At 38.5% G+C, this 72,089-nt stretch overlaps 3 protein-coding genes across 3 annotated transcripts; 2 read left to right on the top strand and 1 right to left on the bottom strand.

Annotated features, from left to right (window-relative positions):
• The first annotated feature begins 29,163 nt into the window (after nucleotides 1–29,163).
• Nucleotides 29,164–37,665, top strand: LOC121295456 (ectonucleotide pyrophosphatase/phosphodiesterase family member 7-like). The gene is made up of 7 exons (XM_041220092.1): nucleotides 29,164–29,731; nucleotides 29,956–30,101; nucleotides 30,567–31,196; nucleotides 32,422–32,653; nucleotides 34,364–34,490; nucleotides 37,322–37,399; nucleotides 37,533–37,665. Exons 1-7 carry the CDS (start codon nucleotides 29,485–29,487, stop codon nucleotides 37,663–37,665), a joined length of 1,593 nt encoding a protein of 530 aa, XP_041076026.1. The 5' UTR covers nucleotides 29,164–29,484.
• A 7,081-nt stretch (nucleotides 37,666–44,746) lies between these two features.
• Nucleotides 44,747–51,108, top strand: LOC121295609 (chromobox protein homolog 2-like). The gene is made up of 5 exons (XM_041220477.1): nucleotides 44,747–45,336; nucleotides 45,436–45,479; nucleotides 46,993–47,058; nucleotides 48,054–48,123; nucleotides 48,228–51,108. Exons 1-5 carry the CDS (start codon nucleotides 45,283–45,285, stop codon nucleotides 49,710–49,712), a joined length of 1,719 nt encoding a protein of 572 aa, XP_041076411.1. The 5' UTR covers nucleotides 44,747–45,282; the 3' UTR covers nucleotides 49,713–51,108.
• A 5,736-nt stretch (nucleotides 51,109–56,844) lies between these two features.
• Nucleotides 56,845–58,741, bottom strand: LOC121295244 (chromobox protein homolog 8-like). Its single transcript, XM_041219680.1, has 5 exons — nucleotides 58,539–58,741; nucleotides 58,377–58,420; nucleotides 58,217–58,282; nucleotides 58,027–58,093; nucleotides 56,845–57,750 (listed from the first exon to the last, which is right to left on the bottom strand). Exons 1-5 carry the CDS (start codon nucleotides 58,605–58,607, stop codon nucleotides 56,887–56,889), a joined length of 1,110 nt encoding a protein of 369 aa, XP_041075614.1. The 5' UTR covers nucleotides 58,608–58,741; the 3' UTR covers nucleotides 56,845–56,886.
• Between the last annotated feature and the right edge of the window lie 13,348 nt (nucleotides 58,742–72,089).

Here is a 72,089-nt window from a genome sequence, read left to right as displayed (position 1 = left end):
TGTTGATGCTTGCTTGGAATTTCACAGTGAGTGTCACATTGGCTCTGGAACTCCCTTAGGGAGGCAAAATCATCAGAGACTGAGTCACCTCACCATGGTACAGCTGAACCCACTGGCCAGGCACCCATGAGATACCTGTTGAACTAGTCTTTGTCCTGCAGGGGGCGGTAGCTCATCAACAGTTCCTTGAAGTAAAGAGTCAACTGGCTTAGTTGTGGGATCGGAGGGCACCCACTGACCTTCAGTTCTCCTGGGCAGTGGTATGGATTGCTATGATGAGGGAACATAATTTAGCATACTAAATGTATAGCTTTAGCACATACCACAAACCACGTGCTTTTCCCTTCAGAGAAAAACCTGGATAGTTCTGATGCTGCCTGGTGACATTGAAGTGAAGGTCAGATGTGGGTTCCTGACCCTCTTCAGCGTCACCTCCTATAAGCAAGCAATGCTCCAGGCATTGACAGCTATACCTGGAAATCCCTTGGAGATAGCATGTATACACAAATCATGTAAACCGCAGCTCACAAGAGGAGCCTCTCACAGTCCACCAGGACCGTGGAAATAGCATCACTTATCGATCTGTGTGAGCTTCAATTTGTTAGCAACTGAATGGAATGGGAGGGGGTTAAAGGGCAATATTGTTGTTAATGTTTTTGGAGGTTGGTTGTGCATGTTTGGAAGTCATTAGGACACTGTGTAGAACTGAATGTTAAAAGGATTTGCCCAGTCATTTAACTGTGTTTTAAAAGCCATTTCCCAACATTTTGTGTTCTGAAAGATTTACTCTTTTCCACTTAGACTGCAAAGAGCAGTCCTGCTTTATGGAATTATTTGTTACAAAACATTTCTTAAAGTTCCACATGAATATACAGTCAAACCTTTATTTAGTGACCACCTGGTCTAAGCGACCACTTCAAAATCCTCCCAATGATATTTGTGCTTTTATTTAACTGTATTAAGTGACCACCTGTCTAACGTGACCAGCGACCACAATTCTCTTACCCAGCAACTGACTCAAACCTGTATTAAGAACCCTTACACAGGGCTATTCTTCTAAGAAAAATATGGTTTTAAATGGTACGTCCTAAATTCAAAGGAATACGGTAACCATTTCAGTGGTCTTTTATCTGTAATCAATAAAACAACAGCACTGTCTTGTAAAGGAAAAGAGAAAACGTTATTAAACTTGTAAGGACAGTAAGTGCAGGAAAAACTGCTGAAATATTCGGCACAAGAAACACGCAGATACAGCATTTTTGAAACAGAAAGAACTAGGGCTTGAAGTTTTAGGTTTTTATTTTTGTTCACGTGACCATGTTTTTAGCCGATTCAATATCATAATTAAACTGTTAATTACTAAACAAAGTCGCTTCTTTTTACCTTGATGTCCTGATTGACTTGCTGATTCTATTTCACCTTCTTCATTCTTCGAACACAAGAGCAAGCAATGACATTAATCACTTCCCCCAGATGCTACTATAACTTGCATTTCGTTCTCGCACTTGCCTGGGAACTAGGTAGCTTCCAATGTGTCCGTTTTGTGTTGTTCTTTCCCGCTAATTTAACAGAATGTTCACATAATTACAATGTAATGGCTTAAGCCTTAAAAGCAAACCGTTAAAAGGAAAATAAACACCAAAAAATTCAAGCCATACTCATAAGAGTATGAAAACAATGTGCTCGGTAATCGAGAAAGATCTTCTGCTTATGCTGGCGTTAATTTCAGGATGCAATGAATCAACACATACTGAAAGGCAGACAGAGGCATTGAAATTTGCAAAGGATTTAAAACATTCTGCGTGACCTGAGACAGGCAAGCATTCATTACTTTCACAAAATAATTTGTTTTGTAAATGCATTATCTAAATGAATGTTCTTAAATTGCATACTTCCTTTTGTTCATATTACATTTGCTGGCTTTTACAGTGTATGTAAGAAAAACATAATTACAGGAAAGCATGTCAGAGACAAACAGAAAATTCTTAAGTTATGGGCCCTCTTAAGAGACCACTTGTGTTAAGAGGCCACTATTAGACTGTCCCTTGAGTGGTCTCTTAATACAGGTTTGACTGTATATGGTCACAGTGGAGTTGGAATTAATTTAACTGCTTTGCGATAGAAGTCTTATTTCCATCCTTGCACATCCAATAAATTACACACAATACTTTATGTGTTGGTAAATATACCAGAAATAAGAAACAGCGAAAAATACAGCTCAGGGGCTGCTGAAACAGTGTCCTAAAGCAAACAAGATCTTTAGACCACAACATCAATACAGAGAAGATAATATAAACACAAATTCTTGGCTTTGGGACATACATTTTAACTGTTATCCACACAACTCAGTACTGCATTTTTCAGTAAGGCTATCTGTAATAGATTAAACATGAACCTTTTGTGTAAACAGACATTTATCGTTTACACAGTGCTCAAGATAAGCTGCATAATGGCTGTTTTACGCATTAAAACAATAAGAATTCCGCATGACAATTAAATGCAATGCCTAATGAATACGCATAGCAATTTTGCTGTACAGTCTGAGTTTGCATGTTATCAAGCTTCTTGTACTTCGTTGGTTCCCAGCGTCTCAGTGGTCAATTGAGAATATACTGCATGCGTTGGGTGGAGAATGGATCGTAGCTAATTGGAACAGCTAATTGTAGCCTGCCTGGGAATTGCCAGAAACAAGTGACCAACAAATCTGGGTTTTCAATAAAAAAAAATTAAACATACGGTTGAATCCACTCACTTCAAGGTAATGTTGCATTTTACTCACCCAAAATACATTTTACTTACATAGTTGAAGAATAAATTATTCAATGGCCCAAACCTTTATCTGGAGCACAGACTGTACACATTTTTAATGAAGCAGCTATTATTTAGTATTTTGGGTAGACATGAAGAACAAATGTCCTACTCTTTATTTGAGGAACAGGCAATTGTCTATTGAGGGATACAAAGATTGGTAAAACGAACGGCCCAGCCCCAGTCACTCTGTACTTATGATCATGTCTGCATCTGTCAGGCAGTCCTTTTCAGAGTGAAACACAAGTAGAGACTGGAGGGCACAATTCAATTAAGACAGTAAACTCTCATTCTCTGTTAATTCTTCCTAGGGTTCAGAGATAATTATGAGTTTAGCGGTGTGAGGAGAAGCTTCAAAAAGAATGGCATGGCACGATCGATTTCTGTTTTTACAGAGTTAATTTAATATGGGCTATTTAAACTGGCAGGGCAGAGAGAAATTAGATTTGATTTGCTCTTTATAGATTTTTGCAATCCGAAAGCTGCAAAGTGCAGAGGGGTGCGCTTTACAAGCCCTCACACCATTTAAAATAACTAGGCACGTAGAAGGCTAATCGCTGTAAATGGCTTTCCATTGATTATTATTTCAAATTTTCAAACATCATGTTGTTTTCACCCCCAGCAAAAAAAAAAAAAAAAGGTTTTAACATGTTACTAAATGATTATTATTGTTTCTGAACAAAAATGTCTAATGCTGTTCTACTTCAAAAGCTCTAAGAAAAATTTTAAAAAAATCTGCACATTAAAATGCAAAGATTTATAGAGGCTTTACTTTATTAGTGATGTGGTTTACCTTTTGGTCTACTGTGCTCCAAGACAATGACAACACATTTAATTGAAAATCAAAACAAATAGCTACGTTCTTTCCAGATGAGGCCAACCTTAGGGAAATTAACTAAGGGAGCTACTTGGTAGCAGAAAATATCACTACAAAGTAGACTGAAATCTCAGATAGTTTGTGTCCAATGGATTTTATCAGATGTAAATGACACTCCAATAAAGATAGCTTTATTGTTTACTATTTTTATTTAACTATATTTTCTCTATAGAATATCATCTAGGGATACAAGATGATATCCACTTCAGTGGAAATCAAGGTTAGAGTGGCGAGTTATTCTCATTTAAACATAATATACAGTTCATAATAATAACTAAACACAGTATGACTGCTGTTAGTGTGATGTAATTTCCATCTCATACAAACTAAGAAAAAAATGCATGGAATAATATTAGTTATTTAATGTTTCAGAAAGTAAAAAGCGTAAGCATTCAACCGAACCGGAAAGAATGTCTGAAAGATATAAGGTCAATAACATTTATAGCCACAACACCACAAGAGAGTTCAGTCACAGAAAAGCCTTCTTAGGCGATGGAGGTTTGTGCATTTGCCACAGAGTTTGGCCGCTTATATGCCAGCAAGATTCAGGATAAACAAAGTAGTTTAAGATGGGAGATAAAGACATACAGTACATCAGCCCACCTTAATCTAACGTCTTAACAATTTGGCCTCATTTAGCTTAATAAACAATGTGCCTTTCATTTTAACTGATGATGTGCTAGAAAATGATCCAGCTACCAACATTGCTCATTCCTCTTTTTGCATTCTTGGCAAACTCCAGCCACAGAAAACACAATGGGCTAGCACTGATGCAGGCAGCAGTTTTATATTATTTATTGCAATGCCAGGTTATTATATCTTAGGGCAATACTAATGGGATTTTGTGACTGGTTTTGATGAATGAAAGGTATCTGGGAGGTTAGTTCTGGGAGTGAGTTCTCATTATTTCTCCCTAATTATCAGCATGCAAGCGGAATTTCGCAGTGTGGCCAGGCACAACACATCCTTACACTTGTGTGTCCTAGAGTTTAAAAAACAAAAAGGTGATAAAATTCATTTTTTAGGAAGGAAAAGGAAGACTGGTATAATTAAGAGAGGTTTATTTGTGAACCACTGGTCTTGGGTCCTATTCCAGCAACTCTTTGAACCACAGTCACACGGACTGAATTATGTTTTGTTAAGAGAACTTGGGGGGGAAAAAACAGATAGAAAATCAATGTTACACATCAGTCATACAATAGCAGCATTGCCTGGCCACTTTATAAGGACCTTACTAGGACCTGAATTGAGAGCCAGTGATTGTGGTGGCCATGGAAGATGTCCGAAGATTTTCCTCAAACTAAGTGTGTTCAATTCTGACAAGGTGGATAGGTACAACATTATCTTGAGTTAACATCACCATCAAGATCAGCACTGTTGTGTGGACTTGATCTGCAATGATGCTTTAGTAAGCTAGTAGGAGAGCATGCCGCATACCAGGGTAGACAGGTCCTAATAAAGTGAACAGGCAGAGCACTGTGTGTATGTTGGAGGAGCATTCCCCTCACATGCTGGTAATTATGCTCCATGTTAATGCTGATCTGCTTTACATTTAGACCGTTTTTTTCTTCTTCTAAAAGGAATATAAAATTATTAAATGCTGCAGTGTCTCCCAGTGATTGTGTTCAATTTTAAACTAAGTTTACCACAATCTTCTGTGCACTCAGAAAGCACACCGTGTTGATGGCCCAGTTTGCTACACTCCCTAAAAAAAAACAGCTTTTACTTCTACAGTTGACCAATTAACCTTGACAGTCCATTGTTTTTACTCAAGAGGGCACAACGCCAGGCATGCCACTCTGACTCAAATCAGCAAGCTGCTACATCTGTGAGCAGCTCTCTCCTCCATGTTGGGTCTTATATATTAAAGTCTTAACACATGCTGCGCCATCCAGTGACTTTATCAGTCCCTTTGGGGGACACTCCAGCACACAAAGTATTTAAAATGCTTGTGAACCAGTTTGGAGGACCAAGAGGCTCTAAAATGTTGTAGTTAACCCAAGGAAATATTTTAGAAATAAAACACAGGGACCAAATGATATATAAATTGGATGTTTAAAACAAGAGATGAACAAAACCACCTTTAGCAAAAACATGGAACCACTGCTTCTGCAGAGGGTAAGAGGTTTTGAGGCTTTAGCTATCACTCAAAAGTCAAACAATACTAAGCCTTTAAACAGAATCTGCAGACTGATTCATGCTTTGTGTGGCAATCGCACACCATGCCAGCAAGCTCTAAAGGTCACTTAAAGGAACTGGTTAAACAATGCGTAGAAAGGAAGCACAGTTGTGTGTTGTATCTCAATGGAAGTGCAAGGCACTAATGCAGACAGTCACAGTTTCCTAATTTGAGGAATGAGGATCTGTGCACACAGGCTGATTGATTGACAAGTGTGATGGTCAACAGGAAGGAGACACAGCTAATCAAATACAGATGGAGAAACAAGAACAGAACAAGGCTTGATATGGAAAGTAATGCAGGTAGAGCAGCAGCTGGACACTGGAGTTGCTGTAGCACTGGGCTTTACCTGTGGGCTTTACCTGATTCATATAACTATGATATATATATATATATATATATATATATATATATATATATATATATATATATATATATATATATATATATGTGTGTGTGTGTGTGTGTGTGTGTGTGTGTGTGTGTGTGTGTGTGTGTGTCATGGTTATATGAATTAAAATAATAAATACATCCAGCCAAAAAGGAACTTGCAATGGTCTCAGTTTAGTTATTTGATTTATATTTAAACAAATTCACAAATCATTGGGGAGTTGAAATTCTTTCACAAATCAGATAACTGTGAAAAAAAAAAAATTGACTCTTATTATAATGATTTAGACCTGATAAAGGTTGCGTGAATATAATATGTAATAAACTACTATTACAGAAACTTAACCCCGCTTAACAGTTAAAAATTCAATTTTTCACACGTTTATTCAAACAAATCTGGACGCAAAATAGAGAAAGCTCCAACTCCAAATCACCTCCCCTATGGAGAGACACTTGTTACTATACATGTAAAAAAAATCACTAAACGCCAAAGAACCTGAATATACTGGTCCACCTCTGGTAATAAAATGTCAAAAAGTGAATAACCTCCGCCTGTGTTGTACAGTGTGCTTCCAATGTTATATAACCTTGCGTGTTTTTAACAGTATTTTGAACCCCCAAGACAACCATTCGAACGTGAGTTTCGAACACAAACAACACGAATGGGAAACACATATTTGGAAAAATATCTCCCCATGATTTTCTTATTTAAATCTCTGACATTATTTAACATATATTCGTACAAACATACTGCTTACCTCAGCGGGCCAAAAATACAGGTGGTGTATTATTTTACTGTAAATAAGTTTTGTTTCGATTTTAACCTCGTTGGCCATTTCCAAGATTGTGTGCACTGTGAGTCAATACCGTGCAAATCCAAAGCTGCTCCCCTACGTCGTTAATTACAGTTGCCTGTTCTACCACTTTGTAAAGCAATAGTTTCATTTTGCCGAGTATTTTAAGTATTCCGTGTTTGCTTTTAGCATTAAGCATGTAATGTGGCAGGCTGTTACTTCTAAACATAAACTTGTCTATTATTATTATTATTATTATTATTATTATTATTATTATTATTATTATTATTATTATTATTATTATTATTATTATTATAAGATAACCACTGCTGATACATGATTTCTATGTGATTGGGGTTTAAGTGTAAGCGATAAGTAAATACATCTTAGTCTAATATATGATGGTAAGATTATCTATGTACTGTACGCAATCATGAACTCGCAATAACTTTATTCAATTAGACATTCATAAAAAATGCATTTTTTTTTTTTTTTTTTATCAGTCGGCTTTTATTTTGTATTTCCTACGCAACAACTGTGGACTGTGTTGTTAGGTCGGCAAGCTCACAGAGATTGGAGAAGAGGCATTCAGCCAGGCAGCGGAAGGTCCCCAGCATGAAGTTACCGTCCTCTCGATGGATTTGTCTCCACTGCAGTCCGTGCTGGAAGACGACACTCCTGAGAATTCGCTGATGCAGAGCACATTATGGAATGAGTCTGTGCTTCATGATCCCTTGGAGACAGAGTGCTCTCGGAGAAAACTGCGGAAACAAAAGCTTTCTAATATTGTACTTCGAAGGTGACAAATTAGCTGTGCCTGTTCAGGTGTAATGTATTGATATAATAATTGTGTCGATAGTTAACCATTATATGCGTATGTTATAGAAAATGGCCTTCCCTATTTTATTCCATACTATGCCATGTTTATATTAGTTTACTGTTTCTTCTGGCTGGAATGATTATCTGTATCTATTTATTTATTTAGTATTTACTTAGTTAAAGTAACATTTGCTACTACAGTACTACATGCTGTTTCAGACTGCACCCTATGTAACAGTAAATAAAAGTGACTTGAAGGATGTATGGGTTGTTATGAATGTGGTATATCACAAATCAATTTCAAGTTGATTGATGTCTAAAAAATTAATGTCTAAAAAAAACAGGAGTCTGGGTGGATGCAAAAAAAAAAAAAAAAGTAAGTTTTTAAGTGCCAGCACAGTACCAAGCTTACTACCCAAGGAGCAAGTCATATTGTATGACTTCCAGTGTGGCTTTTAGCTTACCCCATTTATAGCTGAGCACATACAGCAATCCTTTAGTTGGAGCTAAAAGTCATGAGTATGAAGGTGTTAAGAAGTTGAGCTGTTCCAAATAGAGACCTGGATAAAATCATCAGAATTAATGCAGATTTTCAGCAAAGTCTGTGCTCCGCAATGTCTTCACCTTTGGGTCTGTTCCTTATGAAACATCAGTAATTTGTAGTCTTGTCACCCGCAAACCCTTAGCGCCTACCATTACTTCTCTGTCAAAGTCTGTCAGGCCTGCTGTCGTGTCCATCATGACTGACACTGACTTGCAACGGGGAGATGAAGCTTTTTATATTACAGAATTCATATAAAAAAATGCATAATTATAACACTGAAATGGCAGCCCATTTACACAAACGTGTGTGCTACATACCAACATGTATAGAGTACTATAAACAACCTTTAACAGTGGTTCTTTGAAAGACCCACAAATAAATGACTACTCACATTATCGCCATCTACTGGAATACACCTGCAACACAGTAGTATATTTCAAAAGATTTGTCATGCAACTCCCGGTTCAATGAACGACACCTGAGAAAACCAATTCTCTTTATAGCAGGGGTTCCCAAACTCGTTTTACCTGAGGCCCAACTACTCAGCTGCATCAGACATCGTGTCCCACTATTAGCACTTATGAGCACTTGTCTTGCCTTATATATATATATATATATATATATATATATATATATATATATATATATATATATATATATATATACATACATATACACACACACACACACACACACACACACACACACACACACACACACACACACACACACACACACACATAGAATGTTGTTGCTCTGGACTGCAGTCCACAGTTTCAGGACCCCTGCTTTATAGAACTTGTGTTTTTTGTTTTTTTTGTTTGGTTTTTTTTAGCACCTCAAAGACTGTAAGTTACCAAGTACAATAATTACACAATGAATACAGTGTAATGGTCAGATAATTACACAATTGTTTACAAATAAACACTCAGTAATTACTATATAATACAGTATGTACCGCCCAACTGAGAGTGAATATCATTCTGTTAGTTTTAATGGCATGTTTTCTTAAAACTCAGTTGTGCTTTTCAGCAAATCCCAGAGCTTTAAATTGCCATGCTGAACATATCTCAGAAGTGGGTCCTTAATTTGTACAGATGTCAATGAAATGTCGCATGGCAGTACAGTGTATGTGCATATGTATGTGTGGGTGTATGTATTTGTTAAGATGGGATTTTTCTTCTTTTCATGGCAGAGTGGAGATCTTTGCAGATTTCCGTGGACCCTTCTGACAACTAGCCATCCACTGAGAGCTGCATTGATTAATAGTACCTTTCAATTCTTAGTTCATGTCACAACTTTTTTTTTTTTTTTTCCTGGTACTGGTTAGAGGAGAGAAGTCAAAATGACAGGAGTTTGCAGATTGAATAGTGATGGTCTGTCTTGTCCTGTCACCGTCACCGTCACAAACACACACGTTCAACTGAGAACTTGAGACCTTACACTTCTGCTATTCTTATCGCTGTGAGATTACTTCATGTTATTAGAACAAACATCTCTATCATTGCATGTAAGTCTCTTCAGTGTATCTTTGACTGGTAATTATAATGGAGTTGGTATTTGAGGTGTGCAGCTGATAAGATCGATTAAATAAACCCTGCAGTGTATTTTTTTTTCCTATTACTGTGTAATTAATGACAGTGTTTAAACACATTTTACAGTTGCAGCCTTTTCTGGTTGCTATATTTCTTTTGCACTCTGTTCTTGGGCAAAGCACTTCAAATCAACGCAGTTTTATACAGTAAAATATGTCAATTAAATGCAGACAAAGAGAAAAAAAAAAAGTACCACAGCAACACGCACCTTCATCAACACCGACATTAACCTCTCTAACACCTGCAATTCCCCTTCTTATACACCTGTGGCTGGAGCCTCATTACCCATTAATCATTTCATTATGGACCCAGACACATTCCCGGATGTTTTATCCACACACACATACACCTTATAACGGCAGGGCTTCCGAATTAAGATCCACCTGTTTTGATGGATTGAATAGATCCCTCAGATTTTTCTATATGGATGCTTGGATCTACAGTATGAAAGCCTCTGTTATAACTTTGGAACGGCTTGTTGGCTTGATCAGATCATTTGTATACGCCTTCATAACACGATGGAGTGAAATATGCACAATTACAGATTGTTCAAACCAAATGTTTCCCAAAACACTGAAAACACCCACCCACTGGCTATTAATAGAGCTATGTGTTAATGGTTTGTGAACACATGCTGGTGAGTTTTTCCTAAAATCAATACAAAGTTATAACTTGGAAGCAGAGAACAATTTTCTGTTCAGTTTGTTCTGTTTTGCTCAGTTAACAAACTCCTTTTTGACATTGACAATCATTTTAAAACTAGGTTTCTCAACTAACTAAACTCTGAAATGCCACTTGCTTGCCTACATAAACAATAACATTGTACATCTTGCATCCAAGTGGACTACAATCTGTTAATAATAACCTATCCTTCATCAAAATTCAATGTAATCTAGTAAGGGGTGGGGGGGGTTGGGGGGGGGGGGGGGGGGGGGGGGGGGGGGGGGACACAGGACGACATAAGTGATGAAACGGGGTTTCAAAGAGGAGGAAGCTAAACAAACTTATTTTCCTAAAGTAGGGTGAACGGAACACAAAAGTTTTAAATATAACTTTCTGCCTTTTACAGTAGGATCATCAAACCTAAAAGGAGAGCAAAACATAGTTCTGGGTATAACAAACTCCCTCACAGGTATGTATTGAAAAGCGCAGTAAATCACTGCTAACTCTGTCTCTCCTCCAGTTGCTGGGTGACAGACCTAGTCAATACCTGGAAGTGAAGCAATGCATCAAGAGACTGGCAAGTAGACAAAATTGGGGCTCCATTTAATTACCTTGGCAACTAAATATGATACAATAGGCTGAGCATTTATACCACCTGATCGAAAAAAAGGGAACAGAAATGGTGAAAGTTGCCAATTTAAAAAAAAGAAATGGGCCAGTTTTTCTGTCAGCGATCTTAGATGTGACTAATGCTTGTCCGAGCCACCCCATCTTCCCTCTGCTTACAAGATAGTGTCTCTCGCTGTGTGCTGGAGGCCACTAAAACTGACAAGAAGCTCAAGTACATCTGCAGAATTTCAGTCATTCCTTTCAAGCAATCCAGAACTGTTTTGAAACGGTCAAAATGTTTTTATTAAAAACACATCACAGGGTTCCCGAGTGGCGCATCCAGTAAAGGCACTCCACGTGGAGTGCAGGATGTGCCATGGGTAGGGAGGGTTTAGGTCGGCAGGGCAATCCACAGTTCACTGCACAGCAACGACCCCTGTGACACATTTTGGAGGATGCGTGTGTCAGCCTCTGTTTCCCAAGTCACCAGGGGGTTGCAGTGGTGAACCGGGATTAATAATAACACAATTGGCAATTCTAAATTGGAGAAAAAAATGGGGTAAAAATCATTGGCTATACAAAATTTTAAAAAAGCATATCACATTGAAATGGTGTGGGAATCAATCACAGGTGCCTTGAGCAACTATAATTAAGCTAATATAAAGATGAAATTTGATTGAGCAAAAAATAGAGAAAAAATTCAAAATCAAAGAAGCCCATCTTTTTTCCATGTAATCAACCACACAGGAAAATGATGTAATTAAATCCAACACTCCAGACTGGAAGACATTTTATTTTGACATTTTGACATACCCTTGTGCTAATGTATAAGCACCACTATACAATATTTGTTCCAAATAATACGTATTGTGACGACTGGTAATGTGGTGACCTGCTAATGACTCTGTTTGAGTTTCTTGTAATATAATAGCATCCCAATGTTATTGTATGAAATGTGTTGCTAAAGAAGGATTGATTTTCTGTAAATGGAAATGTGCCATTCCAGAAGAGACGAGGGGTTCAGAAAGATGACTGGTTGAACTGCGATGGCTGAACTCAATTTATCTGCTCTCACAAAATCTCAGCTGCCTGGAAGTAAAACAGTTAAAAAAATAACCTATTTGTATCTCTTGTTTTTAATCAACATGACCACAGGCTATGCAGAGGCTGCGCACAGCCTCCAGCCATAGCCACAGATAAAAATAACCTTTAACCTACAGCTGCTGAATTCTCTCCTTATTGAAATTAAAGTTTAGTTTGTGTTTGATATCGTATAAAGGACCTTAAGTACCTATGACTTTGACTGTAATGAACAGAAGGTTTTGACCTCTGTGTGGGCTAACAAGGAAAGTGCCTCAGTTAAAAATCTTGTGTAGCTTTCTCAGGGCCATGCTCCTCCCTGAAGGACATTTAGAGTGTAAATTGATGCATCGTCTGCCTCGGACTGGTCAATAAAACAGTGAGACCCTGAGGAAGATTAAACCACAAAAAACAGAATCGAGGATCTTTGCAGCCAGTCGTGAAGAGTTTGTGAGGCTCCTCAGTCGATCATACTTCTCTCAGTGTGTGTCTTCCCTCTGTCTCTCTCTTAACAATTTTCCATTCTTGCCAGAGGGGGAAATGTGTAGCTACGCTGGACCTTTAGGTTAAGGAGACGCAAAGAATGACGTGCCTATTAAAATAAAATACAAATGTATCCATCACATGACTTAAGTGACAGCATAATTTTAAAGTTGACTACCTGATGGATCTATTATTGACCGGAGTAAATGTTTCAAAGATATATCATAAATGAAAATGTATGCTGATATCAGAATTGCTTAACCTAACCTGCTTAAACTCTGTAGACAAAATCAAGTTGATTCATGTCTCCTGTGACATTTTCAAGGTATATTAAACCTTCATTTTTTGCAGTTGTGCCAACAAAGTGATGCTGACCAATCTCACTACCAGCAATGCACAAGATGTACACTATATGTCAGGCACTCCAGTATAAACTCAACCATAACTTCCCATCTAGATATCATTAATCATAGGCAAATTATTTCAAACTCACCTTTTTAAATGTCACTAGCTTACAAGAGTCGCTAAAGCAGCAGCTGAGCAGGTTATTGGGACTTATTAAATATATCATATCTGCAAAATCTTCTTTTTTTTTTTCCCCAGAAAGTCAATCTTCAGTTCTGTTGAGAAGAGTGGAAGAGATCCACTACCTCAGACTTGTGCAAAAAACTTGTACATGCTATGTGAAGTTGTTTTAGATGAAGCTCAATTGGGCTTTTCTTTCCCTTTGTTTTACATTTTTTAGTAAACAAATTACACATACCTGTCTTTAATCATAAAAAGTTAACACATTTAGAAACGGATTATCTGGAAACACAGGGCATTTCATTTTATTTATTTATTTATTTTAATACTACAACTGTTTAAATAGTTTCCAGAAAAAAGCTCCCTTTTTTACAGACAGTACTTTTAAAGACACAAATACACTAAAGTGACTCAAAGAGACCAGAAGCATTTTAAATGATTAAAACACACACACACACACACACACACACACACACACACACACACACACACACACACACACACACACACACACCTATATCAAGAGTGTTATTTGTTCCTCTCTTAGTTTTAAAAGCATCCTTCCTTTTTTTCCTAATCCTTTCTGCCATTGTGCTCTCTTACATGTTTTCTCTTCCTTCCTTTCCAACCTGCACACTGGAATCTCTAAGAGAAGATGCATAAAAAAAAAAAAAAAAAACTGGCTGGCGTGCTGTCATCAAGAAAAATGATGCTGCCATGCAAGAAATCCGCTGGGAGTTACTCACAATTTACTGAGCTCGGCTGCACAATAAACGTTTATCAATAAGTTTGGAACCTATCTTGGAGGGGGTGACTTTTGTGTCTCTTGTACAGTTTGTTAGTAGGGAGAAAGCTTCAGAAAATGGAGCAACCTCTTATAACTTTAAAGTCACATTTCAAAGTTTATCTCTCTGATTTTTTTTTGCTTGCTTATATACCAAATCAACACATAGGCTTATCAAGTTGTTCTGTTCCGTGGTGTTATGTTAAATTATGTATGCAAGTGGCACATCTGGTAAAGGCATTCCGAGTGGAGTGCAGGATGCGGCCTATAGCCTGGAGGTCGCCGGTTCTAGTCCACTTTATTCTATTGACCACTGTAGACGGGAGCTCCTAGAGGGAGGCGCACAGTTGGAGGGGGGAGGGCTTAGGTCGGCCAGGGTGACCTCAGCTCACCGCGCACCAGTGACCCCTGTAGACTGGCTGGGCACCTGCAGGCTTGCCTGTAAGCTGCCCAGAGCTGCTTTGCTCCCACAACGCTATAGCTCTGAGGTGGCTGCATGGTGAGTCTGCAGTGTGAAAAAAAAGCTGTCGGCTGACGGCACACGCTTTGGAGGATAGAGTGTGCTCATCTTCGCTGCTCCCGAGTCAGTGCTAGGGTGGTAGTAGTGTCAATATGCCAAACTGGGAGAAAATAATACAATATTTGGCAATTACTAAATTTATACGTACACAATTTGAAAGTGCTACCAACCAATGAACATTTCTGTAGTACAAATTAGGGACTTGTTTACACTTAGGAGCAGTCATCTCAAGCCGGTTTTATATATCCAGTTCCAATAGTGAGTGTAGAAGAACTTTATGAACAACCTGTATATTGCTTGATGCTTTCCACATGTCACAATTCAATGTAGCATTCCTCTTCCTCTTACCGTTCCACTTTTTCTTTTGACCACATAATGCCCTATTCGGTTGGTTTAAAGACACGTATCCAAGTGGTCTTTGAGTTCTTGGCTGTGGTTGCAGTCGGAGATTGTTTCTGATTTAACAAGCACCCTCCATCAAGCCCCGTAAAGCTCTATACTAACAGCTCTGTGTGCTTACTCATTTGCTTTGCTTCTCTGTTCCATGTAGTCAGCCAAACCCATTTAAAGGTCTCCGCTCCTCACATTGAAAACTCAGGTGCTTCTCAGTGGTGAGGCAGTTGATTTGGAAAAGAGACATTTCCATTATTCAGGCTCCCAGACAGGAACCCAGATAGTAATGATTTTGTCCAGCTGAGACGAGGCATCTCATATCCAGCGGGGGACTGCACTAAGACCCCTGTCTGCCAGAAGTTGAGATTGTCTATGGTAAGGCAGAGGCTGGTGTGGAATTTAAACCCAGCAATGCTACTAGTTCTGCGCTGTCACCAGTTTATACAGGTAGGTGAATCATGCAAGCATAGTTCAAAACCCGCTCTCACCAGGTTGTCAATAATAATGGCTGGGGGTCAAAAGGGAGGACAGCCTTTGCTTTGGTTAGGTAGGAATATCGTCTGTGGATAATTTACCCCATCGTGTTTCATTAACCCAAGACCAGATGAAGACCTCCCAGGCTGGCTCTCTCTTAGTAGCCTGGTAATATTTGTTAGTTCTGACTGTTTTTTGAGGCACTTTGCTCATTTAATCTTTTATACTGCCCAAACCTATTTTTAATTGTTGTATACATGCTGTCTGTTCAATCATGTGTACTATTTATATTTTATGTATATTAGCAGCCATAATAAATAACCTGAATTTGTGTTAAAAGTTTTGCAGCACAAAATTTTAGTTAAAATATTGTAGTACCAGGGCCATAGAATGACAATGTTTAATGTTCTTTGTCTATATACACAATAGATGCATTTACACTAGCGTTCAGGAATCTTTCTGATAAGATTCTTGGATAGTCTGTACTGGAATGGTGCGTTTACACTTGCTTGAAACAGCGGGCAGGTACTTCTCACAGGAGCAGACTCTGAGCATGCATACTTTGAGTGGGAAAGAAAATAAAAAGAAGCTGACGCCCTGCTGTAGTGACAGATTTTTCCGCTTCCCATATAGTGCTCGTTGGATCCTGTCTTTGCTCCAGATATATAGTAAAATCCTGCTTTCTTCATCAGTAAAGCTGAACAAGCATTATTTCCAAAATCTGTAATACAAAACAACTAGGTTTAGCCAGTAGTTGCTACACATCAAAAAATATAAACTACATAACAAAAAAACATGCAGCCAACACTGTTAATTGATATATCAAACATATTATCAATGCCTAATATTCAATACACTTTTTTAGCTGCTATGAATTGGAGTTGGAGTTTCAATTCCAAAATGAAAAGGCATCACTGTCATGGCATTGCTGGTTAACGTGCAGTTGCTGGGTATTTTCTGCAGTCTTTCCAGAATACGTCCTCAGAGCGTTTACACTGAAAAAAGTGACCAGAATCCGTCCTCTTGTCCTCTCAGTCCGGAATATTAACTCAACATTTTAGAAGATAAGAGGATGGATTCTGAACAGGCTTGTAATCAGGAGGTCCCCGGTTCAAATGCCAGCTCAGCCACTGACTCATTGTGTGACTCAGAGCAAGTCGCTTCACCTCCTTGTGCTCCGTCTTTCGGGTGAGACGTTCTTGTAAGTGACTCTGCAGCTGATGCATAGTCCACACACCCTAGTCTCATATCTTGTAAAGCGCTTTGTGATGGTGGTCCACTATGAAAGGCACTATATAAAAATAAAGATTATTATTATTATAACAAAACCCCCATAAATTTTGTCTTTGCTTACTTGAGTGCCAGTGTTGCCACTAACAGCAGGAGCAAGTACCTGTAGCTAAAATTACCTTGGAAGAATGATTAAAGATTATCCTGGCATCGTATAAAACTGAAGATGGATTGTGGGACATGACTGCTTTAAGCTGACTCAGTTCCATTCCTGACAAAGACTCCAGCATGTTGTGAGTGTGTTGTGTTTTCCCACTTGGCTGCAGTGCTGTCCTCATGGCTGGTGCTCCCGCAGAGGGGCCAGGCGTCGAGGACAGACGGCCCACCAAGGCCGGAGATGACAGAACTGCTCCATTTCCTGAGCAGCGGGACTCGAGCTTCACACAGACACACAAGAGACTTGGAATCCCGACTCGACTCAACCATTTCATCAGCCAGGGATGGCAGTGTTCAGATTTGTATCTGATTTCAGTCTGTTTTCTTTTTGTTTCCAAGCTTACCATGCTTATATGTGATTTGCCAGGCTTCACTGAGACCATTGCACTATGCATTTGCTGTGTCATTAAACTGTGTCTGGGGAAGACATGTACTTGTTAATTAGTTTCCCTTCTTTACATGATCTTGTGCATTAAATAACATTAATGAATATGAACTAACTGCAAATGATGTGCTATAACAATGAAAGCACACAGAAGAGAAAACCCCTGGGTCACTTCACCAGGTGAAGGTAAAATCTAGAGTGATGCACACACTGACTGATCAGATGGTAAAAGTACCACAAGGAAGCAGTGATTTTCACTGGACATCCCTGTCATGAAAAACATGTGCTTAATAAATAATTCTGTATAATGTTCCGAGGTATGCAGATTTTTGGAAGCCTGGTTAAAGCTTTGGATGCTTATGAAATCACTTTGTTTTGAGTTATCTCTTAGGCTTTATAGATTTAGATTTCCCCAAACAATCTTTTTGAGTGAGTGGTGAAAATACAAAACTGAAAACATGAACATGATCAATAACTCATGACACGTTGATCAAAAATTCCAGAACAATTGCACTAGAACTCATTGCATAGACAACAAACAAAGATACATTAGAATGTCTAATAATATTAAAAATTACACAAAAGCTACGGACTTCAGATAAATGCTTCTTAAAGCCAGGTTACAATCAGATCATGAGAATTGCAATGCTAGAGCACAGGGAGCAGACTTTTACTTTTACTGTAGATCCAAACAATTTTATCACAATAAAAAGGGCGGCCATTGATAATGTTAATAAAGTATTGAAGAAAGTGGATTTCAAAGCATTGGTTATCACGCCTTTAAATACAAAATTGTACTGAATGTCAAACAGCTGTCAAGCTAATAGAACACCTAGCCAATACCTCAGCAGCTCAGTAATGTTGGTCTAAGTTTGCAGTGTGCGCATGAACAATGTCAAGGTTATCCACACTCAGCTATTTGATCATGGAACTTGCATGTGCGAGATCTGTTTGCCTGCTCATGACACCTTGTCCTTGGTACAGAAGGGTATAAAGATAGATTTTAGTTTAACCTTAACCCTGCCACACATTAACTATCAATCAGAGGAACTGAAGTTAATTCACAATTGGCCACCAACAAAAAAAAAATCAAAACAATAATTTAAAAGCTATTTACTGTAAAACATCATTCCTTTCTGCATGTTTACTGCATTCTTCCATAGTTTAGCCTTTTGTGCACATCTCCACGCTTTACTTTCCCAAAGGTAGTTGATAGCTGGTAATGTTGTCAGTAATACCAGCATGAAAAATATCAGCTCCTTCTATTTCATACCTCCCCAGATTTAACAAAAAAAATATAGTTTTTATTTGATTAGCAATAGTGGATCTGGACAATTTAACAAATAAACAGTGCAGCACTATCACTATGGTAATCTGTGAAGAAGAACAATCAAACACAATGGAATTATTTTTCAGTCAAACAGTCCCTTCTTCACCGTTTCCATAGCAAGTAATTAAAGAGACCCTTCACACATCATTAAAACATGATCTGAAAGCATCAATACCACATTTACAAAATCTACATAACGAACAGAAGGGTAAAATCGTTACAAACATTTCTCAGCAGCAATGGTGGCTACATTGAAAAGAACCACTCCAAATCCTGGTGGGACATCAAGCAATAGAATATATTGTGTGTGCACATTTTCCAGTGCAGGCTAATGGCATGGGAGAAATTACTGGTGAAAATGTAAAAGAAAATAAGTCCACTAAAACAAACTGTCAGGGCAATGCAAATATAAAGAGAGGGAATGTTTCTTGGATTCATTTTCTCATTTGCAATGTTAAACAAAAAAGTAAGGGTCATTCCTGTTTTTATTTCTGAGGCTCACTTTCAGACACTACTAGAATACTGCACTGCGTTGAATTATAGCTTTAATTATTTTGACAATGTAGTTGCAGCTTTTTGTTTTGTTTTATAAATCATACTTGACTTTGGTGTACTGTTCTATGGCAAAAGCACAGGAAAGTGTACAAAAGGCATAGTGACAGCATGCTAAAGCATAGACAAGCATTGAAGGCATTCTAACAATGACGGTGCCGTGGTAAAGCACAACCAATGCATACTAAAGCACAGGCTAGGGAAATGTAAAATGACCCTACACATTTACCATGTCAGTCTTTTAAAAAGATACTAAAAAAAAATTCTAAATGTAACAGGATATAAACGTTACATCTTGCTCTTAAAAATTAGTTTAAAATCATTAATGACTGCTGTAGTGTAGTCTGGCTCCTGCACCGATAACCTTGAGCGGGGGCTGATAGAGGCGGCCGGTCAGCTCTGAGATTTTGAACAAGAAACACGTTTTCGCTTAAGTATTCCTCTTGGTGGGAGCCCGAGGGGTTAGAACGCTGAGATTCTGTATTAGTTCAGCTGGATTCTCCATTAATACACCGTGCTGAGCCAGGCCGTAACCTTTCACTGCTCATCTCAGGGGTGTCCTTAGAAAAACGTTGCTTTGTAACAATTGCTCGGGAGGACTTTGAAAGTGACCTCCTGCTAAACTCTTTTATTTGTCTCTCTTTCTCCTTGCGCTGTCAAAGTTATAGCGCTCGATCGTGCTCATATTTTACAGCTGTACCTGTCAAAGTGAAGTGATGGCCTTCTGAATGCTCAGAATTTCAATTAAATGTTACAAAATTTCTGTATATCCCCTCCAACTCCCTTTTTCTATTGCAATATGTACCTTGCTCATACACACATATACTGTACGTATACAGGATATATTGTTATAATAAAATTTCTATCATTCTCATTCCTTGGTGACCTAGCATTGATAAAAATCATAGAGAAGGAGGAACATGTCATAAAGCACTGCACGCTCATCCTTGGGCATCTTCCTGAATCCTTGCATTGTCTTACCTAAACTTGCACTGCTGCTATTTTTAGGGCACCTTTGGAAATGAGACATTCATTTTTGTCAAGGGAAATTTTCCTGGTAAATAAAAGTAAAAAGTTAAAAATGTCCATCCATTAGTGAGAATCCTTGCCGGTTGCTAGGTTACACGTATTATAAGCTGTTTGGGTTTGATTGAAACAACACCAAACAGCTTTCTGGTGCAGAGTGTAGAATATATAACCAAATTCGCATTACATAGGGTATTTTTATATAAGACAGATACCGTACCCAATAATCTGAAAACAGCTATCCTATAATTTTTTCCTTGAGTGAGGCAAAGACCATTTTGTGTTTATACAGATACCTTTACACAGGTATTTAGACAGATACTGACCTGGTTATGTAATGTTCCCTCTATTCCACTTGCTGGCATCATAAGTATTTTGGCACACCTGTCATTTGCCATAGAATGAATTTACCTTCACCCGGTGTTGTGTGATACAAAATGAGTTAATCCAGAATTCTATAGTAAAAGTATTTCTGTGAGAAGTAAACTCATTCTTGTTTTATTCTATTCCTCTGTCGAATACAGCAAAAAGGCCAAATTGGAACACTGACAGACACATTTAAATATACCCTCCCATACTGTATAATTAATAGGGCGATTTGAAACTGGAAGGATAATTTCTCTCCGTAAAAGAAAACTACATGTAAACATAAATTGCTGGAAAGGTACTACCAAAATAGCGTGCCAAAAAGGTGTGATTTTTTTTTCCTGTAAACCATGCCACAGTTTACTTTGTGTAGTTTTTATTCCTTTTTGCTATCTCCATTATCAGACTCCAGTCATTGATATTGCATCAAGAACCTTTCAGATCATTTAAGATTTACCACACGGCCCTCCCTGGGTGTCAATTTCAGTGAGTTGATCCTCCCTATAACACCGAAAGATATCATGACCCTGGGAATTAGCAAACAAAGCGAGCTATTTGCACTACACCGCCCAGGACAGAGTAGCATGTGAGAACTCACTGTCCATTTTAATATTCCCCCCAGAGCTAAAAAACAGACAGGAAATCAATACCTTCATTTTATTTTCAATATTAACACAAGTGGAAGAGAGAACCCCCAACCTTTCACTATAAAAATTTAAGATTGGCTTGAAAGCCATTTGTCGTTTTTCTATCTGTGATTGATGTTAAGAAAACGCCTCATAGGGAGAATTATTTGATTTGTTGCTTTTCCTTGTTTTTGGTTTGGTTACTGAAGGTGGCATGTCAGGATTGTCTGTGTTTATTTTGCCAGCTATCAGCAGTTTTTACATTTAAAAAAAAAAAAAGGGAGGAGGAGAAAAGGCGAGCTATAGCTACATTTATTATAAAACATGACATGTAAAAAAAACAGCCTTCTCCAAAACTGCCACAGACAGGGTACCAATTGAGGATAAACAAGGGAACAAAAGCTAGTGTTAAACATTCCTGTCTACATTGCCTAATTATATTACTGTGACCAAAAAAAAAAAAGAAAACTATTATAAATGTTGATGGTGTAATTTAAACATTGGTTTGGTTCTCTACTATCAATTGTAGGGGTGAAAGACCAGTGTATGATTGAATGCTTATACAACTGGAAAAATCTAACCTATCGTAGCACAGGTTGTAGTACATGTCAGACACTGTACTGTATAGCAAAACTAGTCACAAAATAAAGGTGCAGTGACTTACATATTTTGAATTTTACACTAAAATACCACCTTGGTATCTATTTATTTATTGGACTCCACTGAACTCATAGTAAAGTAGCACAGCCTTTTTCTAGTTTTCCATCCATTCACTATGCTTAACTATACTACGCTAGGCTATTACCATGGTATATCAGTTTTTATTTAAGGGTTTTATCTACAGTATTATGCAGCATTGTCCTCATGTTTCCTTGGAGTCTTTTCACTAGTGAAAGCAGTATTCATCTTCTTACATTTAAAATAGACTCGCTATCAGTGTGGCTGTGTGTGTGTCTGTCAAGGGTGGCAGAGCCCTCTTGTGTTTGGGGATATTATGACAGAGAGAAACACAATTTGATAGAAAATTTTCCACTCTATAGAATAAGATTGTTAGAAAATATGTCCATAATATTTACTATGGGAGTTTGAATATTCTTCAATGATACTGCATAAATACTGCCATATTTTGGATACAGTAATAGTAAAAAAAAAAAAATTGTATTTAACAGAATTAATGTTCACCATATCAAGTTTGACATAGATATGTAGGAGCCTTGAGACTTACAGGTGCATCCAAGATATGTGGGATAATGTTTTCTAACTAAAGATGAGTTTATTTAATCAAATGCCTGTAGGACCAGAATCCAACATGGCAGATAAGCTCAGCTGGCTTTAGCATTGTATCTGGAGAAGTGAGTGTCTCAAGGTTTATGAGAACATAAAGCATATTAGCGACTATGGTATTACAGATAATGAGAGGTAAGAAAATGAATTTGAAAACCCTAGCAAGAATGCGTTTAGAGATGTTTCAACTGAGCAGCAGTAATACGCTGATCATATTGGAAGTTCTTCTAAAGTTTGGGTTATTTGGACCCAATTTACATTCTGTTTGCACCAGTGGAGAGCTACAGAAAAAGCAATGTGAATGTTATTGATCGAGCAATAAAACGAGGAGGATCGCTGCAGTCAAATTCTGAGTTGTTTTTGCAAACACAATACATTTTTTATCTTCATTGTTATTTAATTGGTTAGTGTACTGCTCATGAAAGGCACTAGCTACAGTATGGCATGACGCCAACAGGAGAGCTTCCCCTCCCAGCTCTGTGAGCGCACCTCAGTCCTGGCCCTAGCAGCCCCTGCCATTCAGTCCTTGATCTTCTTTCAAAGAGAGACTGTGCCAGTTGTAGTTTTTGTGATGCTGAATGAGGCCTCCAGAAGGGAAAGGCATGCTTTGATAAACTAGTGGATTTGAACACTCTGCAATATTATTTTGCACATCCATTACTTTGCTGGTGATGATTTGGTTCTGCTAAGATTTTTTTAAGAGGTTGGTACTTCAAGATCTTAGTTTTCAAGCAGTTTCACCTATTAAACCAGGAGTCGGACTTATTCCAGGACACCCCTGCTTGAAAGTGGTGTTATAATGGAATAAAATTTTTTCTCATAGGCTTTGGACCTTCCAAGTCTTCACATCAGGAGTAAACCTTGGATCCCATAGACTCAAGCAAACAACCTCCAAGAAAATACTCAATTGATCAAGGAATGTGTTAACCAGCTTGAAGCCCCTACTAAAAAACTCAATTAGGATTCAATGAAGGGGGCTGCAAGGCAGGACATGAGGAAGTCAGACAGGACACGTTTTCCATTTCTTGGTTTCTTGACCATAGATTCATGATTAATCAAGAAGGTAAGAAGCTTTCTTAAAAGATGACTGACAGGAGAGATTACTGGTGTCTTCACTAAGAGTAGCTAACAGCGTTTACATTTACTCCTTGTTGGCCTTTAGGTATAGGTGGAAAGAAATGAAGAAATTATGGGAAAAAAGGCTTTGTTCTGTTGTTTGGGTACTTTTCAATCCCTAGGGAAGCTCTTTGTTGGTCTAGACATCACATTTGCTAATATGCCAAAACACATTATAAACAGAAATAAAATTTAAAATGACTTCAAATCTAGTAGAGGACTTAAATCTAATAGCCCTGTAACTAAAGCCGAGTAGTCATAATAACAAGGCCTGATATGATTCCCTTATCGTCATCGATTTCCAATAGCGGTGATCATATATAACCTGGGTAATTACATTGTACAAGGAGAGGTCATCTTCAATAAATATTATTATCAAATTGGAAAGGAAGGCATGTCTATGCTGTTAGCGGCCACACTGGGAACATGGCTAGGCAATCAGCAGCAACAGGTCAAAGAAATGCAGAGCAGATTATAAATGAGATGATGAAGAGGCATATTTACCTTCGAGTGAGAAGCTTGCACTGGTCATTACTATGACACTTGAAGCTCCTGCTGCCATCAGCACATTTCTGGTGGTCACGGGTCTGCCCTGTAATAGAAAAGAATTTGGGTTTAACTTTTTTTTTCTGAGTTACTGTTAATAAAATAACATGTGACCACCAACCTTCAAACTCCAACCAAATCTGTTGTGTCTACACATGTGGTTTAAAACAGGACACACTTACCCATATCAAATCCTCATCCATGCAGGTCAATGTCATGCATGACACTACAATTACCAATGCTGTCACAAATGTATGAACCAGTTCACACTGTGATAACCCATTGAAGTACCATGGGATCATATCAATATTTGTTCAAAATCCTTTGTGCTGTCATGGCTGGTAATGCTGTCTTCATGGTTCTACTGTGGTCTGTTCATGGTTGGACTATAGGGTTTCTTCAGGGTAATGAACTGGTATTTTCATGCAAAGGGTATTTTACATACTTTCCTGTAAAGGTAAACACCTGTAATGAAGCACACTTACAAAGGTTCAAGATAAACTTTGCGACCTAATAGGTCTTTTTCATATAAAAGGTGTGGAGCGGTTATCGGTTAATAAGTTGTTTATAAAACAGGTAGTAACAATTGTATCCCAGCCTGCATCTTTAAGGAATGGCAAACTTCCACACCATTTTCTGTGAGCAATTGGATACAAGCGGGGGAAGACAAGATATGCAGAGGATTTTGACATCTGAAAGTCACCAATCGATCTGCACACAAGAAATGTAGTTATCATGATATATCTACTCAAGATGGATTTTCACAACCATACAATAGAGAGATATGCAATTTGTTGGTCCATAATATTCCTGCAGAATGTGTTAACTGACTGTAGCATAGTAGTGCTTTACATATCAAGAAGAAAAAAAAACACATAAAAACCTTGGTTCAGTCTGTATAAACAGGGGTGTCCTTCCTGTTACTCTCAAGGACATATGAATAAACACATTTAAAAAAAAAAATAGGATCAAATAGAACTCATTTTAGAAAATAGGGTCAACATAAAGCTGTTCTTGCAAATGAAATTAGACTTAACCATGCATTTTATTCATAAATCTTGGTGTGATGGCTGCTCACTGTTGATTCGTCTGTCCCACCCTTTGCTGCTCCTCTGTATACAAAGCAATGTGATTAATGGCCAGCCTCACTGGTACATGCCTTCAGGGAGACTCAAGCACTGGGACTGCCCGGAGCAAGCTGAACATTATGCCCAACGGTGGACTAATCACAAACTAAATACACATTCCATTGACAAATATACCACCCATCACAGTAGCATCCCATGGATTTGGATATTATCTGAATTAGTAGCTGTCACTTCCTTTGTGTCGGTGCTTCAGTTTTGATACATTTATCTTGAGAGCTTACCTGTGACATTAGCATGTGTGGTTTTGCCTAAACACTGCTATTAACATACAATAGATATGATGTCGAGCTGGCACCTGAAGCCCTGGCATGAACCCCAGGGCTTCTCTTGCATGCTGCCCAGTCCACTGCTTGTTGCAGGGATTAAGATCTCACAATAGGTATTAGGTTCCTGTCACTCTGGGATAATTACTGTAAATCCCCCGTCTACCAAACACAGATAATCCAGGCATCTCTGATGTATGCATGTCTCACCCTGAATTCGAGGGAAAGCCAGTGAATATGTTTTGTGAGATACTCGGAAATCCCTCTGTATTTATCAACTCACATCACTTGTCAGAGAGGTTCAGCAAACTCCCCCGGACAGGATACGACAAAGCAAATGAACAAACACAGATTACTTAGCATTTTGAAAGTGCAAAACTAACAAGAGGCCTTTGACAGGCCCAGACAGAGGCAATGTTTCGACTGGCCTCTTAACCGTTTACACTGAACAAGCAGAGGTATGCAGCTGTAGATCTTGTCTCATCTGCAGGAATCTGTAACAGCAGTGTGACAAACTAGCATAGAAGTTTGGGACAGGTTTTCATGGTGTTTTCTATAGTTTTTAACTGATTAACATAGTTTTCCACTGCAAGTAGGGACCCTAGAACTGAAGTTGAATGCGATCATATGAAACTGCTTAAGGAAACTACCTGTGTTTAATGAAATAATCTGTTCCCATACTTAAGGACCACACTGTAATTTAAGGTATATTGAGCACTCAGGGGTAGGGTTTCCGTGCTTTTTCTTTTACCGTGCAATTTTCATGAAATATGGTGAAGTGGTTTTCAGACAAAGCACCATGTTGAGGAAATAGCCATCCACGCCAATGTTCCTCCTATCACAGCCCCATTCTGAGAAAAACACTCAAAAGAACACACATGTGTTTGCTTCTCATTCCTGCACAACTAGTGTAGTCTTTTGAACCACAGCAGGGTGTAAAGTATAAAGCTTTCTTCATTATAGCCACCTTGCTCCCGTAACACAGCGTGAAACCTGAAAACCCCTTAATTTCAGTAATTGCCTGAAACTCTGCAAATACCATCGTTTGTTGTTCAATTACTGTTCAGTTTGTAATTGCCTGATGTAATGCACTTACAGGTGGAGTTATGTTGCTAAAATAATAAGGAATTAAATAACAAAACATACAATTGCATTAGGATGGCTAATTTACAGTTTTCTTACTTTATGGTCATGGTTCCAATGTTAACTTTCTGCAAGTTTCTTCTGCATTCTTTTATTAATGCTTTCTTACCATGCAGGAAGGTGGTTTTAAAAGCGTAAAACAACAGAATTCACTTTTGGGGCGAATTGATGGCACTATAAACTAAAGTCCTATATTTGTAGACAGTGGGACATTATGAACTCCACAGCCATATTTCCCTGGAAGGACGATCCTCTAGGGGGGCAAGACAGCTGTTCAGTGAGCTTGCACATCCAGTCCTTGTCCTATATTTCTGGGCATTGGCTGAGATCTTGAAAAATAATTTCCCATAGGCTCCCAACTACCTCATCTAATTGACTTGTGATCAATGCTTATCTTGGCTGTATGTAGTGACTAAGAAGTGAAAGGCTTCATCACATACAATTCTCAATCCACCAAGCCATTGCGTCCAAGGCCTGTACTTCTACAGACTCGGTTCAAGGCTATTTTTCTCAGTGATTTATTACAAAGTGTGTCACGTGCACTTTGAGTACCAAACATTTAATCACTTTCATCGCAGCAATGACCACATTTTAAACCATAATCTTCAGGATGGATGCTTGATCGGTTTAATGAGCCAAACTTTCTTTCTAGAAAAAAAACAACAATAAAATACAAAGTCATAACTTTTTTTTTTTATTTCTGAACGTATCTTTCTTCTTCCCGTATTTAGCGCGTTTTGACTGATATCAGCTAAAAAGAGGATGCAGCTGCTCTAAAACGAACAGATCGCCTTGATCTGTAAAGAAAATTGAATTTATTATTATTATTTTTTTTTTTTTTTTAAACCTGCTCAGGAATGGGTTACGATTGGCTGCCCTGCTGGCGGCTTGTTCTTTTGAAAAGAACGACTTTTAAATGACACATAAATCACTGTCAGCCAGAGGGGGATGTAGGGTTAACTCCCTCCAAACAGGGAAACAGTTTATTCTACAGGGTGCTGCAAAACTTTTGGCCATAGCAGTACAAGAATGTTTATGCTTTATCTAGAAGCAGATTATTGTAGGGGGCAGGTTAATGGCTACAGTCTAGTGTACCAGCTGAACTTAGAGAGAAGACAGGTTTGAGAGTCCTTTTGAAGCCAAGGGTGTGATTACTGCAAAAATAAATGACACACAAAGTAAACCTAAATGATAAGAATATTAGATTAGTTAACATGACATTTTATAAATATACCAAGCTCCTTTTAGCCAATAAGAATGCTGTCTCTTTAGGTCAGAACTCAATGGCACAATATACTATAGTTGTTATCTGCTGAGATCCCACAGTTTCAAAGTATTTGCTCTTTGCTTACAGCAATTAGCAACACTGTAGATTTAAGGTATAATTTCAGGCAATCTGAGCAATATTACCTCACCCCCAGGGTGGCAGCAAAGGTACATCTATCAGTCACTAAACTCTAAACCCAAAACCAAATCCAATACAGCATTTTGCAGTGTAGGAAACAGGGGTAGATTAGAATAGTTTATAATGGCCTAGTCAAGGGTCTGCTTTCACCTCTTTCAATGGTCAGTCAAAGCCAGAAGAATGAAACCAACCATCACATCTTCAACAGGGTGAAAACGCAGCAAAGGAGAAATCAAGAGGGGTTATAAATTATACAATTGCTTGATCCACATCATCACACCCAAATCATTAATCTGCTGCAAGTCACATGACTCAGCATCTCTGCAAGCTTTGCGTAAAATGTAACAAAAATATATCACATTTCTGCAGCATTAGAACAATGGCAACTAAAACAAAAAGTGACTGGCTTGTCAGTATCTTTGATGTTTGTATTAAATAGGAATTAAACAGTTAAACAAAGGTCAAAGGATGCACCCATTGTAAAATAAGCCTCTTATCTGTTCTTTGAACTTGCACCAAGGGCAGTGTAGTAAACACATACACACGCAACTGTAAAAACATGATAAGTTTCTAACAGGCTGTGCCAGAATTAATATGTGATTCCTGGAGGAAATATTAAACAGTGTGACTCACCTCTATCACATTTAGTAAAGTGGAATGACGCAGCATGTGTCCAATGGTATTCTAATTGGAAAGGGACACCCGCTGTCCGGCAAAAAAAGAAAAGGAGGCTCTAAAAGGGCTGCTCTACAGTTACGCTTTAGTGGAGAATGTTTGATATTGGAAAAGTTTAATAATTGTAATGGTTATGGTTATCGTTATCAATGTGTATGTGTGTGTGTGTGTGTGTGTGTGTGTGTGTGTGTGTGTGTGTGTGTGTGTGTGTGTGTGTATATATATATATATATGTATGTATATGTATGTATTGTGGCAGGGCAGATCACTGCCTGTAAATAACATGCTGTTCATGTATGTTTTGGTGGTGGTTGACAGGAGTGTGGTTAATCCCTAGCCCTGCCAAATACATGTGAGGATGTGGCTGTTCCCAAATAAGATAACTGGTGTTAATTGGGAACAACCACACAAGATTAAAAAAGTTCGAAGCGCCATTTGGAGAGACCCCCACGAGCTGGGAACAGATAGAAGTGCTATGTGCTTAAGTGCTTAATTCTAAGGTCTCAGCGATAAACTGAACTGCAGGCCAGCCTTAAAGATCAGCAGAAGGATAAGATAAACCTCTGAAACTTTGCTCTTAAGTTTTCACCGGTGGAGTTTGAAGAGCACTTGTTGTGCAGCTCAGGACCAGAGAGGATGTTGTGTAAGCTGCTTGTGTGCCTTGCGCTGCTTCCCGAGGCTCTCAGCGCTCCCCTAAAGCACTTGGGAAGCAAGGCTCGGGTTAAAGTGCTTCTTATCTCCTTTGACGGCTTCCGATGGGACTACGACCAGGACGTGCACACCCCGAATCTGGATGCCATGGCTAGAGAGGGGGTCAAGGCGAAATATGCCACCCCGCCTTACCTCACCATCACCAGCCCGTCTCATTTCACACTGCTCACAGGTAAGAAGGGGGCTTTCTCATTCCGGGATAATACAGGCTGCTGTATTTATTAACCATGGTTAGCATGATTTTCAGTAACAGTCATCATCAACAGAGCTAACGTATGTGTTGAATCCTTCATATGAATCCTATAAGAATTAATTAATTTACTTGCTAAATTGGGAAAACTGGGAGTCAAAATATTATCTATCATATTGAGAACATGACCACACTGTTTCTTGTAGGGAAGTACATTGAGAATCATGGAGTGATCCACAACATGTGGTTTAACACAACGACAGGAGAGAAACAATCTTACTACCTCACACAGTTTGTTAATGAATGGTGGGACAGTGGCAGCTTGCCCATCTGGGTAACGGCGCAAAGACAGGTACTGTATTATTTTACAGAGCTGAGATACATTTAATGGATCCAGCTTCTCCATCCATTTTCTCAAATCAGTCAGGATAAGATTTCATGTAGGTATCCTGTTGTATTAGTCCTTTCTAGGCCATTACCTTAAAGAAGTAATCACACCTTTAGTACGTGGATGAAAATCATTATCATCATTTGTGCTAGAAAACAAAATTCTGAAAAAGGGAAAATTCAGGCTTCCTCCCTGTGCTGGTCTATACAGCTTGTGTTTGAGTTGTATTGTCTGGATTATGATGTCGCAGTGATGTTCTCTATCGGTCCTCAGTAGACTACAAAAACGGTTATATGGCTCCCAACTATAAAGGGAATACAATTAGAAATTCAAACGTATAACTGCTACTTGTTGCAAAGTAATAAGAATATTCCTTAACCATGTTTCTAGTAACTGTTAAAAAACTAAAAATAGTTGTTTTCCTCTCAGGGTTTGAAGGCTGGATCAGTCCACTTCCCTGGCACTGCTGCCACATACCAAGGTGAGAAGGTTGGCATGAGCGAGGTGGAGCCCCGGTTTTACAACTATTCTAACGAGACAGTATGGCAAGAGAAAATTGACATGGTGATGGACTGGTTCACCCAGCAGGATCTTGATTTTGTGACACTGTATTTCGGAGAGCCTGACGGAGCTGGGCACAAACACGGGCCAGACTCCCAAAAGAGAAGGGACATGGTGAGTCAGGTGGACCGCACTGTGGGCTACCTCCGGAGCCAAGTCCAGCAACACGGGCTCGAGAACAGGCTCAATCTTATCATCACAGCAGATCACGGCATGAGCACTGTCCTCAGGAAGCCTGCAGTTAAAGAGATCGTTCTGTCCCAGATCCCTGGCTTCTCCTACCAGGACATCAAGTTCCACCTTGTTGACTATGGTCCTACTGGATTCCTCCTTCCAAAAGATGGGCAGTTGGAGAAGGTTTACAATGCTCTGAAGAACGGACACCCCAACCTGCATGTCTACAAGAAGGAAGAATTGCCCGCCAGATTACGATACACCAACAATCCTCGGATCCTCCCCATTGTGATGTTGGCGGATCCAGGATACGTCATTAATGGGGTACGTGTTTGGCAAATATGTTTGGGGGGAAGCAGCATTTTCAAGTAAAGCATTATGCATTTCAGAATTAAAAATTTTACTCTTCACAGCTTTTATATATTATGCTAAATTGTGTAATGCAATTAAATAGATTTTGAGGGTAATGGGCTTAATTAGTTACACCTATGCCTGTGGTCTTCCAGGTTTATTTCAGTTCAGGTGTGACTAATTAAGCTCTTGGTAAAGTCTGAAACTACTATGCAATGTGTGTCTAATTAAAAACCCTGAAACACAATAATCTATAGCTTATTTTTGTGAAGAGTCATCGGAAAGAAATTAATTTGCATACCCCCATCAGAGCTATGTTTGTCAGAAGCAAATCTCTGTGCGATCTGATGTCACTGTCCATTGTTGCAGTTCTTGGGTGTGTGCTTTTGTTGAGTCTCATCGAACCCATAATTAAAAAAATATTTTCCGTCTTCAGTGAGGTGTTTTCGTCTCCTAGGGTGGTTAATGCTGGCTCTATGACAGGATGTTAATTGTGTGAAAAACAAAGTGAAAAATAAATCGTATCAAGTCAAGTCTGTTGTCTGTTATCTAGCCTCTGTGTCTGTGCCTTATTGCTGGGATCACAGATTTTGCAGATATCTTTTTATGGCTAGCCTATAAAATCATGATAAAACAGGGAAGGCACTTTGTAAGGGATTGGGCATATTTTAACAGCTTGCGACAGAATTGTGTTGCCTTATAGAATGTTTATAACAATTGAAAAACACAAAATTCCTTACATAAAATTACAAGCCCCAAAGTATTTTCCAGTAGTTTCTGATTTAGTTCTTTATATAGGTCAACAGTGACACCTTCTGGTGAGACACTTAATTACACCAGAATAAATGTCAATATTCTTCATAAAAATGAACATAAAAAATATTGTGGTAATATAATGAATTTAAGTAGCACAATGGGCCAGATTTACAAAGCATTTCTGCAGAAATGTTAATGTTACTAAACTTTAGATAAATACCTACAGAGACTAATTCAAGAGCTCCAACAAGCATGTTAGTTGTTTCTTGGTAAATTTATAACATTAACAGTTTGTTTTTCCCCCTTTACGAATACTTTGTGAACCAAATTCAATTGACCAGAAACTTTAGCCATTTTCTGTACCACTCACATTATGTATTTTGCTGAAGCTGTAACGTTGAGATCTACTGTACCCTCAAGAGCCTTCTTTGTGTTTGTTCAGTATTTCACAGTCCAAAATAACAAGGGTGAGCATGGGTTCGACAATGAAGCCATGGATATGAAAACCATTTTTCGTGCAATTGGCCCAGACTTTAAGAAGAACCTAACTGTGGATCCTATTGAGACGGTCGAGGTCTACGCTCTGATGTGTGAGCTGCTGGGAATCAAGCCTGAACCCAATGATGGCTCCATTGAGCGCACTCGACACATGCTGAACACACAAGGCAATAAAGGTTAGTGAATGCAACAAAAGCTTTAGGGCCACCCTTTAGGAGGGACTCACAATGAGTATTACCTGTTGGATAATTGAGAAATTTAAGCTTTTCATAGATAGATAAATAATGTGCCTTCCTAATCTGTATTTTAATCTGACTTTAACCCTGTTACACATACTTGGGAAGAGAACAGACACAAAAACCAGAATAAACCTTCCACAAAATGTTTTCCCCAAACTTTGCTTTTTCTTACTTTTGTCTTTTGTATACTTTGCCAGTGCCCCCTAAAGTTATTGTTACAGGCACTACAAAATTACATTTATTGAGTTGCCAGTTGTATAATGCAAAGACAGATAGTGTGCATGTTTTAGTTATTTTAGGCGTACTGAACAGTGTGTATCTGTTGCCCTCTTAGCATGGTATGTAGACTTCCAGCCTTCCAAAGACTTTATCGCTTCAAGTCTTTAAAAAAGTCAATTAAAAAATACTTTTTTAATGTAATACTGTATGTTGCTAGTTGTCGTGTGGTTATTTATTTTTGCATTTTCTATGTTCGGTACTCTTTTCACTGCCTCGGCTTTGAAAACTTTTCACTTCTAAAGCCCTCTCCTCTATGTTGGTTTGCAGGTATTAAATTCCCAAAGTATTCTCTGTGTTGGACAGAGCATTCCTTTTCAGAGAAATATTTATCTGATAATATTTCCCATGTTTCAGTAAAGCAGGGTGCAGTTCTAACAGCAAAGTGAATCTTTGTCTAGCAAAGAAAGCATGGACTGCCTTGGATATTTGTAAAAGTAAATTTAAAAATATTGCAAATGCACATAAGGGTAAGAACCCTTTTTTAAACCTGAGGGATGGTACTTTTAAACCTGGTCGAGATCTAAGCTAAGATCAATAAAAATGTACATTGGACATGGTTTTTCATAGGCGGTTTTAGTAGTTCAGCAATCCATAAAGACTGTTTTACCATTTTAGTAAATGATGAAGGTACATTTCTGTTATTTTCAAGTGAACTGTTAGCAGCGCATTGTACACTGTATGACAACAATATTAACATCAAATCCGATAGCGTGCGATTAGCTTTATCATCCCACGCAATATGCCATTTATTGTTTGATTAGTTTTTTTATATTTTGACATATTACCTGAATGATAATGTCATAAATTGCCTAACATGACTCAGGACACTTGTAAATTGAAAGCAAAGTACAATAAAAAAAAAAAGGTGCATTACGAATACACCTGTATTTTATTATGCATTCCTTTACTGCTGACCTAGGCAGTATCTTGCAACCCCTTCCCTCTGCATATTGATGATGATTAACATTATATCAGGGTAAGACTTGACCAACAACTGGAGTTCTAATTGGAACTAGACTCAGTTGCAGTGAACAAAATATAATCAAGATAAACAAAATCAATTATATGGAGAAAGTGGACTGTGGACAGTAAGGGGATTTTTTTTAACAGTTCTTTTGTCCCGAGTTGTTTAAAGGTTACTTTAATTGCTACTATTATGATTGCTGCCCAGATTACAGCTACTGCACTGTTTACAATATTACAAATGCTTATTCTAATCTCCGCTATTCACACTAATGTTGAATCAACTGCCTATTTAGAGCACTTTGAGATGGACCCCCGCATAGTTATTAGGCAAGTTTGACTGAGCGTTGTTCTTAGTAACTACAGGGGGAAAAAAATCTCAATAGCTCTGTTTCTGTCTTTCAGAGTCTGAGACCAATTCCCTGGAGTCACAGGTCTTCATTGGTCTCGTCAGTGTGGCTTGCTTTCTGTTTCTGATAGGTGTGGTCTTCATTGTTCATACAGCACGACGCAGGAGAAAGGAGAGTGCGCGGTATGTGCACAAAAATCTAAATCACTCACTACTTTGCCATTTGGGAAGAGAGAATACTTAGAGACAAACTCCATTAAATTGCTGAGTCGACTTCGGTCACAGGCTTAGAGGACAAGCAAGACATTTGAAAGCATTATTTCTGGTCAATACCACTGCAATGCAATCATTTTCACATTGTATCTTTTATGAAAAAGATACAATGTGAACACACCTCATATTTTTCATGATTACTTTTTATAATGATCTGATCTTTACTGTATGTGTATTTACCCATTGTGAGTGAAGCTCAGCCTGGCTTGGGGTAACCCTAAAATACATACTGATATCTCAATATGCAGGTCCAGATAAGCTGTAGATCACAAAACGATAATCAGTAAGGATAGACTATTTTGTTAAAAGGCACAATTAAGTCACATTTATCATTCAAAAACAGATTGGCGAACTACAAATATTGTAGTTAGACAGTGCCTTTGGTCAAATATCACATTACACAACCTCTTTGCAATACAATATATCAGAAGCCATCAGCAAACGCAAATACACACAAACAATAAAATAAAACACAATTAAAACAGGAGCACTCAATTAACCGAAGCTAGGAATCAACCAGGAGTCCCCAGGGTATTCCAAAAATATTGAAATAAACAAAGGTGTCAAGGTCCAATGCATAGCTTCAGCAAATGCATTAGAGCTCTCCTCATTTCTAATCAGTTTCAAATTTCCCAGCACACTAACAGCTATGGAATCAAATTAAAACAAAGTGAGTTGCATTTCTTATTGGCTAATTATTATGAAGCAAACTGACCTTGTTGTAATGTTAAGTCTGGATTTCACTTATTAATTTATTACACCTGCCACACAAAGTTGCATTTTACAGTTATCGATATTAGAAGTTATATATTTTTTTGCATCATCTCGTATTCATTAACAACACAACTGTGTTCTTGCAGTTTAGGATGTTTGAAATAATGGCCTCCAATGAAAACTAATACTGTTAGTAACTTGTAAAGAAACATATACTAGTAAATCTAGTGAAATCTGTAGACTATATGGAAAATCCTACAAGGAAACTGCTGTTTCAACATTATTTCTTTACTTTCAGAGCCAAAGAAGAATTCCATGATGGCAGGGAGGTTAACAAGGCAACAACAAGTTTCTGATGAGGTCTATTTGAAGAGATGTGACCACTGGGAAAACAGCACCTTAATTTCAATGAAATAGCTCTAATTTGAAAGATATTTGTTTCCACCAGCATTCTTTTATTTCTCAGAAGAACACATAGATTTAAATAAATAAATAAATAAATAAATAAAAACCTGACGAGTTGTAACTAAATAAAAAAATGTATCCAACTTTACCTGGTCCTGTTCCTAACCTTGATCTGAAGTTGTGGCATTTTTGTACTTTGTTTGCACAAGAGGGTTATTTAAACAAATACAAAATATAACAATAAACCTGAAATGTAGTTTGCCCTAGGGCTCGTCCAAACCAGCCAGTGGAAAACTGTGCCGCACCTTCAAGTTAAATAAAGACGTCAGTTCCCTTTCAATTCGAATGACAACCATTACCAAAGAGCTTCTCTGAATGTCAATATCTGAGCAGCTCAGATTGCTTTTGCTTTCTTGAACCGAAATTGGCTGATTTGTTGGTTTTACCCGCAAATTAAAAACAAATTTTCCACTGTATAATCACACTTCGAGCGTGTCTAAGAGCGCTCTTGCTTAGTCTCGCGTCAGTTTTTTCTGACTAGAGCTGGTTTCGACCCCACTTAAGGGATTAATGAGCGGCCATTGCTCTTTCACTACACAAGGCCTTGTGTAGTTGTTACACCGTGTGAGAGCTGTTGTGGTGCTGTAAGGAGACCCCGCGGGCTCACGGCGTCGTCCTCTACGCCGATTTAATCGGCCACAGCGACCAAAAAAAACATATCCCGGCATCGACCGCATTTTTTCCCGCCCATCGCGAGGTTGAGAAAACTGCACCTACCCGGTCCCGATTGACTCGGCACTGGTGTAAACATCTTCGGCGCCACCTACAGCTCGGCCACGACCGTACCTACTCGGCGCAGACCTTGGAACATCCCCGAGGGATTCGGCACCAGTGACGAAAACACGTCTGCAGGCTGCTCATTGAACACAGCAGTTTAAAAAAAAAAAAAACAACAACAACTGCAAACATGGCACTGCAGTCGACTGGGTCTTCAGCTGGCTTCCATCAGTGTGCTCAGCTAAGCTGCCCAGGCAGGACAAACATCGATCCTGCACCAGGTGCCTAGGGCCAGAACACACGGCCAAGGCACTGGCAGGGGAGCTGGACTGCACTCCATGTTGGAAGTTCTCGAGGAGAACTAAACGATGGAGAGCAGCCCTATCCCCAGAGTCTCTTTCCTCAAACCAGGGGAGAATGTGATCAATGGTCCAAGAGCCTCTGCAGAGGTCATCCAGGACTCCCCCTGCTACAGTGACCAGGGAGCTCTCACACTCATCTGGGTCACCCTCCCCTACTCCACCACCGGTACAGAGGCACAGACACCTCTCAAGGGTGGCGAGACGGTCACCCCTGAGGCAGTACCACTCGAGCAGACGCTCACCAGGGGATAGGCAATCGCCGCGCAGGCACCGCTCCCCTTCTCCACGCAGGCACAGACGTTCACCGTCACAGTCGCCTTGAAGGCACCCAGGCTCGGCCGAGCAGCACTTCAGGGAGCTGGCAGAGACTGTAAGGGCTCAGCAAACCATGCAGGAGACCCTATTGAAATCTCAGGGCAGACTGCCCCCTACCACTGGGCAGCCCCAGCCCCCAAAGTCTCGTTCCCCATCCCCTCTGCCTAGACCCCCTAGGCGAGCTGTCCTTGTTCTGCGTCCAGATCGGACATCTCGGACACAGCCGCCTCCATCGGGCAGGCCACGGTGGGAGGTTCCTTAACGCCCTTGCCACACGTGTCGCAGAGGGAAGAGTTCCAGGCCAGCAGAACAAGAGGGAAAGGGGAACTGCTTACGCCAACAGAGAGGGCACCCACAGCATGCCCTCCCCCTATGCCAGGTTCTTCTTGGAACTGGTGCGCTCCTCCTGGAGCAACCCAGCGTCTGCACCTCCAGAACAGCATAGAAAAGTGGGCCTAGGGGACACATTCATGGTTTTGGTGCAAGGTTCCACCTTCACCATAGGGGGTTAAGGACCCAAACTGTCTGTCTAAGCCTGCAAATGCCATGGCCATACTGGTGCTCTACCAGAATCAGTTGGCAGAGAGGCTGCAGGAGAGGGCTACACAAGCAGACACGGGGGAGCTCCAGGCGGTGGCTAAGGCGATGACCGACCTAATAATGGAGTTAGGTCAGGCATCAGGGAGGTCACTGGAGGCGCTGGTGGACGCCCGCCAGCATTTGTGGCTGACTCAAGCCAAGGTCGTGGAGACCGAGAAGGTGGCACTTCTGGATGCCCCTATTACACCGGGGCAGTCTTTTGGGACGATCATTGATGTGAGCCTTGAGAGGTCCCACAAGGCCACGGAGGTCACCTGCAAGTTTTTGCGGCTTACCGTCAGTGCCCAAGGTGGCATGGGCAGCCTGCTGGGGTGAAAGGGTCTGAACATCGCCCTCCACCCTACAATAGACAAGCAGGCAGAGGAACAGGCAGGGCCAGTAGCAGGGGGACCACCGCAGGCCAGAGGTAACTGGTTCTCCGGCTGGAGACCAAGGCCAGGCCCTAAGAAAGACCCGCCCCCTCCCAAGCCCAAGGGCTGCCACCAAAACCCCCCCCCCCCCCCCCCACAACCGGACTGACCAACGGCAATGACCCATGGCAAGGACTCCTGGGTGCTATCGACAATGAGACACGGATATGCTTTCCAATTCCGCATAGGTCCGCCACCCTTCAAGGGTGTGCTCCCCACCATCGTCGAACCAGCGAGGGCGATACTCCTTCAACATGAGCTCACCAATCTTCGAAGGAAGAACGCTGTACGCTTGGTAAGCCCAAGTGATGCCCTCAGTGGCTTTTACTCCAGGTACTTCCTGGTGCCCAAAAGGGTCAACAGTTTCAGACCAATTATGGACCTCAGGGTCCTCAACTTGTTCCTCAAACAGAGGAAGTTCAACATGTTGACAGCACAGTGTATCCTCCAGTCCATCCAGCTGGGAGACTGGTTCACATTGATCGGCCTGCAAGATGCCTACTTTCACGTCCTGATCCGTCCCTCACACAGAAAATATCTGCGCTTCGCCTTTCAAGGTAACGCGTACAAATTCTGCGTGCTGCCTTTTGGCCTCTCGCTGGCGCCCTGCACTTTTTCAAAGTGCATGGATGCAGCACTGGCTCCATTCAGGCTGCGGGGTATTCAGATCCTGAACTATCTGGACGATTGGCTAGTCTGCGCGTACAGAGGCGCACACAAAACAGGTCATAGATCACGTGACGAAGTTAAGACTCTCAATACATCAACAGAAGAGCAACTTCGTACCGTCTCAGTCCACAATGTTCCTGGGTAAAAACTGAACTCTGTGAGCATGCTTGCCTCACTGTCAGAAAACAGGATTCGGTCATTGGAGGCCACACTCTCCCTATTTAGAGAGGACACTCTCCTACAGGTGAGAATATATCAAAGGTTGTTGAGGCTGATGGAAGCCACCTCGAGAATCCTTCCACTAGGGCTGCTGAGAATGTGCCTGCTTCAAGCCTGGGTAAATACACCCGGTCCGAGATCGTTAGCTGTTGGTGTGAGTGTCCAGACGGAGTGGTGCTCCGTCCCGGCAATCTACGCCTCGGGTCTCCCCTCGGATCCCCTTATAGAAGGGAAGTGATCACTACAGACGCCTCCAGCCTGGGTAGGGGAGCGGTCTGGAACGGGAGAGGAATAAGAGGTCAATGGAAGGGATATTGGCAGCAAGCGCACATAAATGCGCAAGAGCTGCAAGCAGTGAACCTGGTGTTATCTCATTTTCACCAGCAGTTAGTGCACAAACATGTGCTGGTCCGGACAGACAATACCACCTACATAAACTATCAAGACAGCCAGCACTCTCCAGGCCTTCACTACACAGAGCACAGACTCCTGTCCTGCACAGAAACTTGTATTCCATCAGGGCAGTTCACCTCCCCGGTGTGGAAAACAAGGCAGCAGTCCTCCTGTCCAGAAGAGGGAAAGACAGCTTAGAGTGGATGCTCCATCTTAAAGTGGTGAAGCAGATTTTGGAGAGGCGACCGGCACGAGTCGACCTCTTTGCCACAGCCGAGTCCACTCATTGCCCCCTATGGTTCTCCATGGAGAGAGAGAGAGACGGGGGCCCCCTGGGAGTAGACGCGCTAGCTCACCCCTGGCCACAGGGGCTATTGTATGCATTTCCTCCGCTACTACTATTACCCCTGACACTAGAGAGGATCAGGGTGGAGAGAGCACAGGTTTTGCTGGTTGCACCCAGATGGCCGAGATGCCCCTGGTTTGCTCTCCTCTCCGACATGTTGTGGCAGCTCCCACTGCGCAAGGACCTCCAGAGCCAAGCGGAGGGGCTATTATGGCACCCGAACCCAGCCCAGCTCCAACTCTGGGTCTGGCTGTCTGACTCATATAAATGGAAAGTTTTCCAAGACTTTTACCTTGCCGAAGGTCACGATCCGGTGACTTGCCCAATTGAGACGATATTAACCTTCTTACAGCACCTGTTTGATGCAGGAAAATCAGCGTCCACTTTGAAGGAATACCTGGCAGCAATATCAGTGTGCCATGACAAAATTGACTAGGTGTCCCCTGGGGCACATTTCCTGGCAGTTCAGTTTCTTAAAGAGGTTCGGAGGCTTTGTCCTCCCATGAAAAGCATGGTCCCCACGTGGGATCTAGAACTGGTGTTGCGGGCCCTCATGGGTCCCCCATTTTAGCCCATGGCATCAGCAGAACTGCGCCCTGTTTCATTTAAAGTGGTATTTTTAATAGCCATTACATCTGCAGTAAGTGAGCTTCATGCGCTGTCCATTGATGACACATGTATGGCTTTCACTGGAAGTGACTTGTGGGTAACATTAAGAACAAATCCATCCTTTTTGCCAAAGGTGGTATCCTCATTTCATATTAACCAGTCAGTGGTTTTGGAAACTTTCAGACCTCCCCCACACGAGTCAGAGGAGGACCGTAGACAACACACGCTATGCCCAGTTTGAGCTCTGCGCTGTTATTTGGATAGGACGGCGTCCTGGAGACAGTCCAACCAGCTGTTTGTCTGCTACGGGTCCAGCTCTAGAGTTCAGCCCCTATCGAAGCAACGTCTAGCGCATTGGGTGACAGATGCGATATGCTTGGCGTATGAACAGACGGACTCCCCATTTCCGGGGACATTACGGCCCATTCTACCAGGGGTCAAGCAACTTTGTGGGCTTTCCTTCATGGCGCCTCCTTAGATGAGTTATGCAATGCTGCTACATGGACAGGTAGTCAGACATTTGTGCGTTTTTACCGCCTTGATGTGACAAACCGAACGAGACCCTCTCTGGGTTCTAGAGTTTTGCAGGCGACATGCCCTTAGGCCTCATGTTGACGGTCAGAGAGGCTCTTCCCTTTCGGTATAGGTTGTCATTCTCTTTTCAGGGAACCAGGGTTATGGTAATAACCTGACGTTTTATCCCGTTTAATCATTTTTACTACTTCGAGTATCCATGGAAACTCTAGAACTTAATCAAGATTTAAAGGGCCAGTGCTCAATTTGACAGTGTTGTTTTTAACAATATTTATCAATTTTAAAGACCTACAGAGTTAATGAAGCATTTGGTAGAATCTTTGACAAATTAAAAAGGTTGGCTAACATATTATAATAACATATAGCTGTTCTTTATTGTATGCAATAAAAAGTGAACGATAAAATGCTTGCAATTAATTATCAATTTACTTTCATTAAAAACACGTCCTGCTATATTTGAGTGTCACGTCTGCAGGCAACTGTCTGCTTTGTGGTTTTACCGCAGGAACGGGCGTGGTTCTGTGAGTGGACGCTGTCGAATTGAAACTCGGTGCGTTCATAGGGAAACCCAAAATGACTCTTTGACACCTATTACCATTTCAAATATTCTCTTTAATTATTCGTGTGTGAATGTGATTTTGTGACTATACTAGAATTACGTAAAGTAATTGTAAATATTGCAGGAGAAGCGTGTATGCTTTGTCTATTTGTCAGTTCTAATCCCTAAATCCATCTTTAACCAAGCTTGTAATAAAAATCTGTTAGATAACAGGAATACATATAGAGCGCCACCTAGGGAGTAACGTCTTAGAACACCATACAAGCTCTTCTGCGATTCTGAAAAGGAGTCCTGTAATAAATTAAAAAACGTTTAAAAAAAAAAAAAAATCAAAATCAGGTTAGTTTCTTGATTTTCTGTTTTCTCATTATCTTACCATAGTAACTAAGTATTTTAATTGCTACAGTATCTGGGTACTCCTTAGTTATAATCATCACCGTTGGTATGGATTGTAGGGTACCCGGACAGTGGAAATGAGGGGCCGGTCATCATGTGGGAGACCCGGGTGCTCACGGCTACCTCGCCCGCTACCTGCCTCCCAGTTTGTTGTCCAAGCGGTTCAGGACCACAGATCGTTATCAGTTATTCGGTGGCAAATACCATTTTTTATTTAATTCTTCATCTGACATGTTTTTCTCCATGTATTTTTAAGGCAATCGTGAACCGGTCAGATGAATACAATACAACACAACTGTCTGGCAGCTGCATTTTGAACAAGCTGAATCCTTCTGAGTTAGTGGCAGGTATACCAACAAACAAAGAACTGCAATAATCAAGATGAGACGTTATTAATGCATGTGTCCACGTCTCTGAATTCCTCACATCCAACATAGATTTTAATTTGGCAACATTTCTGAAATGCTAAAAAGCTATTCTGATAACAGAATTAATATGGAAATCAAAAGAAAGCTCAGCGTCCAGAGTAACACCCAGGTTCTCGGCTCTAGTGGAAGGTAAAATGGAAATGCCATCAAAATGAATATTGATTGGATTACATTTCGCTCAAGTGAACCTATAGTTTTACAGGATGTGAATAACCCAGGAAAATAATATTGTTATTTAACTTTGTATTTGTTTCTTTATTAATTTAACCTGCTTTTAATGTGCTTAAAATGACAATGTATGTAATTGTTCAATAAAGTATTTTCAAAAGCCGAAGTTCTCCTACATACCCACCCAGAATCAGTAAATAGCACATGCAATTCCACTTTGAGACACAAGATGGCAGTAAGTAGAGGATCACATTTTGAAAGTGATGCTTGCCTCATGGAAAACGGGATATTTACCCAGACCAGATTGTTGAACATGGCCATTTCCTTGCAGAATATCATTCTCATTAAAGTTGATCCGTATTATATAGAAGATGCACATTCGGTTTTCTTGTGCTTATTTCGTTTCACTTCACTTCAGAAATATGCAATGCAAGGAGTAATCACGTGTTGTGTGCAATTATACAGAACAGTTTTTGCATTTTAAAAATCGTGCTCTTGGGCGTGACAGTGTTATTGTTGTGGTTATCCTGTTATAGTTCGCATTAAATATTTTAAGAAATATCAGGTACACGTTTTTATTTTATAACCGCACCTAACATAACTAAGGACACTTGCTAGTTTCTCATTCGTATTACAGATTCAGCAGTAAACCTATTTTTAACGAGGATGTTGTGTTGCAAGAGATCTGTCATTTGAGACCGAGGTAAATTAAAAATAATAAATAATAAATTAAAATAACCACAGAGGCTATTCAAACAATTCAGCATTTACTCAACCCTTTAATCTAAACATCCCATAAAAAGTGCGTGTCATATTTAATCTGTTATGACGTGTTCCAGAAGAACTAACGGTTTTACAGTTCATATGCAGGCTAGATTAAATAACCCGTAGCATTCTAATAAGTGCAATAGTACGACTAAAATACAATATATGCACCTTACACACCTATAATAATGATGTTTAATAGGACTACATTGTCCACGTTTCTGAAAAGCACAAAGTCGATGTTGAATTGAAGCACCAAGGGCGACACAGACACATGGTTATTTAGGAAAATAACGTAAACTAGTGCAGGAAAGGTAGACACTGCATGCAAGCATTACTGCAGCACCAAACGTCTAACCTGCTTTCACCGTAGGATTATACCGTGACCTTTGAAGAATACGAGTCCTGCACATGCAAAGGGACTGAAGCTATTTGAACCAAGAGGCTAATGTACTAGCCTAAAGACAAAGTGCATGGCAGTATGTAGTACTGATGCACAATGAAAACTCAAAAGTCTAACTTTTACATCAATAGCTAATTGGGCACATACATAATGTTAATTTAAATAGGAGCAGATAGTATTGTTCCTTGGGATAACAAAATACTGAGTTCAAGTCATGTGATTTCATAAAAACGCCAGGTTATATATACTTAAAACAAGTGTTGCAATTTTACATAGACCTTTAAATATAACTGTATAACTATAACCAGTATTAAGATATAAGGCTTGTTAATAGTGTAAGCCTTTAATATTGACTGAGGAGTGGTATTTTTTTATTTTATAACCTAACACCAGTTCTGAGGCAGAGCACTCCAAATACGGCAATGGCATTGTCTGTTTATATAACAAGTACAGTGTTTCTAAATATACAGCAGAATATCGGGAATATATAGGAAATCCTAATTAAGGGTTAGGTAAGGTAATGTGCTATTCTATATAGAACACCCAGAAATTATTATTATTATTATTATTATTATTATTATTATTATTATTATTATTATTATTATAATAATAATAATAATAATAATAATAATAATAATAATAATAATAATAATAATAATAATAATAAATAATAATAAGTTAAGCCCTATACCCTATACTGTTATACTTATCTATATGTTATAGCCCAAACACTATACGCCACATAAATGGTATTACCAACAATAAATAGGAGACGCGGAAATGGATATCCCATTTGCTGGTGTTATTTATAAAAGCCTGCAGGGTGAGCTGATTGGGTATTGACCAGGTCTCAGTCGTTTCGATAGTCTATCAAGGGCTAAGGAAACGAAAAGAAAAGAAACAGTCGCTACTGATGTCAGTTGAAAGCCAATTTAGTGAGTATAATTACTAAAATAAATAAATAAACAACCAAAATCTATCTGCACGTTTTGTACAATTTCTAAATGTAGACGTGGCTAGTTGCCATGTGACTCATCCTTTTTGCAAAACAGATTTTTAATCCCGACATTTTATTGTCCTGCTTTTTATCTCATGGTTTTTACATTTTTAGCCTTTTTAAACATATCCTGTCACTGATGACAAATCAAACAGTGAGTGAAACGTTTATATTTTGAAAGACACATTTGTCGCATAATGTACTTATGAAACTGCTCCGTCTAAGGGTGCATGCATAGGAGCTTGCCAGTTATAGGACACTTTGTATGTTTGTATTGTTTCATATTGGTGTGATATTTTAGATAGCTTTTATTATTAAACGCTACAGGGAGCATATTTCTTCAGACCTGCATAATAATCAATAGAATATTGGTTTAAGTGCTATAAATTTCCACAGCCTGTCAAAGCACAAGCAACGTTCCACAAATATGCACCTCTACTCTGATTGGCTAGTGAGAAATTTTGGGGGGAAAAGCAGCAGTGATGACGTTTTGCAAAAGCGCTTGGTGAAGTGGGGAGGACGGCGACTGCGAGGAGACAAGCTTTGTGTGCGCGTTTTTTTTTTTTTTTTCCGCCTTCTTTTTCTTCTCATTTCATGAACGGATAAAAGTGCACGAGAAGTACTGCAGCAGCCATGGAGGAGCAGGTCTTTGACGCTGAATGCATTCTCAACAAGAGGTTCCGAAAGGTTAGAACCCGGCGAAAACCATGGTCCGGTCCCCGTTTGATAAAACCAGTCGGGTTCGGATCGGAGTGGCTGATGTTTGTTTTTTCTTTATGTTCACAGGGGAAGTCAGAGTATCTGGTGAAGTGGAGAGGCTGGTCCTCCAAGTGAGTGCTGCTGCTGACTGGAACAATGAAAAACAACAACAACGTGCCGCTTGTTGCTTGCTTGCCTTGCCTAACTTTGTAATTTCTGATTGGACTTACCGCATGCATCATACACCAAACTTATCACTGCAATTCATACCTGTTTTGTTCACATGTGCAACAGCGGCGTTTTAATTTGCATATTTATAATATATAATTATATATATATATATATATATATATATATATATATATATATATATATATATATATATATATATATATATATGTATGAACGTATGTATGTATGTATAAAACATTTTTAAAATCTGAAACTATTCACCCCACTCGATCTTAAATTGAGTTGCATAATTGATTTATTGTGTGCATAGCTGTTTAAATGATTTGTTTGACTGTTTGTGATTTGATTATGTTTTGATAGATTAACTTTCTTGTTTTGCATCATTTGTTATTATTTTTACATTCTTGACAACTCAGTATCTTATAATGTTATGTTCGTGGGCGGTTTATCGTTTTTGTTTTGCGTTAATGTTTGATTGGATTATTTATTATTCCATTCCAGTGAGGGGGGGGGGGGGGACACACACGTTAGTTTATCTATATACACTGTTTACTTAGTAAATTAGTAAATCTTACTGTAGTTTGGTAGTACAATATTTCAAACAAACAAGAAGTCTTTAATGTAAACAGTTGATGTGTATTTTAGAGGTCCCTTTAGATTTCTTTATTTTTAAAACTCTAAAACTGCGATCGTGTGCTGCGTAAGGAACAGAACACCTCTCTCTAAAGTATGTACGATATTGTTTTATACGCTGTTCGCCCCAGCTGCCCCAGCTGCCCCTCGAAATCCCGTTCCTTTTCTCTGTGCATGCTCTGCCCGTGCAGGCTTTCTCATTTCCCAGCCCTTTGCTATTCGTGCTCCTTCCACATTGTTGAACCTAATCCCACATCAATAGGGTCTGTCCTGTCAATCACGCCTGCTATTCATCTGTATCTGCACCATTCCCCCTTCTCATCTGTCCTGTCCCTACCCTTGCTCATTAATATACTGCTTTACGAATGCTGTTATAATAATGTCCTGTCCTGTTTTGTTTTGTTTTTTTTAGAAAAAAATCTCAATAGCATGTATTGTTTCTGTACTGAAATAGAGGGACGCGTTAAATTAATTAACCCCCAATTATACATTGTATATCTTAGTTGACACAGTGTGTGTGTGTGTATATATATATATATATATATATATATATATATATATATATATATATATATATATATATATATATATATATATATATATATATATTAGTATGTAATTTGAAGCTTCAGTTAGCTTGGGAGTGAAATCTGTATTAAGGAAGCAATTCTTTTACATTTAGATTTGCTTCCCTTTTACTGTGTGTGGTGATATTTGAGAACATCCTAGTGATGCTGCTTTAATCTTACCTCTTTACAGTACAGAGTAGTCAACTACCTTATCTTCCTTTTAAATATTTTTTAATAATATTTGTTTCAGACACAATAGCTGGGAACCGCAAGAGAATATTCTTGACCCCAGACTTCTGGCTGCATTCCACAAAAGGTAAGACGCTTTGGGAAGGAAAAGTCAGCTTCAAAGAAGCTTTAAATGTGTGACCTTGTGTAAACAATGGAGCTGTAAAACTGGGATTTCTATCAGCCAACCTACACCTTGTTGTCTTCTAAAAGTCCAATCTGGGCACACTTTTGTAAAAGTGAAATGAAACGGAATATGTTGACAGAGAAGCCATTAGCAGTGTGACATTCAGAAGAAAGACAATGAAGGTGTTCTTTGAAAATGGCTTCAGTAGTGACCAGTGAAATGACTATTTTAGAAGCCATCTCTTAAGCTGAATGAAGTGACATGCAGATTAAAATATTTTAAAATATGTTGTTATGCAGTGTTTCTTAAGGGAAACATGTAAAAAAAGTGGTTATGTACATCCATTGAACTCCATATCTGTATGTTCATCTTAGACTCTAAATCTGTTAAACAAACTTCCACATAGTAAGTGCATGTTGTGTTATTGTGTTGACAGGATGAACAGTTAACGTCTCCCACTAAAAGCTGTGGTTTAACCTTGTGTTGAAATTTCCATTGAACACAGGAAGCGTAATCTGAAAGTTAAGACGATGTGGGCACATGTGAGACAAATGGCAATGAACTTCCTGCAAAAAAAAAAAAACAGTTTTCATGGCAAAGTGTACGCTCATAAAGCACTCACAACTGCAGAACCGTGCTTCACAAAGATCTTGTTTTTAACAGCAGGGGTGTAGAAATTACATGAAAAGTGAAGTAAATACCTGCTGCTGCAAAACCATCAAGTCTTATTTTCTACTCTTCGTAACGTATTATTAGCATAGTTAATATTTATTTTAAATAATTTTAGTTGAACTGTTAAGTTACTGTGCCCAGCATGTCGTGTTGTTTTAATTGCACGTGTAATTCATGTGCTTTTGCAGAATGCAATATTTTTTCCTCCCATATAATATTTAATTCAGTACTGTACTGACAATGGGTGTTTGAGTGCAAGTGCTAAGTTTGCCTTTTTTGCTCAGGGAACAGGAAAAAGAAATCCAGATCCGCAAACAAGGGAAGAGACCGAGGGGCCGACCACGCAAAAATGTGGTGAGTAGTTATGCAGAATTTAAAATCAATGCTTTGATGAATGATGAGGTAAAGCTGCCGTTAGTCACGTTTGTTCATGTTTGTTCTTGCTTTGTTTTGTTCAGGAGCCAGAGGTTCCAAAAGTGACCAAGTCAAGCAGCTCTTCTTCATCGTCATCATCATCTTCGTCGTCATCTTCTTCTTCCTCCTCCTCCTCCTCCTCCTCCTCCTCCTCCTCATCCTCCTCTTCTAATGAGGAGAGTGACAATGAGACCAAGGCCGGGCCCCAGGGTCGAGAATTGCACCCTGTACCGCAGAAAAAGGCCCAGATAGTCATCGCCAAGCCAGAACACATAGACCCTGCCAAGAAGAAACGAGGCCGGAAAATCATTCGCCCCGAGCAGAAGACGAACAGCAAAAACAAATCTCCCCGAAAGGTGCTAAAAACAGCCAGGAAAGACTCTGAGCTTAAAATCAAAGAAAAAATAAAGAAACCCCTTCAGCCTGCTAGCTTTACCTACCCTGGGCTAAGCAGGAGTACTAAAGACATGCCAAATGCCAAGAACACGTCTGGTTCTTTCACACCAGGAAAAGTAGCAAAAAGCTCTTTGAATTCTGCAGTGGTTGGACCAAACCGACCAGCAGCCCCAAATATTCCCTCCGTGGGCAAACCAGCTCTAAATAAAAACACAGCAGACTTCAAACCAGGTATTACTCTTTCAGTTTCCAATGCATGCAGCCCTGGGCTGGGTTTGAAAATGACGGCCTCAAAATCACAGGGTGTTGCTGCACTTAACCTGCATAATTCCAGACTCTTGACTAATCAGGGTGCGATTAAGACTCCTCTCGGCTCTCTGAGTGAGAAAAAAACAGAATTACTGGGGAAGACGCAAGTGCCGCGGCTTCAGAACAATGGTAGAAAATCCACCGCTGATGTGTCTTCTCCCACTAAGAACAGTGCCAACCAGGCGCTTAACCTGCATGCTTTAAACCTGCAGAGTGTCAACAAGCATGGGCAAAGTGTCGGTGGCAGCAATGCTTTGGGTACCAACACCCCGGTGTCCAGTATAAAAAACTCTGGTAGTCCAAACAGAAAATCCTCTGGGGGCAACACCCAACCGGGTAACAGCTTGAGGCTGAATCTGGCTGCTTCCGCTCATCAGATCAACAGAAATAGCCACCCTGGAGGATATCAGGAGAAACCAGAAGAAAGCAACAAGGCTGCAGTGGAGAAACGGGGCAAGAAGACAGGGCGGGCTGAGGAGCCATCACACAATAACCCAGCTCCGCCAACAGAAGTGCAGAACACTAGTAAGAAGAGGCAGGAGAGCAACACTACTACTTCAAAAGAGAGTGAAAAGCCGGCAACGAAAGTCTTAAGTGAAATGAGCACGGGGGAAGAGGAGACGAGTTCAGAGTCGGACCAGGATTCTTCCTTCTGCAGCAACGGGCGGAACATGACCATCTCTGTGCAGACCAACCAGGACTGGAAACCCCCACGCAGCCTGATAGAGCATGTCTTTGTGACCGACGTGACGGCTAACCTGGTGACAGTAACTGTGAAGGAGTCCCCGACCAGCGTGGGCTTCTTCAACATCCGTCACTATTGAACTGTGATGCATTGCAGCAGAAGGGGGTTAGGATAACGCAAAGGTTTGTGGACAGGGAGTGGAGGTAGGGAAGATATAACAAAAGCAATGCAGAGAAAGGAATATTCTTAACGGTAGTTGCAAAAACACTCTATCTATAACTGTAGAGTAAAGCTATACGCTTGTTGGTATCTGTGAATTCCTAATTCTGCTTTGCATTTAGTTTTGTGAGCTTCTACATTCTATTCCACTATAGGATAATATTCCTCTATCTCTTGGTGCCCCTGCAGAAACTACTTCTGAAGCTGTCAGTCCATCTGCATTGCCTCAGCAGTTTCACAAGGGTGTCTGAGTTGATCCTTAAAAGCTTTGCAAACACTTTAAAAGTAGAGCAACAAAGTACCAATTGTGTATGCATATCAATGCAGCTTTGAAGTACTGCTTATTATTATTATTATTATTGTTATTATTATTATTATTATTATTATTGGTGTCCATAGTCCTGTACATAAAGGTATAGCAGGCTGTATAATTTTAATGCTTTGAGGAAAAAGAATAATGTTGACAACATTATGCATTTCCGTGCTCTATCTGGTAATGCTGTTTAACGCAATGCCTCCAATCTTTAGGAGTATAATTAGTCATGTGAAATGACTACTGATTGACTGCGTTGCATCCAAATGGTGTGTGGTTGATTTTTCAAGATCGGGTTGCATGGAAATGGCATTTGGATGGCATTTGCACATGCAGGACTGGTTAACTGAACACATTTGGAGAGCGAAGCTTGGCTGTCGTGTGTAATCTGTGAAGTTGTACCAACATGTATTATAATCTTATTAAGCAGGACCTGGTTCCAATAGAATACTTGGACCCAGTCGGCTTTCTTACTTCAATATATGCAAGGAGAAGCGCAGAACCAAACCAAATACTCGCCCAGGAACCAGACACTGCATCAGGCTTTCAGAGTTCACTTTGTTTTGTGATTGATTCGTGTTATTCCACTGTTTCCCATATTTTATTTAAGTGTAACACACAAATATGTTTTTGGAAAACAAGTTACTGACAGCTTGTTTTTGTATAACAACTTGACCCTGGCAATAAAATATAAAGTTAATTATTTTTTAAACAGTCCAATTCCTGTTCTTGCTGTTTCATGTAAGGCTGGTATGTGGGTTATGAACAGTTTGAGTATAGAAACTGTAAACTTGTATACAGTCATTTAAACCTGTGCAGTTGTAATGGATGTGGTTCCGACATTAGTGTTCCTCCAATGTTTTTCCTGTTACTAACAATGCTATTAGACTGGTTTTATTTATGTAAAAACACTAGAAAGGAGCTACAGAACTTTGTTTATTTACTGCAATGCTGTTTTTATTAACCTTAATAGTACTTTTAATAATAAAAAAGAATAAGTGGATGCATCTTGGTGTATGTGTTTTATCTACGGATGTCATTATGCCTATGATGAAGTTCAGGGTTTTTCTTAACCAATTTTCTAATAAAAACAAACAGAATCCCTAAGTATGAAGCATTTTATATGGGAACTGCCAATAGTATTGAATTGATTAAATATGATTGTTTATGTAAAATATGGTTCCAAATATGAAGCACAAAATATAGAATGGTCTGTTGTTAAGTTCTTAAGAATAGTTCTTTATAGAACCTAAATTAAAAGAAGGGTTTCAGAGTTACCCCAAAGAGAAACTGTATGGTTCTCTGAGAGCCAATCACAGGGCCCCCAAACAACCTCCTTCCCTCCTCCCACCTGGAAAAAGGGCTTTCACTTAAGAAATCCAGAAAGCAAACTAAAAGATCAGTCAGCCTAATTATTGTTGCGTACCTGTTAAAAGCAAATAATACCATTTTATATTAACAATTGTGTAAAATTAAACAAGGTGATGTTTAATAACTTGTGTTGTTAACTAAGGTGAATTTTTGCATAACATTTGTTTGTTACTACCCTGTGACTGACATTTAGCCTAGTTGCTAGTCCCTAAAACTGGATCTGGGTTATATGCAAAAAATTTTGGAACCCACTTTGTTGCAGTGTGATTCAGCCAAGCCAGTGTGCACACCAAGGGACAGGAAATTAATTGAGGAAGCTTTAGAAGATCATTTCTGCATTTTTGGATTTGCCAAAGGAACCACATCCGTGACAGATGCTCCTAGAATTGCTGGACTCATAACAATGCATGCAGAATGTATAGCCTCCTATAGGATGAGTAAGCCTCGGTGTCAAGAACTAGTGAGATAGTTCACTTGACTTTCCAAGTACTTTCCAAGCAACTTCATTGCTCTCTTTAACCCTGTCGATCAATTCACTTCTATTACAGTTTAATAGGAGGGCGCTATTGCGAACAAAAGCAATGCTATCTGTACGTGAAACAGGATTATTAAAAGGTGCAACATCGTTATTCAACTTTGTAAAGTTTAGATTAAAATCAATGTGCGTGTGGTTTCAAAATGTAATAAAAAAAAAAAATGTGCTATGTCAAAAACGACGTATAGACATTTATTATAAATGCATTATCCTCATTATTATCATATATGTATGAATTCAATCTTTTGTATGTTTATTTTCTATAGGGTTCAGATACTGTGGCATTTATCAACATTTAAAAGATTAATAGCACATTACAGCTATAGTTATTTCATGACACTAATAGGTTTTGTTTTATACTGCCTTCCTGCTAACTAGTTAGTTTATTCCACGTATTCCTAGGTATAAAAAAACATTTAGTGTGTCTTTCTAAAAAAGATAGGGGCCAATAGCAAAATAATCAACTACCATTGAACTCAACTAAACCATCATACTAGGAGAAAGTCATTTCAGACAGAACAGGAAGACAAACAAAACCTTATTGACAGTTGCGCTGCTCTGAAACTCAGCTCTACTCGGATGTAAAATCAGATGTAAAATAAGAATAAAGTTTGTAGCTAATACGAGCCACAAACAGGTTATTTAAGAAATATGTCACAATATCTGTTGATATATAAACAGATATTGAGACAAATTATGTAAGAATTCTGTCACAATATATGTTTGTATAAACAGTGTGACATAATTCTTACATAATCTGTCTGTGGCTCGTTTTAGCTACAAATAAAAAATAAATAAAGTGCGTTTGACTCGCATTTGTGGAATCTAGCAGAATTATTTTGCCTGGAATGTACGGATTTCGCTTATCAGGTATTTGACAGCGATAGGCTAAAATATGGCACACATGCTTATCTCCCTCTTAACAGCAAGTTATTCCGTGAGAATCGTATGTTTATACTGGTAAACTATCGACACGAGACTAATGGCAAGCTTAAGAATGTGTTGTCGTCCAAAAGTCTAGCCAAAAGTATAAAATTAAGGACGCACGGTCCAATAGAGAAAGTGCAAGTATACATTTTATGTCGTTTGGTCTGTGATTTTTATAATTATCCATAACAAACCAGTGATAATGTTTGAATTTAAAGTCTGACTTAAAAGATAACGCTTTCAAAAGTCCTGAAGGCAATTAACCAATAGAATCCGTGGGATGTTAACGTCATTTTCACCATTGGAGTCATGTCATTGGTTTCGTAATTAGTGACCACATCATGTAAAAGTCTTGTTATCCAAACTGCAAACAAATTCTAGAGATAAAACCGCGTATTTGATGAATCATGGTGACACATATCTCGTTTAAAAATAATATAAAAGACAGAAGTGGAACGAAACGCAGTATTTCGTGGTGTAGCTAGTTTGTAAAACGATACAGACCACTGAAAACCCTACAATTTGCCCGACCTATTATTCTTCATAGAACACTGGACCGACTTGCAACTCCAAAAATGGCACGTTTGGTGTACCTTTATTGACATCAAAATGTATTCACTGTTTTTCTGCACTGCACTTTGCCAGTCTAAACCGAGTACAGGAGAGAATAGGGCGCCATCTATTGTGCTTTTAACACGTTTGCAGTGTGTAAACGGTGTATCTTATCCAAAATGACGCAGTTAACGAACGTTCCCTTTTATAGACATTTGAACAGGCACCTTTGTGGAAACTATACGCACCTGTGTAGAGTTCTTAATGGATGTGCCGATATAAATCTATTCGGGGTGGGCTACCTCAACTTTGCGGTAGAGCCAAAGAAAAGAACTCGCACGCTGAAAGGTTAAATAAACACATCTATCAGTGTCAACATTCATAGTCATCTGAGCTACAGGATCAGGACCGGTGTGTTGTGTTCCTCTTTTATAGAACTGTTCCAGAGATGTCGCTCTCCTTTCCTAACAGGTTTTGATTCATGTCTGTGTTACTTTGAATACACTTTGTTTAACAAAAGGGGGAGAAAGTTAATTTTGGATATATTCCTCACAGAGGCAGGAAACAAAATAATGTTGTGTAATATGAATACACGTAGTATTATTATACCTGCCATATCATTAAACTATCGTAGCAATGGGGTTATACGTCATACCATACCATATACAAAAATATCAAAAGGATTTCAGGGTTTCATTCAAGTGTTTTCCATTTATTTGCATAGGCTGTAACAGCTGCTCCAAACAGCAGCAACATTTATATATTATTACCTCAGAAAGTCTCAGGATCCTCCAGCAACGCATTGTGACCAAAATAACCAATTTGGTCCCCACAGAGAAACACAGGGAGCGGGACAAAGGGATACTCATGTAACGTTAAAGACAGGTATTTCATTGCGCATTTTGCGGCATCATTCATAATTATATTGTGACCGCAATAATGACTATTGTTTTTTTTGTTTGTTTTTTTTTTTTTGTTTTTCATATGCTGCAGTTTTGTGAGCCTCTTTGCCTCGTTGATATTGAAAATTAAAATCGATTATCAACTAGCTTACCTGTTTAAGAATCGGTTGATAAAATGAGTACAGCTACTGAACTTGCCGAGGACTAAAACAGACACCAAATAATATGGGAATGAAGTACCTCAAGTTAGCATATTTCAAATTATTTTACAGAAAACAAAAATACTTGCACAGGAAATTATGCACTATGTATTTACTGAACATGGTCATGTTTGTGCTGACAACCTGCCAGACGCGTAATTTGCCAACCCTACTCGAGAAGTTAAGTTAATGGAACAGCAGCCTTTTTAAATCATAAAATAGAAGAGGATGTTGTAAGGAATATTTTGTACCACGCGTGCAAGTCTCAGGCTGCTGGAAAAGTCCTTGTGAGTAAACTCTTCCTTTTCTTTCTTGAAACCCGTTCTCAGCCCATGCACACCACGCTATTGCTAACGAACACAATAATTCTGTATTGTTGCGATGTTAACGAACACAATAATTGTGTATTGTTGCGATGTTTGGCCTTCAGCATCACACAAATACTGTCATGAATTCTGTTTACTGAAGATTTTTTAACGTGGTATTTATATAACACATTACTGTAAGTAAATACAGGTAAAAGTCTGCATTAATTGTTAAATAGTCGGTTTCAAAAAAGTATGGGGTATCATATTTTTTTCACCGTGCTACTAAAATTATAAATCCTAGCTTAAGATATAGGATACATGTATGGTACGCTATATCATTACTTCATCACTATTCTTATAACCAGTGTCGCCTTCCACTATGGCTGGTAGGGAACAGAAACTTTTCTTGTCAAAAACCAAAATCAGTAGTGAAATGTCTTCTTTATTCTCCTAATTCATAATACAACATCACCCACGCACAATGCGTTTATGCTGGGGTTATTTCAATAAATGTACGAATCGGGTTATTTATTGTGTACATGAGAAGCAGTACCATCCATTTCATTGGGCTATCTATCTACATTCTCATAAAAACAAAGCTTTACATAGCAAAGAACGCTAAATGTTTTCTCTCTCGCCATTAAAATAAAATACCCCCTCCCCTCTCCCCCACCATACATTAAGCTTATCAAATGATGCAAAACCTTAGAGAAAATTATGGCGGGGAAATCACACACGGCCATGTAGCATTGCCGATCTGACGATACAAGCAGTATTTCAAGATTATTTAACTAACCAAATACAACACGCCAGCGTTTCGCAAATTGAACTGATCTGAAACGAAACTATTTGAGAAACTAGAAAATACAAACAAAATCCATATAGCTTTTATTCAAAACACAATATCATGAAATTGGACGAAAGAGTATTATAATTATAGGGTTTATCTAAATAATTATACGAAGAAATCGCAAAACCCTAGCTCATAATATGTACTTAAACCGATTCAAAAGCTATATGGATGGGCGATACAGTCAATTTACTACCATTAGGCCAGTCTTTTGTGGATTTCGTATTTATTTATTTATACCAAATGATAGCGGCTAATATGTCGGTGCTTTGTACATGAACTTTCCAATTCGTTAAAAATAAATCAGTTAAGGCCTCAGGGTGTTTCAAATATACCGATACTGCAAAGAGGATTGAGAGGTGTTTAAGAACAGTACAGCACTGTGACGTCCTTACATTCCAAACTATGAATTGCACCTATAATTAAACACGTTTTGACATAATTTTAGAGTCCTATTCGCTTTGTTGAAAGAGTCCGATGTAAAAGAGGAGCCTAAGCCTTGAAAATATGCTTAAGTGAATCATGTAAACAAATCAGATAGAGTATGACATTGAATTAAGCTTAGTCACATGCTGTTGATACAAATGACCCATTTCCTTATAACTTTGCACCATTTATACAACACGTTCTTTGGTACTACTAATTTACCAGTACAAATGGTTAATGAAACATCAGCTACCAGAGGCTCCTTCGAAATGCTACTATAAAATACAATCTGCACGCATTGGTAATAATCAGAAAAGCGTGTATTTGTATGTACCATGACTGCACACCGACACATATTGCTACAATTCAAAATGTAAGGCTATATATCTGATCATCTGCACTTTATGCACACATTGGTAATATCCATAGAGCTTATTTTTATAGCATGCAAGAGTAAATACTGAGCGTCCTATAGCTTATATGGAAACGGTTCCAACATTTTGGTCGACACATTAAATAAACTATTTGCCATTTACATATTTATATATAATCTATATATTTTATCTGTAAAATCATAAAAAATGTTTTTTTTTAAGTTCAAATTTCTTTTTTTCTGTAAGATTGAAATTCAAAATGTATTTTCAATTCAGAATATAAATAACGTCCTATTGTTTTTTTTTTTTTTTTTTTTTTTTTTATCATTATTATTTTTAGATTTTCTCCTTAAAGAACCCTTCATCCGTGCTGCTTTCTTTGATGGTTACGGTCAGAAAGTTTGCTGTTATGTCTGTTACAACAACTTTCTCCAGGTTCTTCAAAGACGGGCTCCAGGATTCTTCTTCTGGCTCCCCCAGTATTCTCGACACTGGCATGTTGGCAACAAGAGACGGTTTTGAACTTGAAGAATTATTGATTGGCGCATAGGTACTGTTTTTCGAGACATGCTTCCTTCTGTGGTGTGGGGACCCAGTATTTTCGACCATATACTTAGTCCTAGGCACATCGAAGCCTGATTTGGCCAGGTTAATACTGCGTTCTGTACCATATTTATGGGTGCTGCCACTCGGTGCCCCTCGTCCATGTTTGTGACCAGAATCTGGTTCACCTTGCTGCCACCTGGGCAACTGAATCGCACTTAAACCTGGTCCGGTCTTCTCGGAGGTAGCTCCATCGGGATTTCCCACACGTTGGTAATTTCCCGCACTTTCCCCATGATCGTCCAGTTTACTTCTTTTGGGAGCCTCTGTGACAGAACTAGCGGTGTTATTTTTAAAACGGGATTTGCCTGGTTTGGGTCCTCGTTTTTTAGGCACTCGTACTCCTTCTGGGTCCATTTTTTGAGGTTCGGTTTGTTTTTTATCTCGCGGAGTATCTATAGCCCTGCTGCTTCTAACACTTTCTCCTCTGTTGATGCTGCCAGGAGGCAGAATGGTCGGGACAATCCTCCTCAACCCTTCTCGGGACCTAGGAGGGATACCAGGATCTGGATCAATCCCTCCTTGGTAAGGGACTCGAATCCCCCGAGCTGCATCACTTCTGAATTCATATGTCTTGGCTTCAGCCTTGGCTTGTGCCTACAAGACAACAGCAACAACGCCACACTGGTACAGTCAATAAACTTAGTAACAATAGTTTACCGGTCTGTTTAAAAATATTAAATTTGTAATGGTATGTTATGGTTGGGTACGATAGGGTATATCATACATAGCAACTTTTAACTGATTTCATATAGGATAGTAATAATATAAAACGTATATGCAATGTAGTCTCCCCATAGCTTTATTTAAAATGTAAAACGAGTGTGTAGGCTAATACGTAGTATATGAAAAACACATATATAATTAAGTTACCTTTAACAGAAACGTTCTGGGTTTCGGTCCACGTTTTTTTGGCCCAAACAGTTCCCTTTCACGTTCCCTGTAAAATCATCAACGTGGATTTGCACATATCTTATATTAAAAACGCTGTAAAATACACGAGCATGCAATGCACTATACATATATAAAAAAAAAAATGCGTTTCTGCAAAGGCCTGCAGTACCTTTCTTCAAACGCTGCAAACAGGCGGGCATCCAGGATGTTTTCCTCAGGTTCCCAAGTGCTGTACCTGAACGCAATCAGAAACGGATTATGTAAATACCTCAACCCGCTTGACATTGTCAAAATGTTCGTAACAGCAGCTGACAGGTCAAGCCACTTACTTCTGAGACCAGCCCTTCCACTTGACCAGGTATTCCATTCGCCCCTATGTGCAATTAAACGGAGAATGTGAATCAGAAACCAGTAGGGTATTATCAGAAAGCGGTGCAACATTACAAAAGCCGCGATGTTGTGATGGGAACTGAAAATTGGTTGTCACTTACTTTTCTAATCCTCCGTTTAATGATGGATTCGGCAGCGAACACTCGCTCCCCTACAGCTGAGAGCTCCATGTTTACTCGGATCTCTCGCTCTTTTTTCAACCGCTGCTTAATACCAGACAGTCCATAATACTCACACGCAGACGTCACCACCTATTTTACTTGTTGCTAAGGCAGTGCTGTCGGTGGAACCTTTTTCGCAGGAGTCCATTGGCCGTCTGGTTGGTGCGTAAATGGGTTGCAAAGCGAGGAGGCGGTGCTTGGCATTGCTTTCCAGAGTGAAGGAAATGACGTTCCTGCAGAGGTTGTGTTGTATGGTCATGAGAAGGAGTTGGTATTTACGTATTGAGAAGCAGAGAGCGGTTGCTGTTTTTCTTTTCTTGTAATCCCTACTACAAATTCCTTAATCGTGCCTTAGAAACCCAAACTAAATTGGACATCGTGTCCTTTAAAAAAAATAAAAAGTTTCTCTCTCTCTCTCTCTCTGTCTCTCTCTCTGTCTCTCTGCGTTGCTCTGTTGAACGTCAAACCGCTGTACAGGCTATTCCCATTTTTCAAAGCTAGACATACTACTGCAGGGAACATAAGCGGCAACAAAACGAGACAGCGAAATAAATAGATACTAACTCATCTGCGCTCTATTTCTGACAACCGATCATGAGGAACACAATTGATTAGGTGCATAGCCACTGCCCCTAGAGTAGTCACCCCATATTCACGAGGTTGTAAGGTCATAGGCATAACCCCATAACCCTCCTTCCATTGTTGTGCATATGTTTTTTGAATTGTGACTTAATATCTTTCGGTCAGGTTGTGTGCTTTAGTTCTATGTCGGGATTTGTGTGTGTGTGTGTGTGTGTGTGTGTGTGTGTGTGTGTGTGTGTGTGTGTGTGTGTGTGTGTGTGTGTGTGTGTTTTATTCACACTGAGATAAAATACTACTAAATCTGGCCTATTGTGCCATAAAACTACATGCTCACACAAAAAAACAAAACAAACAAACAAACAAAAAACATTCTAACTCTATAAATACGGAATTGACACATGGTTAAAAAGTGGCGTGCAATTTAAATTTATTTCTAACGTTTGGCTAAAGTGCAGCAAACATGGATTTGGAGTTTTAAAAAAAATCAGTCTCGTGAAAAAGCAATTATTGGCTATATGCTGCAGATTTTGAAACCGATCAGCTACATTTATAAGGAAAAAATATATAGAGCAACTTAGTTTTTTTATTGTTTTGGTATGTGCATTTTCATTAAGCATCCATAAAAGCACCTCAATTTCCAAAGGGCTGAAATGAGGTCGCAAAATGAGCACATAACCCGGTTCGGTCGTAAGCAGCCGATCATTATCTTTTAGGTAAAGCGTGATTTTTAATACAAATCAGAGTTAACAAAAACGAAGACAAAAACCCCCCCCAAAAACTGTCATATTTCTTATGTTGCTCGTTTTGAATGAAAATAAAATACAAATATTTGCGTTGGTCTCCAAAAGGTGAAAAAAAAAAAAAAATGTTTTCGTTTAATTTTGACTTATTGATTCATTGATTGACAGATTTAAATAAATTAAAATACAAATCTAATAAATAAACCCCTGTTCGAATATTATAGGTTATTTATGTGACAAACAGTCGAATAATAACTAACCACAAAAATAATAATAATAATACTAAATAGGATTAAATATGCTTTATTTACTGAAGATTTGTGTTGCGTATTGTCTTTCTATATCAATTTTTTGTTCAGTGTGGACTGCACCTAAACGTTTGCATCACAGTTTTCTTGTTAATTTCGTTGTTTATTAATTATGTTGTTTTTGGGAACGATTAATCACAAGTTCAAGGAACTGTGAGAAATCTAAAAGACTAGTAATAAAATATGTTTTTGGAGAACAGATAAAATAAAATAAAATAAAAAAGATTATAGACTTGTATTTTCTTTGTTTAGTAAAGTTTTTGTAGTTTGTTTTAATTAAATTAGACCAATTAACCATTTAAGGAATAATAACATGGAATTAAAGTATACCCTATTTTACTTATATTTTATATTATATATATGATATATATATATATATATATATATATATATATATGAATCCTTCTTATATATAAAATATATAATATATATATAATTAATGTTTGAACAAATATTTAAATTATATTAATGTTATTAAAACAATAGAACTAACGTATTGCGCAACGCAAAAAAGTTTTTTCAATAAGCTTTATTTCGAAATAAATCTAGATTTTGTATATCAGAATCGAAGCGTGTCAGGCCCATACAAGGGCAAACACAATTTAATTTGACGACATTAGAGGATTTTATTTGGTCAACAGACTAAATAAAATTATTATAATTATTAATAATTATTAATTATTTAACGAACAGACTAGGACATATTGTGTCATTTTAGATTAAGTTATTCTTTCCGACGGTTTGTGTTCCTATCGTGCTAGGATTCCTTTGTTTCATTGTATTTTTTATTCTACTAAATTTACATTCTGATATTAGCTAATTTATTGTGGTACACCTAGATGCAAGCTTTAATAATAAAATAACTAAACTTTTGATTTACAGAATAATTTTAAACATTTCACCTTAACGATAATTACTGCATTGCAAACGTTCAAAACATGAATATTAACATCGTTATTTACAATGCCTGCGTGTCGCGGGTTTATTTTGGTGCGTATGACGTCTGCAGAGTTTTTAAACAAACTCTGTAATCTGTTCCAGAAGACTAATGTTTAAACTTTTGTTTGTTCTTTTAAAACGTAATAAGCATTCCCAAAGTTATATTTACACTAGGAGGCGTAGCTGCTCGCTGTTGTGCAAATCACTGTACGATCACAGCAAAATACATGTGCCAAGTGGTGTAAAAACATTCCACACGGTTTCTCGTATTTCACTTTAGACACGAGGAGCCCGGTGACCTTAACGTTGAGGTTACAGTGTGCTACAGATTCGCGTTGCCGAAGCAAATGGAAATGAAAATACGATAACATCTGATTTTGTTAGAAATTGTGTGTAAATCGGATATTTTTTTCTTATGGTGGGTGGGGATATATAGGGCTCAGCTGCTTTACAGCAAGTGACACTGTAAAGCAACGTATACGTGTTCAAAACTTCACAGCATGATTTTAAATATTCCCTTTACTAAATAGGACTATTCTCCATTGTGATCTCCACGTGTGTGTATGTGTGTGCGCGCGCGCGCGTGTGTGTGTGTGTGTGTGTGTGTGTGTGTGTGTGTGTGTGTGTGTGTGTGTGTTATTACATAATGGTTTATTTTAGTAGTTGCAGTGTTCTTTCTGGAAATAGAGCTTAAAAAAAGAGGATTTTCATCAAAAAAAATGTAAAAAAACCTTCTGTATATGGGGGAGACGGAAAGTAAGGATGCATCAAGATCTGTAATAAAATTACATATCTACGTATTTGTTTATTTGGCACACACACACACACGCGCGCGCACACACACACACACACACACAAGCAGAAAATAAAAATCATTGTGGGGTTACAAATGACAGGCCACACGAAAGTCATCGTTGCTATAGCAATCTCATTTTAGGATGTTAAATGGCTTCCTCGTGATCCGACTAAGCAAAACCCCATGTGTTCATAGAGCCATTGGCACGCAACTGGACGTTATTTCACGATTTCTAATTACATAAAGTGTCGCGATCACTGTTTGCGAGTGATAGTGATTTATTAGCATTATATACATTTTATAAATAGCTTTAGCTTTAGTTTAAACGGTTGGTGCAACGAACCACTCCACTCACTTATACGAAGTTCTGATAACCGCGTTAAGTAGTATTAGCCTACAATTTTATAAAATGTATAGTTTATCGGATTAAGAGAAAATACTACCAGAAAGGTCTGTAGGAGACACAGAAAACTGAGAAGATGCATTTATCGTGCTTGCGTGTAGAGCGTGACATACGGACAGACAGACGCGGGACCACATTTTATAACAGCCCTAAAAATATCCTGTAATTCTGTCAGCTCAGCTGTTTACTTGTGGTTGTTTTGCCTGTCATTATAGGGCAGCTAATAGTCATTCACTTCTGCAGGAAAAAAGAATAGCATAGAAAACGAAGAACGCTTTATCAGCACTGAAGCATTAAATGAAATTCAAATATATGTATTTTTCCCAACTATCCCTCGAGCTATATGCCTATTGCAAAATTATAAAGATGGTAATGGCAAAATAAAAGTAGTATAGAAAGCTCACACACACACACACACACACACACACACACACACACACACACACACACACACACACACACACATATATATATATATATATATATATATATATATATATATATATATATATATATATACACACACACACACACACACACACACACACACACACACACACACACACACAACATGCATCTAAAAATATTAAATAGTACACGGTATCAACACAGCCATTTACTAGCTATTCCTTCCTATTGGAATTATATATTTTGTCAAATATATGAAGAAAAGAAAACGTCAAATAAAGTTTGAGGACACTTAATAAATAAAAGCAATAAGAAGGAATGAATTTTCGACAGACGAATGAATTAATGAATTCAAATCAATCAATTGAGTTGTTAGATTGCATGTATCTATTTTTGTTTGTAGGTCATCTATTCTCGACTATTTCTAAAAACCAATGAACCCCCTTTTGTTAAACATCCACATTTCGCTTACAATCAGACCCAGTTTGCAGCCATCCATCGATTTTGTCTCGACCCAGGGTAAATAAACACAGTGGATGCGCCAAAGCCAGTATATTGAAGGTTCTGGTTTATCTTTTTGATCAGTGAACTCGTAAACAAGATAAGGGTCCCTGATAGTCCTGAAAATTCATAATTAAAGGCACTATCTGACACGATGATTTAGTTTCCGAAAAATGTTAATTTAGTATTCAATGTTATATTTTGGAACCGTAATAAACCCCTTTTTGGACCAGATTTAATTCGGAATAACTGGATTGTCCCCGAATTCTTGTTGTTCAATGTTATATTTTGGACCCGTAATAAACCCCTTTTTGGACCAGATTTAATTCGGAATAACTGGATTGTCCCCGAATTCGTGTTAATCAAGTGTGAATTGGCAACACTTTGACTAGGTAAATGTTACTACTTTTGTCTGCTTGCTAATTTCGGATTACATTCATCTATATATCATATGTTCATTTAGAAAGTTTTTTTGCTTGTTTGTTTGTTTGTTTGTTTGTTTTTAGGAGTTGACTCCCCCAGTTATAGGACATTCTATATCGGTAAAGAAATCTGTAAAATAAATACATAAATACAGCCGACAGGAATAACGTTTAAATATTTAACAACCATTACACTGTTAGACTTTTTTTTTTTTTTTTTTTTTTTTTTTTTAATGAACTATGTTGAAATATCCAGGACTACCGCTGTTCACCTTTTTCACTGCCAGCAAATTTCTAAGTGAAGCTTTGTTTCATGTGAGATCAAACTTACAAAATGCCACAAAAACGTGTCCTTAATAAATCACAAGATCATTCTTAAATACCACTTAAAACAGTTGTGACGACATCAACTTTAGAAATTCCTTTGAGTTAAAAAAAAAAACAAAAAAACAAACAAACAAACAAAACAAAACAAAAAAGTTATTTTGCATCACACGGCAAGTCAGGAAAACGACGACGTGATGTATCTCACATAGCCCGAAGAAAGGCGTCCAACAACTCTTCGTAAGATGTGTGTGTAGGTAAATATTGATCACCAGAGCACAATGCATGTTATATTTGCTGGAACTGCCCCTACAGTTTTACAATTTATACCTATTTAAAAAGCTTGACTATGTTGAACACCTCTGTGGCTGTTTAGTTCACAGCGTGACAAGCAACAAGGAGGGAAGAGGTTGTGTATCTGTAACTAACAAACAGGTAAGCGGAAACGGTCTTGTTTACATCATAAAAAGGCAATGGTAGTCACCGTTGGCACTATAGCTTTAAACGTTGTGAGTAGACCTCTTTTGGGTGTTAAATTCAGAATGTGATTTCTTGTCTTTTGTGACGTAACGTATTCGCCCATGCGACTTTTGGTTGGGTACAGGTGTCGTGTTATTTTGCCCGGGCATGCGCAAATGATTTTAGTTCAGATAACAAGGAAACGCCCATTTGAAAGGGGTAGGTTGCAATGGTTAAACAGATCTGTATGTAAAACAATTTCTAACATGTATGTTTGAGGAATATCTACATAGACTATAATTAGGAGCAAACAGTTACTTTCTGATGGACTGCTCACATAACGTATGCAACATAAATGTCCTGACATCCTCTGTCAAAAAAAAAAAAAAAAAAAAAAAAAAAAAAAAAAAAAAAAAAAAGAACCACTAACTTTTCTCACTGAAAAGTGGTTTATGTTATATTCGCGTCATTGGCTGTCTATTTATTTATTTCTGTTTACAGGGTACAGATAGTACATAAAAGGGTACATTTAATACAAAAACAACGTGTCTGTTGTAGAGACCGCTTTGCGGTATATGGAGTATGTCATTTGGGATTGTTTTTCCCATCATACTTTCGTTCGTTGTAAAACGTTGTGGTCAGGGGAGTATGAATATAAAGGTGGTTTCCATGTGATTCAAACTGCCAAAAAAAAAAAACCCTTTCTAGGATGCTAAGCAGCTGCGATACCCTCAGTGTTTGTCTGCTTTCATTTTAAAACATGTTGGTATATTAACGAAATTGGTGAAATTAAATGGCAATTTGCCGCCAATATTGAATTTCTGCATTTTAACTGTCTCCTCAAAATACGCCGCTGGTTAAGGTGCGTGTGTGGAACGGAAAAGACAATTCGAATGATACGAGGGCCATTTTAGAAGACATGCCTGATTGCTGTAGAAACAGTCTTCATCATCCTACGACGTGCATGTCTGTCGACAGGAATGTTACCCTTTGCGCCAGTGTTCACACATGACGTAGCTGGAAGCTGGGCTACATAAATTGACATTTGACAGATGTAATGAGGTGTGACTATAGCGTTTCTCAGGAAGCGAGGGAATGGATTTATTTTCCAGTGACGCTGGGAGAGAGACGTGAGCTGAATACCGAATTGATATAATGTGTGCATTGCTTTTGCTGGTTTAGCTTTCCAGTTGACCCAAGACATTCAATTTCATATCCCGAGGGAGCGCCAAATATACCCCATATTTTAGCGTCTGGGGTTTTTTTTAACAGTAGAACTTGTGTTCCATGTGAACCCCCCATCAATTAGCGGCATTGTCTTGTCCCGTTTTCTGAACGATATTCGAAACTTCAGCTAAAACCAAGGCCGTTATGGGAATGTAGGATACATGTATAATTTCTGAACATAAAGGTGACCTTTGGATACAATACATGCAATCAAGGATTAGGTCCTCTTATAAGTTATATACAGCAAGCAGTCCATAAAACCAAATATAACGTTCCATTGGGGGCGGGGCAGACATCAACTATCTTGAGCAGAACACGCGAGACACAGAGAGAGAGAAAGGGAGAGAGAGAGAGAGAGAGAGAGAGAGAGAGAGAGAGAGAGAGAGAGAGAGAGAGAGAGAGAGAGAGAGAGAATATATAAAATCAGAAGTAAAAGCCGCTCTAATGTGAAACGTTTCACAAAGATCGGACGATTGCCAACATATTGTACCTAAAGTCATTTCTGCACAGCTTCCTCAAAGAAGACATTTTATTTTTGAAAGACAGAACGGCTCACATACCTACCATTGCAACACAAAATACAGTGTAGGCTAATAAGACACCAAGCAAAAAAAAACTAAACAGTATAGGGTCATGCAATGTTTTGCCTCATCTCCCTGGCTATAATGATGAGTGGAATAGATTGGTTTTATTCCCATTTTGCTGAATCTAAGCACTTCTCGTAATAGAGCGGAGAAGGTATACGTTGCGAGCTTCCTTATATGGTGTTGTACGTGATTGGTTTCACTGTGACTGCAGTGCAGTATTGAGAGCCCATATAAGGGGTGAATAGCAACGTTGAGCTGTTGAGAGATTATTGGCTCTCTGGTATCTCGGCAACCAGTTTTATCCAGTGTAAGTGAGCCAACTAGAACACAATGCTGTCTTTAAAATACCCATCTTTTTCATCCAAACAAAATTACAGATGTAGGACAGAAGAAAAAAAAAATCAAAGGGATTGTGAATATAAACAAGGGTATTTTAGTATGTTATATTGATAGTGGTGTTAATATTTTTAGACATATACTTTCGTGATATTACCATTAAAGGTCTCGATCACAGAGCAAATTGTAGTGAACCAAAAGATTTAAAAAATAGATAGATAGATAGATAGATAGATAGATAGATAGATAGATAGATAGATAGATAGATAGATAGAGATAGATAGAGTGATTGATTGATTGATTGATTGACCTTGGTCTGTAAGTTGGCTGATAGTCTTTTTGTTTGGTTTTTTTTAAATATGATGGGTGAGGGCGACACGTGAATACAATACATTTGCTTTTCATAAGAAGGTTGTATTTTTTTTTTTCCATTCGTTTTTAGATTACGTGTGGCCCGACCATGCTTATAGCGGCCTCAAAGCCGCATAATCGATTCAGCCATGGTCTTAAATCGATCTTTCCACAAAAACTAAAAAAAAAAAAATAAATAAATAAAACCCAACACATGACTAAATGTAAATTGGGATCCTTATAAACATGCTATGTATTGTATTCACGTGTCGCCGTCACCCATCATAGTTTCTTCCTTTAAACAAGAAAACAGTAAACCAGAGATAATGATCTGTGCCTGTGTTTATGGTAAACAGTTACATTTTGCTCTGTATGAACTGCAAACATAACAGAAAGTTTTAAGAAAAAAAATACCGTTTCAACTATAGCCTATATTATTATAAGCTGTGCGTATTTTTATGCCATACATACATACATACATACATACATACATACATACATACATACATACATACATACATACATACACTAATAAAATAACATGTATCTTTGGATTCTGTTGATGAACCCCTGCCCTGCCAATGGTTCTTTATCTAAAGGCCTGTGAGAAAAGTCAACGAACCTTCCATAGAGAATCTGTTATTCTAGCGTAGTCTCAGTATTAATTTAAGATATTGTTTTGCGTATCAGATGAGTTGACCTGGCAACCCTGCATACACCAGTTATATTATCCGTGCTCTTTTAATTAACCAAAACAACAGCTCCACTTAGCATTTTATCCTTGATGATACATTTTCCCTGCAGTCGCTTTCAGCGATCACATTACTGCTGTTTTCTCCTTAGTTTTACAAGATTGCAATGAGATACGAAAAATAAAATAAAGATCACATGGGAACGAGAAGAACAGAATATGTTTGCAAGACATGATCCACCCTATACCTATACATGAGTTAAATATGAATGTATTTCCCTTACACAGCATTAAGTAAACGGAAGGACAATCCAGTCATGTGACAGCATTGCTATTCTTCTAGAATAGTATGTAATAAGCGACATTTCAAATGTATAACTACTACAGTATATCTCTTTGTGATATAATGCATAAAAGGCAGAGGTCTTCCGAAAAAATAAACTGGAGACCAACAAAACATTAATTGGAGTCTTTTATCCTTGACCTAAGAAACCCAATACCTAAAACCAAATGAATTGAAGTCATCTGCTATAGCCTATATCATATCTAATTAGAGCAGACTGACGTTCTGAGATGAGACCAATTGCAGCAAAACTAAGCAATATGGTTTGGAAGTGAACTAACTAACATAGCGAGAACTGTGCTTGGCTGTTTGAGAATACATGTCTTATTACCTCTGCTTTCTGTCGGGTCTGGGTTACATTGAATAACATTTCACATTTTAAATACAACAAACACACGCATCAATGTGGATCTTTGGGGAAAGTTCAAACCTCCGTTAAATAGATTACATTGTCAAATACATGTTGATTAATAGTTAGTCAACGAGACACAAACGCATAGAAATTGAAAGTGCAAATATACCCACATTGAAGATATATTTAAATACCTTATTTATATGAGTGTGAGGACAGGCATACTTTAATTATATCAAAGCTATCTAATGTACCACCGCTGTCCCCTAAGATCTTTGAAGAGGAATTGCAAAAAACACTGGAGCTGAAGAGGACCAGACATTGTAATGGACAGCCATTTTATCGACTACATGTTGAAAATATGCTGCAGTGCAGTCTATTTGAACTGTCGGCAGTTAACAGCTTCCAGTTGCCTGGACTCATTCTGCAATGGCCTCAAAATGTAAAGGTATCATCGCCTGTACATAACCTCCTGCTTAATCGCCTTGCAGGTGCTGATAAAACAGAAACCCGCCATCTTGTTCAATAGTTGTAATATGGTACAGCTTGACAAACAGTTTTCCACATTTCCATCTTAAAATGTTTCGCTTTCAAAGGCTTGAGATGCTTTCAGGATTAAAATTGTGCATACAACAATACTAGGCATGCGATTTGCCTGCATGGAGCTATTTCGATCTGGGCTTTCAAGGTTTATATATAGCTTTCAGTATAGGCTACTGGAATAAAATTGTTTGAATAATGTTCAGATTTGTTCGATGCTGCTGTACTCAAATTACAAAATGAACGCCTTCATGGAGCGACAGTCATTAACTTACATTTTTATTATACAAGAAATGAATATCAGTTTTGCTCAGACACCTAGGAGAGTAAGAGTTCTGTCGGTTTACAGAACACATGGTGTTTTTGTCAAGATGTAATATAAAGATATACCGGCATAATGGTGGCATTTTGTCAACTTTTTTTCAATAGAATAAAAAACGTGTTATGAATTGTAAAGTAATTAATACAAGGTTACGTACACTTTGATGAAAAGCTGACGCAGGTGTTGTAAAACCTGTATAATCTGGCTGTGTGTGATCCATTGCGACAGCTGCTGACAACTATTATTATGGAAATAATCGAAGTATGTAAGGTGCAAGTTATGTTTATAGTATATATTTATATACATTTACAAAGCTGGAAAATACCACAGTGATTAAATTACTCTAATCGTATAGACTTATGTTGTCTGTAGTTTTAACATTCCACTGTACAAGGTTTAAATACATGTCAAGGTCTTTAACGTGTTTCTTGGAATAATACAAAGATAATGTTTACATATGGGAAATTAGTTCAGAGCTGAAGATGCGCACTCTACGTATAGTCAAAGTTAGTATGATCTCGTTGTTTAAAAATTTTAAACCGTTTCAGCGGAACTGAATTGCAATGTAAGGTGTCTAATTCCTGTTTTCAACTTCCAAAAAGTCTACAAATACAGAGAGGTATTGATAAGACATTACTGGTCGTTAATTTGATCACAATATCTTTTTTTTTTTAATAGTTTCTGAAATATATACAATACCTTCTCCAGTCATCGTGTCAACAGATGGCCACTTTCAAGTGATACCTGTGTGGCTTGTCATTACCTTAAATAATATTTTAAATCCGCTTTCCTGAATGTGTCATGATTATAATTCGCTGGGTGTGAAAAACAAGCACTGACGTGGTTTCTGGGCCCGGAGACAGAGTGCTGATTGACGCTTCATTCAATTCAACTAATCCTGTATAAATATAAAGCCGCGAGTAAAGGCTCAGACAACAATAATAATATATAACAATAATATATATATAAAAAAAAAAAATGTACCAAATAACTAGGTAAGATAGTTAAAGGTAGGAGTAGACGTTATCAAAATAGGTCTGCAATTTTGTTATTGCAAACGTCGCAAAATTAAATTCTTGTTCAACTCAGTTTCTTCAAACAAATATTTAAACTTAAATTGCAAAAAAAAACCCCCAAAAAACAACAACCCCCCCCCCCTATAATATGGTTTCATCTATGATACCAAGTTCAATAATTCACTGGGTGTTTTTTGGTTGTGTTTAACGGGACCAGCAAATGGTTAAACATTGGACACGTGTTGCCTATTAATGCACCTGTTTTGAAAACCGTGAGGTGCAGGCCTTTATAATGAAACCACTGTCTGCGCCCGGTGTTCACGTCCCAGTAGAAAAATGTAGACCGTTTTTTGTGTTGCTTTGTTTTGTTTTGTTTTTTCCTCAAAAAACTGAACCATGAAAAGCGGCCACTTCAGAAATAAGGAAGCGGTCCCAGTTCAAAGCCTCGTTGGTTTAGGAGGCTTGGTGCTATGATACTGTAGATTAAGTAAATCACAACATTTTCTTATAGACGTTTGTTTATGTTTTCTAATTCAACGTCTTTATTGTATTGGGTAGCACGACCACAGGTTCCAATCCCACACATAATGAATGCAATACAAAGCAATGCACTCAAATACATTAGAGTAACAGGTGTTAAGATTTTTGTCAACTGAATGTTTTCCATTCATATAGATGGGGGCTGTAAAGCAACCCCAAAATAGCCTTTAAAAAGTGTTTCTTTGTGGGAATGCTTCTTTTCACGTGCTCAGTTTGCACCTTTTTATAAAGAAGGAACACTTGCTATATACATGTATTAGTCGAGTGAAAAGCCTTTCGACTCATACACATTTTTAAAAAATGTTATCTCAATGGCTGATTGATTGGACCGCTCAAATGTTACGGCAAGTATATAATTTGATGTATGTGGCCGCTGTATATTTTGTGGTCGTTACTAATCCATTTGCTAACATGGCTTGTGAAATGATGTTGTATAACGTGGAAAAAAAATACAAATTCCCAGTCCAAAGTCTTCCATTTGTTTATGTTAATACATGAACGATTACTTTTTGTTGAGATAGGTATGCCCAAATGTTGTTTTATACCAAAAAATAGCCTACTGTTAAACGTACTGCTATATCGCTTTGTGTGTATTGTTGACATTCAGAGGTCGTTTCAGCAGTCTTGAAACCAAAGCTCCCCTTCTCGAAACACAAATTCCCACGAAGCTTTGCTCCAGGTCCTACCAGCAATCAAAACGCCATTTTTAAAAGGGCTCGCCTTTCCACGTCAGGTATTACTGATCCCATGTTACAGGAAATACATTTCATACAACATGTCACCATGGGCAAAGAACTGTGATAAACAGGCTATACAAACAATGCATACTAATGACATCAGAAGCTTTAGTGTTTGTTTCTATGAAATGAAATCTAAAAAAAAAAAAAAAAAAAAAAAGTAAATAAAGTTTTTACATAACCAACAGCAAAAACAGACATTCACTTTAAATAATTGTTATTTTTTATTTTTTTATATTGCAGAGCAATTACCAAAGACAGCCAGCTCAAATAAAAAAGAAAAAAGTGAAATTCTCACTTAATTGCTTTAAAGCTACATACATTTTATAACAACTAAGTGCATGTACCAAACTACAGGATTTACAAAGTTTAAACAAAGATTATTTTTACACTATACATACTGGCCTTTTAAAGATCATTCGCAGCATACTAAAAGCAAACATTTATTGTGTGTATGTGTGTGTGTGTGCCATTGCTATTCTTTAAAGAGCAGAAACAGATAAACCCTGTTTGTACATGACGACAAGGTCATTATTATTTGAAGCAATTGGCAACAATTCCAATATG

This window comes from Polyodon spathula, chromosome 20, assembly GCF_017654505.1.
Source record: "Polyodon spathula isolate WHYD16114869_AA chromosome 20, ASM1765450v1, whole genome shotgun sequence".
Lineage (NCBI taxonomy): Eukaryota > Metazoa > Chordata > Actinopteri > Acipenseriformes > Polyodontidae > Polyodon > Polyodon spathula.
Note: the sequence above shows the minus strand (reverse complement) of the source record. Positions and strands in the feature narration are given on the sequence as shown.

What these genes read in the sequence shown, in the direction of transcription:
- LOC121295456 (XM_041220092.1), top strand. Translation starts at nt 29,485, where the DNA reads ATGTTGTGTAAGCTGCTTGTGTGCCTTGCGCTGCTTCCCGAGGCTCTC. An exon ending in GGGTAACGGCGCAAAGACAG is followed by an intron (nt 30,102 to 30,566) that starts GTACTGTATTAT and finishes TTTTCCTCTCAG; the next exon opens with GGTTTGAAGGCTGGATCAGT. An exon ending in CAGGATACGTCATTAATGGG is followed by an intron (nt 31,197 to 32,421) that starts GTACGTGTTTGG and finishes GTGTTTGTTCAG; the next exon opens with TATTTCACAGTCCAAAATAA.
- LOC121295244 (XM_041219680.1), bottom strand. Translation starts at nt 58,607, where the DNA reads ATGGAGCTCTCAGCTGTAGGGGAGCGAGTGTTCGCTGCCGAATCCATC. An exon ending in TTAAACGGAGGATTAGAAAA is followed by an intron (nt 58,421 to 58,538) that starts GTAAGTGACAAC and finishes AATTGCACATAG; the next exon opens with GGGCGAATGGAATACCTGGT. An exon ending in CCAGAACGTTTCTGTTAAAG is followed by an intron (nt 57,751 to 58,026) that starts GTAACTTAATTA and finishes GTTGTCTTGTAG; the next exon opens with GCACAAGCCAAGGCTGAAGC.
- LOC121295609 (XM_041220477.1), top strand. Translation starts at nt 45,283, where the DNA reads ATGGAGGAGCAGGTCTTTGACGCTGAATGCATTCTCAACAAGAGGTTC. An exon ending in TGGAGAGGCTGGTCCTCCAA is followed by an intron (nt 45,480 to 46,992) that starts GTGAGTGCTGCT and finishes TATTTGTTTCAG; the next exon opens with ACACAATAGCTGGGAACCGC. An exon ending in GCCGACCACGCAAAAATGTG is followed by an intron (nt 48,124 to 48,227) that starts GTGAGTAGTTAT and finishes TGTTTTGTTCAG; the next exon opens with GAGCCAGAGGTTCCAAAAGT.